Source organism: Melozone crissalis, unplaced genomic scaffold (assembly GCF_028551555.1).
Source record: "Melozone crissalis strain CALT ecotype California unplaced genomic scaffold, PUWL_Pcris_2 ptg000023l_1, whole genome shotgun sequence".
Lineage (NCBI taxonomy): Eukaryota > Metazoa > Chordata > Aves > Passeriformes > Passerellidae > Melozone > Melozone crissalis.
This window is the reverse complement of record NW_026535801.1, coordinates 5188576-5249523: the sequence shown is the minus strand read 5'-3', so window position 1 is coordinate 5249523 and position 60948 is coordinate 5188576. Positions and strand designations below refer to the sequence as shown.

Genomic DNA, 60948 nt, shown 5'->3' with positions numbered 1-60948 from the left:
GGACACGGAATCCTGGCAAACACCGTATCCATGCATCACCATTCCAGAGCCTGATGGCCCTTCAGGAAAAACCAGCCTGTTTTTTCTCAGTTTTTGCCTTTCCCTGGGTTAGTGCTGCCCAAAATTTTTGCTCTTCCCCCAAAACCAGCTCCAGCTGCTGTGCTGAGGCTGGCCAGGGAAGCTGTGGCTGCCCCTGGATCCCTGGAAGGGCTCAAGGCCAGGGCTTGGAGCATCCAAGAGTCTGGCTGCAGCCAGAGCTGTTAAGGAAAGCTGGACACATCCTTTGTGGATTGTTTGGCTGGGTTTTTCAAGCTGTTTGCAAATTCCAGGGATAAATCCTTGGCATGCAACTTGATTGCTTCTTGCCAGGGGGCAAAGCAGAGGCCGCTAATGGTGTCACAAATGCGCCAGCTCAGCAGAGCCGATGTCACTTTGATGGGAAATGCGGAAAACGTTTGGTTGCGACCTTCCCAGGCCCAGGAATTTAATTTAATGTGTTTAAACGAGGGCTCGGGTCACTGCACACGCTGCCAGCCTCCAAGCCTGGGGATGCTGCTCCAGCACCTGGAGCAGGGTGCGGAGGGAATTAGGACAACTGGATGTGCAGGTATTGGGAAGAGACCCGCCCCAGGCTCCCTCCTGTGGGGACCTGCGGGTGGCACAGTGCAGGCATCCTGTCTGTCCCTCTTCCTGGCTGTTCCCTAACCCGGCTGTTCCCTATTCCAACCTGCTCCCTAACCTGGCAGTTCATTGTCCTGCTTGCTCCTGTCCCCATCTGCTCCCTAACCCGGCTCTCCCCTGTCCCACCTGTTCCCTATTCCCACCTTCTCCCTAACCCGGCTGTTCCCTATTCCCACTGTGAAAAAAATGTATATTCTATGATTGGCTTTTCGCGAATATTCAAATGAATATTGTATGCGTTGTGTTAGAAAGTTATGCTGTATTTTCTTAAGTAGTGTGTTAAATATAGTTTTAGGTTATAAAAAAATGTTAAAATAGAAACGATGCTATGTAGGATACCTCTTTTAAAAGAAAGGACTGGCAGCGAGATAGCAGCCACAGGACACCTGAATCTTTCAGAGAAAGAGAATTTATTGCTCCATTATCAGAAGAAATGAACTTCTTCCCACCTTGCTCAGCCCTGAAGATGCTGTCAGGATTCAGAGGAAGAAGTTGACACTGACCAGACAGAATCCTGTGTTTGAATGGAATTTATGCACCATGTATGAGGTGTATGAATATGCAACAGGCTGTTGCTTTTAAGGGTTAATCCTCTGTTAACGTGTGTCCTTTTTCGGGCTTATTTTGCCCAGAAAAAGGTACCCGGACCATCAGTAACTCTTTGTATTTATTGTCTCATATTGTCCTAATTCAAATTGTCCAAATTATTATTACTCTAATTGCATGACTATTTTTATAACCATTTTATTACTATTAAACTTTTAAAATTTTAAAAACAAGTGATTGGCGTTTTTCACACCACCTTCTCCCTAACCCAGCTGTTCCCTATTCCCAGCTGCTCCCTAACCCGCCTGTCCCTTATCCTGCCGCTCCCAATGCAGGCTGTTCCCTGTCCCACTGCTCCCGAACTCGGCTGGGCCCAGTCCCACCTTCTGCCTGTTCCTATTCCGAGTGCTATTCCCAAACCCGCCTGTTCCCTATTCCTAACCTGGCTGTCCCCATTCCCTAACCCGGCTGTTCCCTGTTCCTAACCAGGCTATTCCATATTCCTAACCAGGCTGTTCCCATTCCCTAACCCAGCCGTTCCCATTCCCTAACCAGGCTATTCCCTGTTCCTAACCAGGCTGTTCCCATTCCCTAACCCGGCCATTCCCATTCCCTAACCAGGCTGTTCCCTGTTCCCTATTCCTAACCAGGCTGTTCCCATTCCCTAACCCGGCCATTCCCATTCCCTAACCAGGCTGTTCCCTATTCCTAACCAGGCCGTTCCCAGTCCCTAACCAGGCTGTCCCCTATTCCTAACCCGGCTGTTCCCATTCCTAACCAGGCCGTTCCCATTCCCTAACCTGGCTGTTTTCTGTTCCTAACCCGGCTGTTTCCTGTTCCTAACCAGGCCGTTCCCAGTCCCTAACCAGGCTGTTCCCTGTTCCCTATTCCTAACCAGGCTGTTCCCATTCCCTAACCCGGCCATTCCCATTCCCTAACCCGCCTGTTCCCTATTCCTAACCCGGCCGTTCCCAGTCCCTAACCGGGCTGTTCCCTGTTCTTAACTCGGCTGTCCCCATTCCCTAACCCAGCTGTTCCCTGTTCCTAACCAGGCTATTCCATATTCCTAACCCGGCTGTCCCCTATTCCTAACCAGGCTGTTCCCTGTCCCTAACCTGGCCGTTCCCATTCCCTAACCCGGCTGTTCCCATTCCCTAACCCGGCTGTTCCCTGTCCCACCTGCTCACTGACCCGACTGTCCCTGGTCCCGCCTAGTGCTTAAGCCCTGTTCCTTGGCCAGGCTGTTCTCTGTCCCCGCTAACCCGGGCCATTCCCGGTCCCGCCTGTCTCTATCACTGTCGCTCCCGCCAGAGCCCTCACGGTTTGTGGGCGTGGCCTTTCTCAAGGGGGCGTGGCCACGGGCGTGGCCTAACGGCGCCTTCATCACCGCGGCGCGCCGCCTCTCCCGCTGGCGTCATCGCCGCGCGCCGCCGCCCTCCGCCATGTCCTTGTGGGTGTCCCGGCTGGGCCGGGCCGCGGCCGCCCGGGGCCGCCGGGGCAGCTCCGCGCCGGACAGCGGCTCCGTCCTGCTGAGGGTGAGTGCCGGCGGCTGGGCAGGGCTGAGTCCGGAGCGCTGTCCTGCTGGGGGGGGTGGGCAGCACAGCCCGGGGCCGGAGGTGCCTCTCCCTGGGGCTGGGAGCCGGGAGAGGCGGCGGGATGCGGGGCAGGCTGGAGCAGAGGCCGGGGAGGGGAGTGCGGTGAGCTTCGGTGGCGGCTGTGGGCAGCGGTGCTGCGGGGAAAGGAGTGTTAGGTAGGGATGGACGCCGCTGTGTGAGGGAGGTCACTGCGCCGCTCGGAATGAGGTTTGTACAGTTAGATAGATAAGCAGTGTTTATGGCGCCCTGAGGGAGGCTCTGAGCAGCCCTCAGAAAGGCCCTGCCTTCACCCCATAGCTCAGGTGGGTCCCTCTTCCCACCTCTCGGAAATCGTGGAATAGTTAAGACTGGAAGCGGCGTCCGAGCTTTTGCCCACTAAGCCATATTGAAATGAAGCTGTAACTCTCCTGAGAGCGAATTTTGTGCTATTATGTGCCTCAAACGACACAAAATGCAAGCAAAAGTCTAATGTGGGGTCTCTTTTGGGAACTCTGGGTGTGATGTGTGTCTGGCCTTCAGACTGGAAGTTGTTCCGTGTTTTCTGTCTTCTCAGCCTTTAATTTCATGAACAACTTCCCAGCCTAAGCACTGCTGCAGCTGCTAAGCTGAAATGACAGTGCCGAGGTTACTGAGCAACAATTCCTTGTATTAGATATATAAGAGTGTGTCCTGTGTGTGTTTTTAGCTAAAGAATCCCTCTAAATCTGCTGATTTCCATCGGTTTTTCCTCCAGGCAAGAATCCACACCAGCCCTGAGCAGAGCCGGCAGTATGGGTGGCTGTCCTACATCCTGGGAGAAAGGGCCACCAAGAAGTTCACAGAGCACAGCAAAGTCTTCACAGTGGAGGGGAATCTCTCTTCTGGGAAGGGCAAGCTGGCCAAGCAGTTGGCAGACAAACTGGGTATGTCTCACTGTGGCTGCTTCCCTGAGGGCTGACAGGGTTTGGTCGTGGCTCTTGTGCAGGGGAAGCTCACCAGAGCAGCAGTTCCTGCCTGGGGAATGCTGGAGGGAGTGGGGAGGGTCTGTGGGTGGTGCTGGTGAGGCTTGGGATGGGGATTTGTTGTGAGGGAGGCTTCAGTTCTGATGAGCCTGTGTGCTCCTGGAGAGCGTGGGTGTTCCACGTGGATGTGCTTGGAGCAGCTCATATCTGCCTGGGCTGGGGCAGAGCTCAGAGTTTGGGTTCTGCTGTGGTGGGCACAGGGGCTGGGGCTGTGTGGGAGCTGGGTAAGGAGCAGGAGCAGGGGCTGTGTGGGAGCTGGGCAAGGAGCAGGAGCTGTGTGGGAGCTGGGCAAGGAGCAGGGGCTGTGTGGGAGCTGGGCAAGGAGCAGGAGCTGTGTGGGAGCTGGGTAAGTGTCACTGCCTGGGGAGTCTCTGCACAAATCACCAACAGGACGGGGCTGCTGGGGAACGTGCCTTGAGCTGTTTTATTTTCCAGCATCAGTCTCAATACATGGTTATGGCAATGGGAAGGTGCCAGCAGCTCACAGCCCTGACACCAGACCAAGAACTTCGCTTTACAACTTGCTTTAAAAGTTTTTTGACCAATCGCACAAAGCAAAAGCACATTGACAGTAGTTCTATCCAAGCACTGTAAGCACACGTACCTTCAGGCAAGCAATATTGCTTATTTTGGATACAATACCTGCTTGTAAGCATTAAAACACAGTGCACAGAGCTCCATTATTAAGCTTAGAACTTCCTAGCATCTCAGATATACTTTTCTGTAGCTTAATGAGTTATTCTAGCCAAGCATTAATACACAGACCATTGTTCTGTGTGTCCTTACTTTTCTACTTTTTACATTATTTTTCTGCTGAGCTATCTCATGGCTACTGCTTAGCTCTAATCCCAGTTCTGCTGTCTCTGAGGCCTGCCTTTTGCAGCTTTCCCAAACCCCTCTGATTTTGTGGATTCCCACAGGCAAGGGGCAGCTGTGTGCTCAGCAGCTGGAGAGGCGTTAGCTGCAAACAAACACAGCTCATTCCCATTGTGGGTTTCTTGTCCTTTTCAGGAATGAAGTACTTCCCTGAGGCGGACATCCACTACCAGGACAGGATCTCAGGGGATGGGCAGCTGCTGCCTGAGAGGTTCAGTGGTTTCTGCAGCCTGGAGAAGTTCTACAATGAGCCCAAGGCCCCCGACGGGCACTCGTACCGCCTGCAGTCGTGGCTCTTCGGCAGCCGCGTGCTGCAGTACGCCGACGCCCTGGAGCACCTGCTCAGCACAGGTTGGGCTCAGGGAAGGGTGTGGGGTGGAAGGTGTTTGTGAAGTTTCCAGGACGAGGTGAGAGATGAGAGTCTGACCCCATGATCTCAGAAGGCTGATTTATTATTTTATGGTATTATGTTCTATTAAAATAATGTTATGCTAAAACTATACCAAAGAAAGATAAAGGATAGATCAGAAGGCTCAGCAGGAATGATAATGAAAGCTCGTGATGGACTCAGAGAGTCTGACACAGCTGGACTGTGATTGGTCATTAATTAAAAACAATTCACACGTGTGACAGTGTTCACAGGGGTCCCAGGATGAGGGGAGAGATGAGGATCTGACTCCATGTTACAGAAGGCTTGAGTTATTATTTTATCATATATATTACAATAAAACTATACTAAAAGAATAGAAGAAAGGGTTTGATCAGAAGGCTAGCTAAGAATAGAATAGCAAAGAGTGATAGCAAAGGTGTGTGGCTCGGGCTCTCTGTCTGAGCCAGCTAAGCTGTGATTAGTTATTAATTACAAACATCTAACTTGAGCTAATCAAAGATCCACCTGTTGCATTCCACAGCAACAGATAATCACTGTTTACATTTTGTTCCTGAGGCCTCACAGCTTCTCAGGAGGAAAAATCCTAAGGAAAGGATTTTTCCATAAAAGATGTCTGCGACACACGTGTTTGGGTAAACAATCTCCAGGCCACATTCCAGAGTCACAAAACATGGAGAGGCTGAGGCTTCTCATCTTCCCAGGAGAAGAAATCCTGGTAGGAGGATAGATGGTAGGTCAGAGAAATTCCTAGTGTTTTGCAAATGTGGCATTGCAAGTACACTGTGTGGAAGGCAAGCTGGTTAACAGCAGGGATGATGTCCATGAAATTTCCCAGGAGTTTGGAGTGGCTGTTTGCCCATGCACTTGTCTGAAACAGTGGACATAGATGCAATAGATTTTTAAAGGAATACAACAGTAACCAAGGACCTTGCAACTCCTTCTGTTCCAACCTGGAGCCTGTTCTCCCTTGCAGGCCAGGGCGTGGTGCTGGAGCGCTCTCCCTACAGCGACTTCGTGTTCCTGGAGGCCATGCTGAAGCAGGGATACGTGCACAAGAGATGTGAGTTCCTGCCAGCACAGGGAAGCTGCTTGGCCATAATCTCTCAGAAGTCTGGTAGTTAGCTTTGCTTTAAAAAAGAAACAAAACATTCCTGCTTGGAAGGAGGGATTCCTTCAAGTGTTCAGTGTTTGAATGTTGCTGGGTTGAGCTGGGGTGGTTTTGGTGGCAGTGAGAGGACAGAAGATAAAAGGGCATGAATTGCAATTCAAAGGGGAGTCAAACCCTGGAGCAAATCACCCCTTGGAGATACTTAGAGTGCTGTGGGTGGAGTTCTCAGCAGAGTGGTTGAACTGGGTGATCTGGGGATGTTCCTCCCAACCTGAGTGATTTGGTTTGGGGTTATGGGCACTGAGCTCCTGCCTGTTCTTAGTAAATCTGTTCTTTTGGCTGCTCCTGAGGTGGATGTCACTTTTCTTGACTGCCTCCTGTTTTTGCTGTTGGATTTAAGAGGTGTGTATTTGTTTTTTGCCACCTGCTGTAAGTTACTGGATGCCTTTGAGAGCTGATTATAATGACCTGTGTCTGCATTGCTGAGACAGCAAAGCCCAGCAACCCACAATTTAATACAGAATCCCAGTTTGGACTCTACTGGAATCCTTAGGGAGCAAGCATCTTGATTAGAGCTACTGCTGCTTATTGTCTCTAAATGGTGGAGGAGAAGCAGAGATTCCTGTAAATGTGAGTCAGGAATAAAGTCCCTCTTTGATACAACTGGGTTTAGATTCTTAGATCTCAGTGCATGAAACTTCTCTGGAGATTAGTTTTTCTGTAAACTTCCTAAATTCTGTTTGAGGAAAAGCATTAAGCATGGACCTTAACTTCCTCTGTGAGCCCAGAGGAAGAGACTGCAGATACAAACGTGGGGAATGTGATTTATTTGTGTTTTACACAGGCCTTGATCACTACAAAGAGGTCAAGGAGATCAGCATTTCTGAGTTCCTGCCACCTCACTTGGTCATTTATGTAGATGTGCCTGTCCCAGACGTGCAGAAGAGGATTCAAGAGAAGGGCAAGGTAATTTGATCTCTGATTATTGTCTAATTATCTCTTTATTGTTACTTGTCTCTCACAATTCCTTCCTGCTAATGTCTGAGATCTGGGGGATGGTGGTGACTCTGTGGGTATTCTTGTATGCTTGCTTTTAAAAAAAGGTTAAAAAAAGGCAAAAATAATCTTTTTTGTGTGACTGCACCAATATGTTGTCATTTGTGGAGTGAGAAATTGTTTTCAGAGCAGGTGGATTTTTATACCTGGCTGTGTAGCTGCCACTTGAAGAGCTGTGGGCAGGTGATGTGCTGCTTGCAATGCACTTAGAGGTGATTTATTTGTCATTCCTGAGTGCCAGGAGCCCAGCTGGGCTCCCTGGCTCCTGCTTCCCAGTTGACTGCTTCCTCACACCTCTGCTGGGGTTCATGTGTGAGTCACCTGGGATCAGCAGGTTCACTTATCTCCCTGAAATCCAGCAAATCACTGCTGGGTGACTGCCTTATTGAGCTGGTCTTGGCCCTGGAGAGCTGCAGGGTGCTTTTGGGAAATGACTAATCTAAGTAAGGTTTGTAATTTGGGTTTTTTTTACCCTCTTTCTTTGATACTTAGGTGTGTGCTTGTGTTTGCAGATGTGTTGTGAGGATTCAAATATAACACAGTTTGTCTTGCCTTGTTGAAAGGCTATGGGAAATGCAGTTCAACTCTGGAAAACCTGATAGATTAAAAGAAAGCTTTGATTTATTAGAAAAAAGTTCTCACTTAAGAAGTTCTTAATGTATTGAGTTCTGTGAGTTCTTAGCCCTTCTGAGCATGAAAATCAGTGGCATTTTTGAAACCTGTGGACAGAAATTGCTGATGTACCTTGTGCCTTTTTGGGTCAGTGGCAGTGCTGAGCTCTGTAGGAGTTGTTTGGGGAACACAGGGTAGATCAGAGAAATTCCTGGTGTTTTGCAAATGTGGCATTGCCAGTATGCTGTGTGGAAGGCAAGCTGGTTAACAGCAGGGATGATGTCCATGAAATTCCCCAGGAGTTTGGAGTGGCTGTTTGCCCATGCACTTGTCTGAAGCTGTGGAGATAGAGAGGTGCAATTTTGGCCTCCTTGTGGAAAAGGTGGACTCAGACAATCTTCTCCTGTTTTCTGAGCTGTTTTATTACAGCTCTCTGGAATGTGGAATTAGCAGGGATGAATCAGTCCTTGGATAGCTGGGGGCTGCTCTAGGTACTTCATGGCATGTAAGGAATTCCAAACACTCCAAATCACACTCTGGATTCTTTGAAACTTTCACTGATGTGCATGTGTTTCACTTGGATGTTTGGCTGCTTATCCCAGAGTGAGCCCTTGGCAGGTGGTGGAGCAGACCTTGGGGTCTGTGCTGGTGGGAAAAGATAGAAATATAATTCCACAGCTTTTTCTGTTTGTTTCTTTGTAGCCATATGAGAAGAAGGTGTCTCCTTCTTATCTCCAGAGCATTGAGGATGCTTACAAGAAGACCTTCCTACCAGCAATCAGGTTAGCAAAGAAAAATGCTTTGCCTCTTAGGTCTTTGAGCAAAAATGTGTGCAAACCTTAAAATCTCTGCCAATATCAACAAATCATGTGGAAAAATCCTTGTTGTGCTGCAGGGTACAGTACTGTGCCCCAGTGAGGGGGTGCTGCAGTCACAGCATGAGAACTGAGTGGAGTTAACTTCTGCCAGCCCAGGAGCCTGATGCCAGTGCTGGAAGATGAAAATGGTTCAGGAGTGGTGTGCAGAATGGCACAGCTATGGCTCTGTGTGTCTGCACAGCCTGAGGAGAGAGTGAGGCAATTCAAGCTTTTCTCAGGCCTTTTTGGAAGCCTTTAGGGTTTTTCTCTCCTCAGAAAGTCCTTTGGATTGTCACAGAATCCCAGAATGGTTTGGGTTGGAGGGACCTTAAAGCTCATCCAGTGCCACCCCTGCCATGGGCAGGGACACCTTCCACTGTCTCAGGTTGCTCCAAGCCCTCTTGGACACTACCAGGGATCCAGGGACAGCCACAGCTGCTCTGGGCACCCTGTGCCAGGGCCTCAATGGCCTCCCAGGGAACAATTCCTTCCCAATATCCCCTCTAACCCTGCCCTGTGGCTGTGGGAAACCATTCCATGTGTCCTGTCTCTCATTGGTTTCCCCTGGCTTCCTCTAGCTGGGAAGCAAAACCATGTGCCCTGTAAAGCTGGGATGAAACAGAGCCTCCCAGCTCTCCCAGTTCTTACAAAAGAGCTCTAGGAAAATTAAAACTGTTCCAAACATCTAAAAGCAGAATTGTGGTCCCTCATAATTCTGGGAGGGAAGCTCTCAACGGATATCAGATGAATTAACTGTGGAATTAATTGTGAACGAGTTAACTGTGAAACTGTGTTGTGGTGTGTGCAGGAGGCTGATATAAATCAGAATGGATTCCCAGGTGCTTTGTAGCCTGTGTGTCCCCCTGTGCTTGCTCCATCTCCACAGGTGGATCAGTGGGTGGCTCTGCCAGCTACTGAAGTGAGTAACTCGATATTGCGCTTGTCACTCATGCAGGGCAGGGCTTGGTGCTGTCACAGATGGTCAGTGGCCTCTCTGTGTGTCCCCACAGCCAGCACATGGCTCTTGGAAGGCACTGGGAAGCCTTGGGAATGTCATTCCCTGAGGGCAAGCTGCTGCAGTCACTGGTGGGAGCCAGCTGCTGCTGTTCTCTGGAGCACAGCCAGCCCTATGTGCATCTCGTGGTGCTCAGCCAGGCTGAACCCTGAACCTGCTGTGATTTCACCTCCTTGCCCTCTGTGTGGGCATGGGCAGTGCCCCTGGCAGGCAAACCTCAGCATCCTGGCAGGGTTTGGGCTCCCAGCAGCCTGGCACACCGAGTGAGCTGTGTGGTGTTTTCTGAGACCCCCGTGGAGGGAGGGAATGATGAATCTGACTCCATGCTCTTAGAAGGCTAATTCATTATTTTATGATCTGTATTATATTAAAGAATGCTATACTAAAACTATGCTAAAGAAAAAGGATACAGACAGAAGGCTACAAGATGCTACTGAAAATTCATGACTCCTCAGAGTCCAACACAGCTTGGCTGTTGTTGGCCAATAAGTAAAAAGAATTCACAGGTTGGATAAACAATCTCCAACCACATTCCAAAGCAGCAAAACACAGGAGAAGCAAATGAGATAATATTGTTTTTCCCTTTTCTCTGAGGCTTCTCAGCTTCCCAAGAGAGAAATCCTGGGCAGAGAGATTTTTCAGGAAATATGACAGTGACAGATCTGTGTCTCTGTGCCCTGCCTGTGGGGAGCTGGAGGGTGTGAATCCAGCTCTGTGCAACTCAGGGTGGCTCTGTCTGGGGTAAATGCTGAGGCCACAGCTGCATTAACTGTTTGTTTGCTGGCAGGGTTGCAGGGACTGTGTTCATGCCTAGCTGTTACCTCTTAGCCTGCCTAGTTTGATTCCCTGACTCCTGGTGATGCCCAAAGTCTGGTCCAAACAGGCTAGAAAGAGTTGTTATAGACTGCTGAGCAAACTCCTGCATGCTTTCCTTGTTGAAGTTTGTTTGCTTGCTCCTTGAAAAGCAGTTTGTTACTGGGCAAAACTCCTGTTACCTTGTGCTGTTCAACTGGAGCAGCCTGATGCTGCCTAAAGTGGTTTATAGTGGGTTTTTGCTTTAAAATTGATGCTTTCTTTCCAGGTGACTTGTTATGAATGTCTTTAATGCTTTTATTGGTGGTGAGATTTGTGAGCTGGGTGCTGTGGCAGGTTCTGCCTGGTGATTGGAGCAGTGTTTGGGTTCTCTTTGATTTTTCTCTTTACCCGGAGCAGAGCCTTGAGATTGGTAATGTTCTCTTTCATATCCAACACTGCTTCCACTGAGCAGCTGTTTTCTCTTAGGGAAAGCTCTGATAATCTGCAGAGTCACTGAGCAGCTGTTTTCTCTTAATGAAGCCCTGATAATCTGCAGAGTCAAATCAAGAGATGGGATGAAGTGATTTGATGGGCATCCTTGAGGCAATTGCTGTTGAAGGTTGACCTCTCCCTTGGGCTGATATTGAGGAGAATCTCTTATTCCAGGTGCCTGCCCCATCCCTGGAAGTGTCCAAGGCCAGGTCCTGCAGGACTTGGGGCAACCTGGTGTGGTGGAAGGTGTCCTGGAGCAGGATGAGCTTTAAGGTCCTGTCCCACCCAAACCACTCTGGGATTCTCTTGAGTTTCTCTCCATGCTCCTAAACTTTGCTGTGTGATGTTTGATTTCATGTCCGCATTGGGCATTGTCCAGGCCCTTCCAGTTTTTCCAGCTGGAAACAGCTCTTGCTGAACATGTGAGGTGTGAAAGGTTCATGTAGGAGCTCCTGTTGTGGTTCTGCTCTGCAAGTGCCTTTTCTCTGAAGGCAGCTGGCTGATTAAAAAAACTATCTTCTAACCAGGAAATGTTACCTTTTAAAAAATGTTTTTACACTTGCAGACCATGCTGCCTGCGTTTGTATTCATTCAGCTAGCTCAACCTGAGTAAATAGTGATAAATGAATGCATTCTTCTCTTGAGGTGACTCACAGCTAGTCATGCACTTGTTAAAAAGAAAATCTACCACAGTTTTGGGTTACACTGAAAATTTCACTTATTTTCAGGTAGATTGGGGCAGTTGTAATAGGGGCAAGTATCCACATTAATTAAATGAAAACAAATTCACGTGTGTAGTTTTTTAAATTTTTTTTCAACTGAAGTTATATGTTGATATCCAGACCATTTGCCCTTTAAAAGCAACTTTCCAGCAGCAAAGAAACAGCTCACAGGTGCAACAGGAATTGAATTGAATAGCTAGGAGCCGGCTAAAAAATTGCAATCATTCTGGTTCAGTGTTTATGCCTTTTAACTTCATTTCTGTTCCTTTTCTGAGTGGGAGTGGGGAGGATGGGTAGAGCAGTTTTATCAGGGGAATTAAATTTCTGTGTTCTTTTCAGTGAGAGCTGTGAAGTTCTGCAGTACACAGCAAGTGCAGCTGAGGATGTGGAGAAGGTAAGTCTTGCTTTTCTGGGAGTAAGTTTAAAATATTTCCCTTAGTTCAGTGAACTTTTCCCCTCATGGAGATTACTGGCAGGCTAACAGAAGCCTTTTGCTTGATCATTATTAACTTTCCTCTCTAGCTGTTGTTCCTGAGGGAAAGAGCACCAAGGTTTTTGAGACTCTGGACAGGTTTTGGGCCCATTTCAGTTCTAGGGATAGATGTCTGTTAAGAGCAGTAATATGATGTTAACTGGATAATAACAGTTACAATAACAATAATCCTCCATGGAAGCTTGCCAAGGAAGCATCCCCACCTGGGAGGAGGGAGAGCAGACTTGCACATGGGCTGTCTCCAAGGGCTTTTTGGGACTTCATCCTAATGAGGTGGCATTTTTACCCTACTTGTACACAGTCCAAACTCCCTCTCCTCTGTTATGTGCAGTGTGATCTTGGCAGAGTGTTAAGTAATATATACATATGTGTGGTAGCCTGTACCTCATTAAGCTTATTAGCATATTCAGAGCATGCATTTTAATATTTAACTGCCCCTTATCTGACTAAAACTACATTTTTGCCTGAAGTGTCCTTCAACCTTCTGGTTATATGACTGTGTGAAGCAGAAAATATTGATGAGGACTTCACTGGTCCTAAAATTAACACTCCATTTTCCCCCATAGGTGCACTGCTGCTTGTTCCCTTTTGCTCCCTTTGTAAGAACAGGGTTGTGTGCCACATTCTGGGTCCTCTGCTGTTGTGGATGGATTTTTGGGTGCTCCTGCACTTGATCAAGTGCAGGTTATCATCAATAACCTTTAATAAACCACACTGTGGGACAGTGTGGGTTTATACCCCTAAAAAAGGGCTGGTGGCTTCAATGTGACAGCAGATAATAAATAGAAAAAAATACAGAAAAAATCAGGCTGATATGAACAAAAAAGCTGAGGTTGTGATGTGAATATAGAGAATATAAAGCAATTAATTTGCTTTTTCTGGGTAGCAACATAGAAGCAAGGATAGGAGTTGAGAGCTGTGGTGTTTCAAGATGGGTACTTGGTGAATTAAAGGAAAGTTGGGATGGGGGTAAAATGCCTGGTTTTTCCCTGTCCTTCTCTCTGGACACATCTCCAAGTGGTCAGAATAAAGCTGATTGTTGCTTCCTCAGATTGTTTTTGTAGTAAACCCCATTGCTAGAGATTTGATTTAATCCTTTCAATCAGGGTTTAAAGTCAGTTAAAGCTCTTATTGTTCAAGCAGTGACTCTCCTGAGCTCAGCAATCTTGCCATTGCTCTAAATAGGCTCATCAGATGCACCAGTGGATCCTTAATTTGCTTGGACAAATCTGGACTTGGGGAAGGATTATTATTTGGAAGTTAAAGTATAATGCCACAGAATGATTAAGGTTGGGAAAGACCCTGTAAGATTATCCAGCCCATGATGTCATTGTTAGGTGTCGGTGGTAGATACTGATACTTGGAAGAATTCAGTTGTTTTTTCCCCTTTTTCTGTTCAGATTGTTTCCCTTTGGGGTGACACAGAAGAAATTTGGAAATAAGGGCTTTGGCTTGTAAGGTGTGTGTTCACACAGGTTGACAGAGAGCAGTGTTCATCAGCCCCTCCAATCTGTTTGCTTAGGGATTTGGGAGCTGAATTTTTTTATGGCCTTATAGTTTAATAACTTGTGGTTTGCTCAGAGCACACATACACAGCTTGGAAACGATTTTTTAAGTGTCCTAAAAGGGTCAGTTGGGGTTTCCAGTTGTAATTAACTTTGGTTGTGGTGGCTGAAGGGGTAATGAGTGCTGAAATGAGCTTCATTAGAATGTTTCACACTTGTTTAGCTTGAGGGTAAAACTGGGAATACAAAGTTAGCTGTATGTTTAATTTCTTTTAAAGCCTTGGATATTTGCTGATAATTCCTGGGGATTGGCAGGTATTCCTTATAAATTAAGAATTTATTCCTTTGTCCTGTTTGGGAAACTGATGCCATTGTTAAGGAGCTGCTGGGAGAGAGGTCTTCTGATGTGATGTTAACAGTGAGCAATACTAATTTGAATACAGATTCCTTTCCCCCTGTAGCATATTGTGAGCCCATTGTAGCAACTCTGATTAGTGCTGTGACCAGGTTCAGAGTTTCCAAAGCTTTGCTGTGGAGTGGAGAAGGAATTGCTTTTGTTCAGCTTGTCAATTAAATAATTCAAAGAAATAATGGCTGTTTGAACAAACTTAACTTACACCTCTTGTCCTCTTATCTTGGAGTTGTGTTGCAGCAGTTTGTGCCTCAGAAGTGTTTATTCACTCATGTCCAAATAATTATTTCTTACCATGAAAATTCTGCTGAGAGTGGATCTTTATAGTCAAAGCTACTTTGTAATAGCACTTGGTTATCATTTTTGAAGTGGTAATAGCTGGGATTTAGTGTTTGCAGGGAATAATTGCAGTGCATTTAATGTAAAGAACTCAAGGATTTTTTGTTGATCATTCTGTCACTTCATTGTGACATGTGCTCACCTGTCAATGGGTTGACAATGTGCCATGAGGAATTTGGTCATGACCTCAGCTTTATCCTTTTCCCCATGGAAAAGGTCTCTGGCAAGGGATGTTTGGAGCTGTAACAATCCACTCCTTCGCAGGTTGCTCCAAGGTGCTGTCTCCACCTCATCAGGCACCTGAAGTGCATCTTCCTGACACTGGGGCTGAGCTTTCCCTCAGCTCCAGGCAGCCAGGTGTGATAAGCAATTACCTCCTGGAGCAGCAAAGATCTGTTTCCAAGTGGAGCCAGGCTGCAAGCAAAGCTCAAACCAGGGATTGATAAGTTTGGCGATGCTGAAGGAATGATTTGCTGAGCTGGCATTGTTTATTTGAAGGGTTCTGAGCTGTGAGTGTTACCTTTCCTTTCATGCATGGCTGGGTCCTGGTGGCTGGTGAAATCCTGAGCCCTTGGACTCCTCTCTGCAGCTCCTGAGTTTCCCAGCCTGAAATGTGCCTTTGTTTCTGTGCTGTGACCCACACAGCACTGAGGCAGATGCCACACCTGCTCCCCTGCCTCAGAGAGTGTGTTACTGAGCCTTTCTGGGAAATAAAACTGACCAAACTTTATTTTTGTAACAAAAAGGAGTCAAATTTAGACTTGGCTCCATTTCCTCCTCATTCTCCCTCAGGGGTGAGCTTGTACCTTCTTGGCTTTTCAGCCCCAGTGGCAGGTTAAGGAAGAATGGCTTGGATCTGGTAAGAATTTGGCAGCAAGGCACCTCTCAGCCAGTTGATTCCCTGCCATCCAGAGCTGAAAACAGCACAGGATGTCAGGAGATGCCCACGTGTGTGCCCAGTGCTCCTGGCAGGGCTGCAGCCTCCAGGAGTAGAACTGGGAGATGATCATGTTACCTCTAGATATTGGCCTTGTTACCACAGCTTCAGCAGTGAAGCCTTCCTCATTTGTTTAATAACCTGTTCTGATTATTTCATTGATTTTTTTTTTTTTCACCCCTTAGTGAGCTTTCTTTTCTGATTCCAGGTCATTGAAGACATCGAGTACCTGAAGTTTGACAAGGGGCCATGGGAGGAGCAAGATGATGTTTCTTTCCATCACTTGAGACTTTTGTAAGTGTGACTTGTGTAAGATTGTCATCCATCCACTGAGCAATCAAATCCCAGGGAAAATGGTCAAAACCATGAGTTTTTAAGTGGGGTTACATTTGGTAATATTGGTGCTTGGCACTGGATCATGGTGTAGCATTTTTGCTGTTGATTGTTGAGACAAGAGGCTCCAGACGAGTTTAGGAGTGGTTTTTGTCAAAGATTCTTGTGTGCCCAGTTGGAAGAGATCGGACTCAGACACTGGAAAATAACTTGTTGGAATAGAATTTAATTTGATTTTAATAATTCTTTGCAAATACATCATGTTGAATTTGTTTATATAAAATACAAAGATTTATATAAACAATATAGCTGCACTTGTGAGGCTGTTAATGCCAGAAGTGAGACAGGCTCCCCATTTTGCTGCAACTTCATCTCCATATTGAATGTGCAGGTGGAAATTTCAATATAGTTACATTTTTAAAACAAAATGTAAGAGTTATATTATTTTCATTATTTCCTGGTCATCTCACAGGTTAATAGAAACACAGATTTTTAAATTGAATATGTGCCCTTAAGTTTGTGTCTTTGTGACAGGCATCAGAGAAACAAGTTAAACTTTTTTTTTTTTTCAGAATTGTGATATTTCTTGCATTTTACTCTTCTGTGCTGTAACTTTAAATAACTCCTAAAAGTACAGATAATGCTCCTATTGTATGGTTTTTCTATCAAGGAGTGAAGCTAGATTGCAGAAGAGCAGTGCTGGGTGGTGTCTGAGAGGAACAAGTCATAATTTGGGTGCATTTTATGGGTCAAAGATGAGGTTTTTTTGTAGTAGGATGACATCTGGTTACTTAGGCCCTAAAAACTGATCACAATCAGACTTCCTTTGAAATAAGAAATAAGTTGCTTGTTTTCCTGTAGCTCCACACTACTACTGCAGTATTAGGAAAGAATTATTAATTGTGATGAGTAGGAGGGAGTTGAAGGAAACCTTACAATTAGAGCAGTGTGTTAGGATACTGTATGAAAATTCTGTTTCACAGTTGTAGAAGGGAATAAATTGCTTTAAGGACTCAATTTTTCATTAAACCTTGGAGGAGGGTGAGTCTCCTGCACAAGGCTCTTGTCACTGTAGGTAATAAGAAATTATTTATTCTTTTGGCAAAAACATGGCTGTCGCAGACATCTTTTATGAAAAATCCTTTCCTTAGGATTTTTCCTCCTGAGAAGCCTCAGGAACAAAATGTAAACATTGATTATCTGCTGCTGTGGAATGCAACAGGTGCACCTGTGATTGGTCTCATGTTGGTTGTTTGTAATTAATGGCCAATCACAGCACAGCTGGCTCGGACAGACAGAGCCACAAGCCTTTGTTGTCATTCTTTGCCATTCTATTCTTAGCTGGCCTTCTGATGAAATCCTTTCTTCTGTTCTTTTAGTATAGTTTTAATGTAATATATATCATAAAATAATAAATCAAGCCTTCTGAAACATGAAGTCAGATCTTCATCTCTTCCCTCATCCATGAACCACTGTGAATGCCATCACACATGGGGTTGTTTGAAGATCCCAGAATGCAATAATCTGCTTATTTAAACCACAAAATCATAAAATATCCTGTGTGGAAGGGACCTACACTGAGCATTGATCCCAGCTCCTGCAGTTTGCTTTTGAATCTTTTGTTGTGCTGGGCTGGATAAAGGAGTGGCAACACATCCTGTGCCAGTCTTGAGCTTGTTCTTTGCTCAGCAGAGTGAGGGAATGCTGGGCAGTGTCTCGGGCAGCCTGGAAGAGCCTCTTTGTACAGGTGTGTGTTTGGACATGATGTTCCACCATGGTAACCCCAGAGGGGCAGGGGGCCTGCTGCAGGCCAGCTGTGCTGGATTCAATGCCCAGCCCAGGTGTGGGTCCATGAGCCCTAAAGGTGATGCTGTTCTCCCTTTTTCCAATGCTCAGGGAGCCCGTGATCCCCTCAGATGGGCAGATATCCCCAGCCCATGAGCATTGTTCCTTTGGAAAGGGCCTTTCCTGCAGGCTCCCGGTGCCCGGGCACATGCTGCCCTCTCCTGGGTGTTCCTGGCTGGCTCCAGCAGCCACTTAGGATCCTTTAGGTTGGAAAAGCCCTCTGAGATCATGGAGTTCACCATTCTCCCAGTAATGCCGAGCCCATGTCCCCAAGTGCCACACCCACACGGCTCTGGAGCACTTCCAAGGACACCGATTCCACCACTGCCTGTTCCAATGCCTGACCACCCTTCCAGTGAGGAAATTTCCCCTGTGGTGGTGTTCACAGGTGTCTCAGGGGGAGGGGAGAGATGAGAATGTTGACTCCATGTTTCAGAAGGCTTGATTTATTATTTTACGTATATTGTATTAAAACTATACTAAAAGAATAGAAGAAAGGATTTCATCAGAAGGCTAGCTAAGAATAGGAAAAGAAAGAATGATAACAAAGGTTTGTGGCTGGGACAGAGTCCAAGCCAGCTGGGCTGTGATTGGCCATTAATTAGAAACAACCACATGAGACCAATCACAGATCCACCTGTTGCATTCCACAGCAGCAGATAATCAATGTTTACATTTTGTTCCTGAGACCTCAGCTTCTCAGGAGGAAAAATCCTAAGGAAAGGATTTTCCATAAAATGTGACATTCCCCTAATACCTAATCCAAGTTCTGCCCTGCTTGGTTTGCCATCTGCAGTTGCTTCCTTTGCTGACCTGTCAGCCCTGCAGTTCTCTTCCAGCCTCAACTTGTACCAGTGTGTCTGGGGGACGGGGATGGGTGAGTGGGGCTGAGGAGAACTTTTAATTGCACACGTATAGGGTGTAATGCATGGAAACCCCAGCAGGGCCTCTGAGTGATTAATGCCACTAAGCAAACTGGTGAGCCCAGCCCATGGGCAATCAGTGGCAAAATGATCTCTTTTCTCTCCCTGCCTGTCCTCACTGCTCTCCCTTGCCCTGACAGCGTGGCTGTGGGATCTTGGGAAAAGGTTAAATAGGGCTGCATTTGTGGCTTTGGAGCTGGAGGTGTGTTCCAGAAGATGTTCTTCACATCTTCCCTTCCTCTCCAGCTGTCTAGTCCAACAGAAACCATTCTGGCTTTTTAAATGTCTCAGGGAGCTCCTGTGCTGCCACTGCGCTGTCTCAGGCATGTTTTTTTCTCTGGGCCCTTCCCAGTGACATTTGTCTGTCTGCACATATGGCAGAATAAATGCATTTGGGAGGAGGAGTGCAGGCTGGGTGGCCTTGCCTGTGTTTCTGATCAGCTCCTGGGGGGAACTTGCTGTGCTTGTTGCCTCAGACAACTAAAGCTGATCTGCCCCTGCAGCTCCTTCAGAACCTGGCAGCTCTGCTCCCCAGTGTGGCTGTGCCTGGCAAAGGGAAGAAGTGTCCCTGTTTAAATGGCTGATTGCAAACAGCAGGGCTAGAGGGGCTGCCAAGAGATGTGTTGGACCTGGCTTGGAAACTTCTGTTGTGGAGATTCCAAAAGTCCCATGAACTATTAATTGTGATGGTGTTCACAGGGGTCTTAGGATGAGGGAAGAGATGAGAATCTGACTCCATGTTTCAGAAGGTTTGATTTATTATTTTATGATATATATTATATTAAAACTATACTAAAAGAATAGAAGAAAGGATTTCATCAGAAGGCTAAGCTAAGAATAGAATAGGAAAGAATGATAACAAAGGCTCTCTCTTGGACTCTCTGTCCAAGCCAGCTGACTGTGACTGGCCATTAATTAGAAACAACCAACATGGGCCAATCACAGATCCACCTGTTACATTCCACAGCAGCAGATAATCAATGTTTACATTTTGTTCCTGAGGCCTCTCAGGAGGAAAAATCCTAAGGAAAGGATTTTTCATAAAAGATGTCTCTGACAATGAATTGTGGAACTTCTGGTGCTAGAAGCTGTTTTCTTTAGCACCCTGGTTCTCTCTTCACCATAAAATCACAGAATGGTTTGGGTTGAAAGGGGACCTTAAAGCCCATCTCATCCCTCCCCCTGCCATGGGCAGGGACACCTTCCACTATCCCAGCTGCTCCAAGCCCTGTCCACCCCATCTTTTTGCTGCAGTTAAAACACTTATTTTGTGATTTCTGCTTTGCAGTGGCTTTTCTAGGTCTGAAGAGCTGTTGTTGCACCTTCTCCCCTGTTCTTGCAGACCTGCTTTTTTTTGGAAGCACTTTTTTTATTGTTGATGTTGAGTGTTTGCTCACCAGGGGAGTGGCTGTGCCTCACCTTGGCCGTGCCATATCTGTTCTGCCCGGCTAAATGAGGGAATTGGAGTCCCTTTGGCAGAAGGAGGAATGTTAATTTCCTCTATCAACTTGGAACTTATCTGGAATGGTATTGTGATGTTGGCTTTTAGGCCAGTGAATGCTTTTAGGTCTCTCTTGTCACTTGAGTTTTTGTGACTGTGCCAACATCAGGCGTTGAGAAATCACAGCCCAGGCTATGCAAACTCAGGTGGATTTTGTTGGGTTGCCTGGCTTATTTATTTTTTTCTAACCAGTTTCCTTCCCTTACCCCACCTTGCACTTTTGGCAAGGTGCTGCATGCTGAGAGCTCCTTCAGGAAAGTCTGGTAAAGGGTCAGAAAAGAACAAATAGGGATAAATTTCTACTGAGGGACAGAAAAAAAAGAAACAAACATGAAAAGTGTCTGTAAGTGCTTCCTGCTGAGCAGGGAATTAGTCCTGGCAAGCGGCTGTGGTTTTGTGGTTAGACATTGTTGTGGCAGGTGTCTTTGGGTGTGCTTTTGCTTAGTATTCCAAATTATTTCTGAAGGTGCAAAGAACACAGAGAAGCCATCAGTAGCTTTCATTATTTTCTCGTGCAAAGAAATTTTGGGAGCAGCAAGTTTGTCATTTGGCCGTTAACTAAAATGAATTGTACCTGGGAATTGTCCTTTCTAAATGGCCACTTGGCTGAGATCTGGGAAGGAGTGGATTCAGTGCAGAGTGGATGACCACCAAACCTTATTTCTTTTGTGCCTCTCAGCATGTGAAATACACATTTAATGTTGTAGAAGTTAAATGTTGTTGTAGTTAATAGGAAGCATCTTTGGTGTTGATCCTGATCTTGGAAAAGGGCATTTATCCTCACCTTCTCCCATCTGAACTCCCACTGGGTTATTTTATTTCCTTACAAGTCTGTCTGTCCTGGGATAGTTTGCAGAGGGAATATCAGGGTATGTTAGCAAACCATTTCACTTGCTGGAGCTCTTCACTGCTGGATGGAAAGGTTCCAAAATTTATCATTTGGGGGGTAAAAATAATTGCTCAAAGATGATGAACTTTGCTTTGCTCAGGACATGTGCTTGATGTGCATGTCAGCATGTGCTGAGCAGTGTAATTCAGTGAAAAGAACCCAATTTGCAGGGTTTCTGGTGTTGGATGTAGGGTTTGGCCAGTGCTGACTGGATTGGGATGTGTTTTTGCCTGCCACGTGCAGGTGGCACTGTCGGCCTGTGGATAACCACAGGCAGCAGGAGGCTTTCTAGCAGTTTCTCAGGCATTTTAAATTTGGGATATCTGAAGTGCTGGTGCTGTGCAAAGTGGTGGATTCTGAGATCCATCACTGGAGCTGCTGCAGCTTCCTCCAGGTGTTCCAAGGCAGGATGCTGGAGGCACTGCCTCCTTCCAGACCCTCTCACTGTCTCAGTACTGCTCCATTTAGCATGGGAATTTAGCAGGGTAGTGTGTGGCATTCCGTAAAAGCACTGGATTTTACAGTGCTTTGATAGAAGGAAAAAAAAGCCAGAGGGGATTCATGGAGAAGGGTTCCAGGAATGATGGAGGATGAACCTGGGAGGGGAAATGGAGAAGCAGGAGCAAACTGGAGGCAAGGATGAGGTGCAATACATCATAGATTTGTAAGGATAAATGTTTGGAAAACAGCCCAAATCTTTGGAAGCTTTATTTATCACAAAAGTAGCTCTTTAACCATAGATGATGATAATGAATCCTAGAATGGTTTGGGTTGCCAGGGTCCCTAAAGCCCTGGCCGCCCACCCCGTGCCGTGGGCAGGGACACCTTCCACTGGACCAGGTTGCTCCTCCAGCCTGGCCTGGAATATTTCCAGTGATGGGGTGGGTGCAGCACTTGGCTGTTGGTGGGGCAGGGTGTGACCTGAGTGCTCCTGTTCCCCTCAGCGTGCAGGACAAGGCTGCAGTGATGGATGCCGTGTCCATCCCGCGCTTCATCCCCGAGATCACCATCGGCGGCACCGAGTTCGACAGGATCTACTACGAGTACCGGGCGGTGAGTGCTGCTGGGGACACCTGGGGACATGGCCAGGGGGCTCCTCACTGCTGGGGACATGGCCAGGGGGCTCCTCACTGCTGGGGACAGCTGGGGACATGGCCAGGGGGCTCCTCACTGCTGGGGACAGCCAGGGGACATGGCTGGGGGGTCCTCGCTGCTGGGGACAGCAGTGTCATGCTTTTTATAAGCTACAAGAACATAACATTTGGTGGATGATTGGCTGATGATTTATGATCATGGTTTGTGTTTTTGTTTGTTTTTTTTTTTGGGGGGGGATCAGTTCTGGGGTTAATTCTCTGTTTGTTTAGGGGTGGTTATGGAGTGATGATGGCGGTTGGTTATTGCTTTTGACACTAGGAAATATAGAGGGAGGTTAATTGAAAGTGTGTTGATGATAAATGATTTGGATAATGTAGGGATGTATGGTTTAATTGTTTAATAAAAAAATAAAAATGTCAAGATAAAAAAAAAATGAACGCGTAAAATGGGATTTAAATATTTGTTCCTAATAAATGATATTGCAATGGTTGCTGCACATAATTATTTTATCTGTTGTCTTGAGGTTGGTAGCAGCCAGGGAGCTCCTCACTGCTGGGGACACCCTGCCTGCCCCCCTCCTGCCCATTGCTCCTGGGAACTTGTGCATTTTGCCCAAATCCCCACCTTTTTTGAAGTCTGGCTTCCCCCCCCAGGGGAATAATGAAGCAAATGGTTTGTTTCTTAAGCTGATTTTTTGTTTTTTGGGTTTTTTCATCTTTAGACGTGGACTAAAGGATAAATGGTTTTCATTTGTTTCTGTTTCTTGTGCCCTGATGAGTCTGTGACCTCTGAAATCCAAAAGAGTCCCTTAAGTCAAACAAGAAAATTGGGAACCCATGGCGAGTCCTTATCGAATGCTGAGGGAGGGGGTGTTTTTTCAGAGGAGGAATGAATGCTGCCTCGCTTCCCCAAAGTGCTGTTGCTTTAAATAGAGTGTTGCTGCACGTGGGCACGCATCCAAAGCCTGTTGTGCCCAGTGCTCTCATACACCTCATGCAGGCTCCCACACAGGGTTTTAATTAGCTCCTGCCTTGCTGCTTCTGGAGACAGCAGCTTCCAATCCCCCCGGAGCTCTGCCCTCGTGCTGCTCAGTGCTCCCCTGCTATGGGCTCCTCTCCCTTGCCTAAGGCCCAGGTATTGGAGAAACTCCTTGGAGAAGTTGTGGAGCTGATGGTAATTAATGCTGAGTGGCCAGAGTTACAGGTGAGCCTCTGTTCTTATTATTTTCCAAGCAGTCCTGAAGACAAAGGGAGGAGTATACAATATCAACTGTTAGAAGCCATGATTTGCATCATCCAAACCCTATCATTTTTCTTTTCCTGGTAGCATACAGTCTCTTACTGAGATGAAAATGTAAGCTACAGATTTATGGACTTGTTTGGAAACTGATGCACCAATGTTTTCTTCTGGAATGGACAGAATATTCCAGTAATTTGTTCCTCCTTGGCTGGCTGTGTAGTGGAGAGGCTCCTGGGCTCACACTGTTCTGCCTCATTTGAGATGTGACCTTTCCAGCTTGTAAAAGGGGCTAAAGCTAAAGGTTAAAGTAGCAGAAAACATCTGAGGTTATCTAATGGATTTGAAAACTCCCTGGTCCAGCTGAGAAATTGCTCTCAGAATTTCCTCCTTCCTCCAAAACCTCAAGCTCGGGATTGTTGGAGCCCTTCCCTCCAGGAGCTGCCTGTGCTGTGCACACAGATTTGAGCAGGATCTGCTGCATGACTCGTCTCTAGCTCACAGCATCCATCTGCACTGCCTGTGCCTTTCTTCCCTGAGATGAGAGGGCTTTTTTTGGGGCTGACATGTCCCTTTGCAGTGGAGCTGGGAATTACTGAGGCTGCCTGACACACAGCTAGATGTGACCTCGGTGCTGTGTGCTGAGAGCCTGGGGTGAGACTTCTGAGAGGCTTTTTTCCTCTGCCTCTACAGCAGCACATGCTCTTTGTGCTGGCAGGAAACTGAGAATGTCCTGGCTCATCCACTAACTGGCTGCCAGGAGAAATTTTTTTGACTTGCCTTGCAGATGTAGCAAAGGGATGCTTGGGAGTTGGGAATCTGGGTACCTGGGAAGGAAAGCTGTGCTCTTGGATGGCTCTGCTCCATGCCAGTTAGTTGACAGCTGAAGCTGAGCAAAAAAAATAAAAACCATTGCCAAAATATAATCTCCCTTCTGCAGCCTTGTTTGTAGGCCCTGATTCAGGAAAGTGCTGTGGAAAGTGATAATGTCCTTTGGAATCAGGAGGAGTTGCTTCTTTCAGGAAGCATTCTGTTAAATTTAGGCTACTTCAATACTCATTTTCTCTCTCCTAAATGCTTGGATACTCCTTCAGTGCTGTGGGGGGTGTACAGGGATGGTGCACAATGCAAAAGATGCTGAGTTTTCCTGTTTTCCATCAGCTACTGGAAGGGGAAGCACAAAGCCAGCCCCACCTGCTGTTTTATGTTCTGAGGATTGCATTCTTTGTGCTGAAACTTTGAAGATCTGGGAGTTTGTTTTTTTTTTTTTTTTGTTTTGTTTTGTTTTTTTGTTTTTACCTTCCAACTTTGTTTAGCAAATGAAGGGCTGAATTTTTTTTCTCAGGCAGAGGTGATGGAGCAAGAGGCCAACCAGCACAGGCACAGAGAGCAGATGAGCTTCCAGACTCACAGATTTGGGCTGGGAGATTGTTTGGTCTGTAAAGGGGGAATCACTGGCCCCTGCCTTGCCCATGGCTGTGCAGGAATGGTCACAGCTGTGCTGCTTTGGCACTTGAAAATAAAGGGTTTAGGCTCACTTGTGAGTAAAAGTTTAGGCTAACTTGTAAGCAAAGGCTTAATTATGGGATAATTACAGAAGTTTAACTTTTCCTTGTGGGAAATGCCTGCTTTTAAAGTTGGTGTAATGATGTTTACCACATAAATACAATGATTTGCATAGGGGATTTTTCCTCCTGTAACTACTCCTAAATCCTTCATCTCTCCAATAGGCAGCAAACTGCTGTGCTTTTCAGAGCTCCATGCACACAATTCATGCTGCCTAATAATGGTGGTTTTCAGGGAGTTACAAATTCCAGGTAGAAGCTGGGTTTTGTTCAAAATATTCATTAGAAGCAACGAAGAAGGAGGAGGAGGAAGGAACACTCTTCAGAGTTTAAGATTTTAGTATGTGTGCTTTTCCACAGAATAATGAGATGGCCACATACAGCTCCAAATACTCAAAACTCACTTTTTTTTTTTAATGTATATCCTCTAAATTTCTTCTGTAAGGGCTCTTTTCATGTGTGAGGAGGTGGCTTTCTGCAGCCTTCTTATACCATGAAGTCCTCTGGCAGGGTCCAGCAGCTCTGCTCAGGCATTCAGAAACTTCTAAGGATGCTCTTCTGGCAAGGGAAAAGCAACCTATCAGTCAGGTTCTGTAGACCAGAGATAAGCACATTCATTCTTCAGGGAAGCAGCATTATTTTAGGAACTGTCAGACTAGTAAAGGCTTGACTACCCTTTTTTTTTTCCCCTTAACAACTGCTGTATCTCTGTGCCTTTCTTCCAAGTGCACACAATCCCCAGGGATAATGCTCCAAACTCCGTGTGTGCGCCCTGTGGAGCTGGAGAGCTGGAGCACTTAGGCAGATGTGTTTGCAGTGGAGATGAAAACAAATGGCTCTGTTTAATGGAATCAGTGTACTTAAATAATGTGCTGATGTACTTCACACTCCTGCTGCATCTCCTGGAGTGGGGGGAACGGCGGCTCTGACGTGCGTGTGCTTTTCTGTGTACATAAAAGTGCAGCTGTTTGCTGGAATTTGCAGAATCAAAGAATCACAGAATGCTTTGGAGTTGAAAGGGACCTTAAAACTCATCTCATTCCCACCCCCTGCCATGGGCAGGGACACCTTCCACTCTCCCAGGCTGCTCCTGCTTCCACTGTCCCAAGCCCAATGTCCAACCTGGCCTTGGACAGGGATCCAGGAGTGTCACAGACATCTTTTCATGAAAATCCTTTCCTTAGGATTTTTTCCTCCTGAGAAGCTGTGAGGCCTCAGGAACAAAATGTAAACATTGGTTATCTGCTGCTGTGGAATGCAACAGGCGGCTCTGTGATTGGCCCATCTTGGATGTTTCTAATTAATGGCCAATCACAGTCAGCTGGCTCAGACAGAGAGCTGAGACAGCTGCCTTTGTTATCATTCTTTCTGATTCTGTTCTTGGCTTAGCTTGCCTTCTGAGATGAAACCTTTTCTTCTATTCCTTTAGCATAGTTTTAATGTAATATATATCATAAAATAATAAATCAAGCCTTCTGAAACATGGAGTCAGATCTACATCTCTTCCCTCAACATAAGATCCCTGTGAACACCGTCACACAGGGGCAGTCACAGCTGCTCTGGGCACCCTGTGCCAGGGCCTGCCCACCCTCACAGGGAACAATTCCTTCCCAATATCCCATCTAACCCTGCCCTGTGGCAGTGTGAGGTGATTCCTCCTTGTGCTGTGCCATGGAAAGGTAAGACAAGGCTCTCATTTTAATTCCCTCCCCGTTTTCCTTGGTGGAAGGCTGCTTTTGGGATATAGGGATGCTGAGCATGAGGCAAGGAGAGCTTGAGCAGATCAAAGTTCTGGCTGCTGCTGGGAGGTGCAGTCCAGCTCCTTCCACAGCAGCTGCACAGCTCTGCTGCCTTGCTTTGCTTCCTCTTTGTGCCCTGCTCCTCATCCTCCTCCCTCTTGCCCGTGTGGCTGGCAGGGCCCTGCAGTCCTGGGTAGCAGCAAGCAGGGAAGAGGGGAATCCCACACGCTTTTCATCATTCTTTTCCATAAGGATGCAGCCTTAGGGAGGGAAAATCCTCCCATGGCTGCCATGCCTCCAGGCTGGAGGGGCTGCAGGGCAGTAGCTTTGAGTGGTGGAAGGTGAGGCTGCAGCATGAGTCAGCTCTGTGCCACAAGCCAGCACTGGGAGTGCTGGAAGAGCTTGTGTTTGCAGGGGAAATCCCAGCCAGCCCCAAAGGGAGGGTGTTGAGGGAAGCCTCTCCAGGTTTGAGGGGCCCCAGAGCTGCTCTGGCCCTTCCTGGCAGCTGTGGGGCTGAGGGTGGCCCCTGGCGAGCACAGGGCCCTTGGCTCCCCATCTCTGCTGAGGGACCTCTGCACATAAAAATCTCCTGAAGCAGCTGCAAAAGGAATGCTTGAGCTTTCAGAAAGCCAGAGTCTGGATCAGCAACAGGATCAACTCCTGCCTTTGCAGGAGCAGGGAGCTTAGGATATCTCTCATTCTCCATGTTTGCCATCGTTGCCATAGCTGCTGCCTTTGATAGAACCTTCTGTTTTCTCTCTCCTGCCATTTTTTTCTTGGCTTGATGAAGCCTTCATTCTTTTTAGGATCAAGATCTCCTTTCCTAATTCTGTTTTAAAGGAGGTGTTTGGCAGCTGTAATGCCCAGCCCTATCTGCTCTTGAATCCAGGAAGGAATGAAAACAGACACACAATAAATTAGAAGAGGATTCATTTAAGGCTTGTTTTTTTTTTTCCTGTTTTATCTCTGCAGAAATATTTTTAGCCCTTTCTAAAGTACCAAAATGTTGCCTAGCTAGGTATCAGTAAGACCGAAGGAATAATAAAAACCTGGGAATGACAGAGCTGTTGCTCAAGGATACCTGGATCTGCTCCTCTTCCCACCTTCCCACTTGTCCTCTGCTCTCACCAATGCTGTCCATATGGGGAGAGTGTGAGAGCATCCCCTCTTTAGGAATAGGCAGCTTTTCCACCCTGCCTGCCCTGAGAAGTATCATGGACAGTTGGCAGGGATATCTATCCCAGAAACAGTAGGGAAGGAGCCTGACAGACCTTGTAACAAATCTTGGGTTTGGTGGTTGTGTCTGTTTTATTTTAGGGGTGTCTCTGTGAATCAGAAAGACAGTCAAATCTCACTGGCATTAAAATAATCCATTTTCAGCTTGATAGTCTGTCCCTGTGAAAGGAAACGCTTTTTTATGTGGGAGCACATCCCCCTTTCCCAAACCCCTCTTAATGCCATACCTGTGGAGGGATGTGATCCCCAGGGCAGATCTCTATTAAATTAAAATTAATTGGAATATAATTTAATAGAGGGGTAGCATCTCCATGGATCTCACACTGTGAAGTAGAGTCAGTTTGAGGTGTTTAACTGTGCTGTGTGGCTTGGATTAGTTCCTTGGCTTTTCCCTGCACTCTCTAGTGGATAACTGATCCTCTTATGGGCACTTCTCTTTCCAAAGGATTTTTATTGTCTGTTTTTTTAGTGAATGAATGAAGGGCAGGACAGCAGTCATTGAACAGTTCCAGCAAACTGGAATTGTTTTAGCCTCAATTCAGCAAAACTTTTGGGTGCTCTTGATTTTTGGGGCTGTGATGGATGTTAACAGCATTGAGGGCTTTATTTGAGTAAGGGATGGCAGGAGTGAGGCTGTAACAAACACCTGAGCCAGGCCTTTGGGAGCCAAGCCATGCACACCTCAGGTGTGTGTTTGGAGGGGAAATTGTTCCCTTCCTTGCTTTAACTGCTGCTCTGGAACACGGGATCAGTGGTGTTGGAGAAGATCATTGAGTCCAACTTAAACCCAGCAGTGCCAAGGCCACCAGCAGCCCATGTCCCCAGGTGCCACATCCACATGGCTTTTGAATCCCTCCAGGCATGGGGACTCCTGGGCAGCCTGTGCCAAGGCTCACAGCCCTTTCCACGAAGAATTCTTTCCCTAATACCTGATTTCAATATCCCCTGATGCATTTTGAGGCTGTTTCCTCTTGTCATTTGGGAGGAGAGGCTTGACCCCCCCCTGGCTGCAGAGAGGAACCAAAGGAGGAATAATAAGGAGCAGTCAGGAACCAAACCCTCCCAGAATCCAGCCAATACCTGCAGCTCCATGCTCTTCAGATTCTCTCAGGTTTTAGCTGTGTGCCCACAGCACTGTCAACCTTTGGAAGGGAGGATTCCTCCTGTAGGAAGCAGGAATGTGCTCCCAGCAGGGATGGCAGGGGCTGTTGTTGTGGCTGTTCTAAGCAGCCTGGGGATATTGATGAATGAGCCCAGCTCCCAGAGCAATGACTCTGCTTTTAAGAGCTCTTTGATCAGTGCTGCTCCAAGCAGGCTATTTATAGAGCTCCTGGAGCTGTGGAGCCCAGCCACCAGCACAGAGCAGTGCAGGAATAGCAGGCAATAATGGCAATTCTGCTGGTTCCCCAGAGGCTACGAAACAAGGCAGGCTCCTCCTCAACAGCCTTTCCAGGTGGGTAGAGCCCTCCAGAGCTCTACCTGCACATGCCTGCTGTGGAATGGTCTGGAGCAAGCAGCTCCAGCTGCTCTTCCCCAGCCTCTGCTGCTTTATAGGGCTTTTCATCATGTTTATGGTTTTGACAGGCACTTCTGTGGCAGGTTCTTAATTTAACTGATGAGAGGGTCTTGTTTTCATCTCTTTTCCTCATGCTCTTCTAAAGCTGAGCAGTTTGATGCCTTTGAGCTGGCTCTGCCTTTGGGTTCAGCTCATTTCAGGAGTTTTGTGTGCTGTTGTGTGGTGGATTTTATCCCATCCCTCTGGAAATAATCCTCACTGCCAACTTTTGGGCTCTGTGGAGTGTAATGCAGCAGGCCAAGGCTTCATTCTCACTCAGTTTCCATGGAGTGGAAAAATCTGTTCCTTGGTGACCTGGCAGGAGCTCAGCCTTGCCTGCTGCTGCAGGGATGTGGGGGAGCTCTTGGGGCTGCCTGGTAGGATCTCTCTGATCAGAAAATTGTGGAATGTGTTGGGTTGGAAGGGACCTTAAAGGATCTCAGCCCTTCTGCTGACACCTTCCACCTCCAGCCTGGCCTGGGACACTTGCAGGGAGCTTGTATTGCAAGAGAAGGGGAATATTCAGTCCCTCTCTGTTGTCTCAGCTGCTGGCAAGTCCCACAGAGCTTTTTCCTATCTCCTTTCCATCATCTCTTGCAGCCAGGCTGCCCGGCCTGGACAAACCCAAACTGCCTGATTTCCATCCCTGCCCCTGTGCTGGCCAGGAGCAGCCTGGCAATTTCAGCTGGGGGCACTTTGGAGCACCAGCCTACCCAGAGCCAGCACATCTTCCTCCTTGTCCTGCATCCCCACACCTTCCCTGCTGCTCCTATAACTCCTCTCTGCAGAATCCTTCCCTGTTCCAACCTTTACTGCAGTCACAGCTGGAAAATGTGGGCTTTGAAGAGCAGTGGCCTGTGTCATCAATGCCCATCCTTCTGCTTCCTAGGTAATATGGGAGTTGTTTACTTCCCTCTTCCCTTTTTTTTTTTTCTCTTTTTTTTTTTTCTTTCTTCTTTTTGGCTATTTTGAAAGCTTAGCTGTAACAAATCCCCAAACTCTCCTGCCTTTGCCAAGGCCCACTGTGAATGATGGAGTTATGGATGAATACTTAGAACACTTGCTTTGATGTCTTGCGTGTCTTTAACCAAAGGCACACAGGGAATTTGTTTTGGACAATGAATTTGAGTTCTGTTGGGGTTGAATATTGTAGCTTTTTAAAGAGGGCAGATGTACCCAGAAACAAAACTGTAAACTGCTGTATTTTCCCAGAGATCTCCTGTTGCTTTAATAATCTCCTTATCTGGGAATCTCTTCAAGTATCAAAGGGCCAATTATGTGCTGCCTGGAGAGGACCAGGGAGAGCTGTTTTTGTGTCACAGGAGGTCTCATGTCCTCCCTGGCTCACTGCTGGAAATCCATGGGGCAGAGGTAGTAATAATTTATTTTCATCTCCCATCTCCTCTTTGCTCAGTGGGGGGAACTCTCAACAGGCCTGTGTGCTTTCTGCAGATGTTTAGACAAGGCATTAATTGAAAAAGCTCAGAAAAACTGCTCACAACTGGTTTGTGACAAGGCAGGGTGGGGAGTGTCTTGTGGAGGAGGTCAGGTCTTCTGTCAGCTTGGTTTTTAGGGAAAGAAGTGTCTTGTTTTTTGACATTCAAGTGAGTATAAACACAGTTCCCCTTCCTCAAAACAACAGGCTTCATCTTTTATTAAATAGTTCATTTTTGTGGCCTGAGTACAGATTTTATCAAGAGTGCATCTTGCTTCTCTCTGCAGGGGCAGCTCTCCCCGATAGGATCCTCTTACATGGTTTTTTTGGAAAGGAGAAATCCTCAGGACAAGTCTGGGGTCTTGTGTGAAACCAGTGTTTGTTTGGAGACAGAGCAGATGATCTGTGCTTAATTACTTGGAGAGGCTGCCAGCAGATAGCTTATTTTTAAAGGAAGGGTTTGATTACAGCATCTTTGCTGCCTTCAGCCTTTCCCACCAAACTCGTTGGGTTTTTCTGGTGCTTTGCTTCCTGGGTCCAGTATTGGAGCTCTGAGGTGTTCTGTTCCATTTCTTTCTGGCTCCTGGAGGTAGGAATGGATGTTCTGGAGGTGGATTCTGCTTTTGGAACCAGGATCTCACCATCTCTGGCATTCCAGGTCACGGTCAGTACCTTCCAAAGGGTGCTGCTTCAGCACTGAGACTCACAGGCTGCTGCTTAGGTCCCAGGGTCCTTGAAATTTGGGTAAAGGCTTCAAAAATCTTTGGGTTTTTCCATCAAAAAGCGGTTCCTGACTTTGCTGATGAAGGCAGGCAGATACTGGTTTTGCTTTAATGAAGATAAGTTTAGCTCTTGAAGGCTAAACCTGCAGTTTCATTTGAACAGTTTAATTTAATGTGGTAATTAACTCAGTATCTCATGCATGAAGTATTTCATATATTTAATAATGTGTGTGCCTATTTTGGAATGACATTCAGTTCCTCTCCTCCATGATACAGTTTGGGGAGCCATCTCACTCAGGCTGGGAGGTGCTGGATGAATCCAGGTGGAATGTGGTGCTAAACTCATTGGCCTCACTGTCATACACCTATTATGGCTTTTGTATAGTGGTTTTTGCAGTCCCTCCTTCAGCTGCACGGCTCAGCCTTTTCTGAGAGCCTGATTTTTCTGTGAGTTTGATCATTACAGTGTCAAAAGAGTATTTCATGTTGTGTAGATCCCACTTTAGAATTTTAGAGGGGAGTGGGCAGAGTTGTGACTGAGCTTTCTGCTTTCTTCAGCTCCCTGGGCGCAAGTACGCGCCAGGCTACAACGCGGACGTTGGGGACAAGTGGATCTGGCTGAAATGAAATCCTGTCCTGCTGGAGCCCTGGCCAGGATGGACCACAGGACCTGAGGGAAGAGGAGCCACGTTCAGAGCACCAAGGAAACACTGCTTAAATCATTTCCCATCCCCAGCAGAAGGGAGCAGACTCCCAGAAGGAAAACCACTTTATTCTGGTTTGTTTTTCCCCTGAGTTCCTCGTGTTGGATAGTCAGTGTGGGGGGATAGCCAAGTGAGCTGAGGCAGACTCAACATCAGAGCTGAGTTTTCTCTTCCTCAAGACTGTGGCACATTATTATCCAGGATTGGTGTTGTTCTGCTGATTCAAGAGAAATTAAACCTGTACCCTCCTGGCTCTCACAAACTTCATTTCTTATTCTGACAAACTTCATTTCTTATTCTGTCACGTGTGGTGTTCTGTGAGGTTCATTAGAAGCAACAATGTGTTCTGAAAGGCACTGACTGGACCTCAGCAAAGCATAAAAAGTTCATTGAGACATAGAAATAAGTTATCTCAGTTAATACAGCAAAAATCTCTGCTTAAAATTCTAAAAAACAGTCAAAATAATTTCCAGCAGTTGTATTTGCAGCTTCTTGCTTTGATTCCACTATAGAGTGAAATGTTTGTTGGGTATAAAAGACGAGTGTAATTATTATTTTTGCAAGTCCCTCAAAGTCCAAGTTGGAAGGGTTTTTCTAGAAGAAATTATTCACTTAGTACTAGTCACAGAAATGAGGTGCCTTGGCATTGGTTCAAGCACCACTGTCCGGATTTAGGCTGCAGCTAATTTTGTATTTCCAGCACGGGGCTCACTGCTTCAGTCACTGAGGAAAAGGGCTGCCAGGCATTCCATAATTTAGGGCAGAGCCTTGGAGTGAAGCAGCCAAGTCCTGCTTGTGCCCCTTCCTGTATCAAAAGCAGTCTGGAGAGTCCCTTAATGAGAGCCTGGGGGCTGCTGCAGGAGCAGTGGGACACAACTGGGGCTCTTTCTGCTGATCCTGTAGTGCTTTGCTTCCGTGTTTCATGTCTCATCCCTCTGTCCTCTGGGAAGGGATGCCTGAATCCTTCAGGGCTCCCAGGCAGTGCAGAGAGATCCTGAGCAGTGTGAGCCTCCTCCACCTGCCCAGAGCACCGAATCCCAGCTCTGAGGGGATGAAAGGAGCACCTGCTGTGCTTTGGGGATTCCTCTGGAGAGTGCAGCTCTCTTGGTACACGTGTCCTCCATCCTGGTGTTGCTGACTTCTCCGGGTGCTGGAATTCACTTGGTGGCAGTGTGTGCAGCCCAGTGCCAGATCTGGAGAGGTGTTTTGTGTCCCCAGTGCCAGATCTGGAGAGGTGTTTTGTGCTGTGGCTAAAGCTGGGGGGGCTCACTGAGGTGCAGAGCAGCTTTAGGAGCCTTCCCCCACCCACTCCAGCAGCACGGAGGGCTGAGCTTTGGACATAAGAGACTTTAATTCCAGTCAGGAAAAGCAATGCTGGCAAGCCCTGCGGAATGACAACATGCATCTCAAACACACTTTTTAAAATGTTATTCAGACTTTAACTCTGCTTTAAAACTGTTTATAAGCTAAATCTGTGAAGGAAATAACTTTCTCTCCCCTTGCTGTAGGAAGGAGTGCTAGCTTTTCTCTTCCCTCCTCTGTGTTTTTCTCTTCCCTCCTTCCCACTCCAACACCTCAAGAAAAATCTCTTAGCAAACCAGCTGTAAAGATTTGGGTTTTGGATGCTATGCTGTGCCAGTTGGATGAATCCATCTCCAGTTCTTACTTAGATTGGAGAAGATAATACAGCTCAAGTCCTCTCCCTGCTTCTGTGTAGGGGCATGTGTGAAACCATCTGCAGTCTGTCCTCTTATCCCAAATTCCCATTCCCTGGGCTTTGCCTCTTGTCTGTCCTGTCCTGTGCTTGGCTCTGCCTGCTTTCCCAGGGCAAATTTCTCTGGGGAAGGTCACATTTATGGGCAAAGCCACCACCAGCTTTCCCTGTGGTCACTCCAGTTCAGCAACCAGCTCCCCCTTGGCTTCACTGTGCACAGGAGGGGAGGAAGGAGAGGGGATGAGTGACTGGGGCTGGTCTGTGCTGTCCCAGTGTGTCTGTCAGCAGCTTCCCCCTCAGCTGGGGCAGGCTAGGACCATCCAGGCTGTGGGGATACCTGTGCATGGCCGAGCTGCTCCATCAGGAATTGGCTCCTCAGCAGTGACAGCGAGCCTGGGGCTGCAGTTATGAGATCCTGCAAGTTTCTTCTTCCTCCTTCAGTGAAATTTTGATGTTTTAAAATGACAGAAGGAGATTGGGCTGGAAGGGACATTAAAGCCCATCCTGTCCTACCCTCTGTCATGGGCAGGGACACCTTCCACTATCCCAGGTAGCTCCAAGCTCTGTCTGGCCTGGCCTGGAGCACTTCCAGGGCTGTGGCAGCCAGAGCTGCTCTGGGCAATGCAGTAGCAGGGAGGTTTCAGTATTAGGTTAGCCCTGCTGCCTCAGTTCTGTTGTGCCCCCACCACAGACAAAGGCTGGAGTGAATCCCTTCTGTGGAAGAGCCTGCTGAGCAAGTGGAATTTAGGTGCACAACAAATGCCAGCTGGCTTCCAGCACTGCTCACAAAAGCAAAATGAATCAGTTTTGTGCGGAAGTGAGTGGAAGCAACCAAAGCAGAGGGGAGATGGGATGGCACAATATCACCTGATGGACTGCTTCCCAAAACTGTGTCTGTGCAAGTTTAGTGTGAGCTGAGTGTTTATGGAGAACCCCAGAAGCCATCTGTGTTCAGGGAGGGCTTGGGGGAAAAGGAGGTCTGGAGATCAAGGAAAAACATGGACTCTCCTCCTTGGGGTGGCCTTCTGTTGATTTGCAGTTGATGTGAGGGTGACAGGAGAGGACATCATGAGGGAGGGCAGAGCTTGCTGGAGCAGCAGTGGCTGCCCTTGGAAGTACCCAAGGGCAGGTTGGATGGGGCTTGGAGGAACCTGGGGTGGTGGAAAGTGTCCCTGCCCATGGTAGGGGCATTGGAGTAGAGCTTTAAGGTGCCTCCCAGCTCCAGCCATTCCATGGTTGTGTGATACTGGCTAGAGCTCCTTGGGAGTGCCTGGGAGCTCCCATCCGTGTCGGCCAACGCTGATCCCATCTGATGACGGCTCTCCCTGTGATCCTGCTGAGCTCTTACACCTGGCACCATGGGTGGCAGGATGCCATGGAGCTTGCTCTGGTTCCCAGCCCAAAGGCTCATTCCCAGCGAGCCCAGCCCGGCGCGCTGCCTCCCGCCGTCTGTGATTCCTGTGCAGGTGCTGGAGCCCAGCCTGGCTGCTGCTATCTGATGGGACCACTCCTGCTGTGCTCCCTCCCTCCTGAGCCAAAACTGCAGCTACAAATGAGGCTTCAGTTCCCCGTGCCTGAGAAAGCTTTGTCTCAATTAGCTCAGAGCTGAGCACCTTCAAAGGCAGCCGAGGCGGGAATTGGCGGCGGGCGCTGCGGTTCCCTCTGGGAGAGGCAGGCACCGCTCCTCATCCCTCCACCTGCTCCTGGAGCGGGGAGCACGCCTGGGAACAGCTCCTGGGGCAGTGGTGCAGTGCCAGGGTGGCCCAGCAGTGCCCCTGTGCAGAGCAGGGCATGGGGTTTAACCAGTGTGCTCTTTTCTGCTTCCTCTCCTGCCTACAGGAATGTGGCTGCTCCAAACATTGATATAGATTTTTCTTTCTCAGGAACCAAGTGCTTCGATACAAAGCTCGCAGGAGAGTTTCTGGTGTATGAAAGGAGTTGATTCATGCAAAAAAAAAAAAAAAAAGGCACAAAATGGTGCTAAGATACAGCAGGCATGACCTGTGCAGCCCTGGCAGGGTCCACAGCAGCTCCCTTCACCTCTGGGTGTTTTGGGAGATAAGGTTGGTTCATTTCATGTCACAAAAGGTGAGGGTGTCAGAAACTGGGCTGTGATTTGCCATTAGGACAGACTCCATTTAATGCTTTTTGGGTTTTGGTTTCTCTTGCTTACAGGAGACACTCCAGGCTGAAGGAGGGAGGTACTTGATGACATCAATTTCCACTTTTATCTTTGGGTATGGGTAAAAATCGAGCTCCCATTGCCCTCAGTGGCAGCTGAAGCAGTCCTGGAAGTCAGGTTGGTATGGGCAGGGACTGTACCTTCAGTGAGGAAGGGAAACCAAAGCCACCACAGACTCTGAGGGGTCTCTAGTCCCCTCTGACTTCTCTCTGAGGTGTTGTCAGCCAAGAGAACTGCTCCCTGGCCACAGGCTGGTTGTGAGCTGGTGCTGCAGGCAGGAGCAGGGCTGTGAGCAGACCCTCCTGGCAGTGCACTTGTTCTGTAATTCGGGAGATGGGGCCCTTGCTGCTCTCACAGTTCCCGTGGTGTCACACAGGTGTTGCTCTCCAGGTGGTGATGGAGAGGAGCAGGGTGGAAGGCTGTGGTCAGTGCTGGGGGTTTGGCACAGTGCCTCAGTCCCTGGGCTTTGCTGGCACAACCACCCCTGTTTCTCCTAGCCATGCTCGTTTCCATCCCACATCCATCTCTGGAGTCCCTGTGGAGTTGGTTTTCCCTTCAGTGTCTGCCTGCATGCAGCATTTTGGCAAGGAGGCAGCTTTAACTGGACAACTGCTTCCTCGAGGAGCTTAATATTCAACGGGCTCTGCTGGCAGGAGCTTTTATGAGCTGTGGGAGGCAACGAGGGGAAATCGACTTTGAGACCCAGTAAAGCTTCTCCTGGTGTGCCCAGTCAGATGTGGGTGGTGATACCACTGGGTCAGGAGCAGCTGCCTTGTTCCTTGGCACAGATCCAGGCACACAAACTGCTCTCTCAGTCCTGCCTGGCCCCTCTGATTTGTGTCACAGAGCCGGGGGTGGCCCGGGCACCTGCAGCGCCCCCAGGGCCCCGGTGTCGGTGCTTTCCACCGGGATGCTCGGCGCTTTCCCAGCGCATCCCATTAGATGGCAATGCAGCCTGCACTGAGAAAGGGGCTGCAGCCTCCGTGGGGTGGGCTGGGGTGGCCAGGGCTTTTCAGTGTGTGCAAAGGGCTCTCAGATCTGTGCTTACAGCCTGCTGACCCGAAGAAGGACGCTGGCATTCCTGCCCTTCTGACTTTGAGGCGCTCTGTATTGTGTAGTGGTGGCTGTGGCCATGCTTGGGCCAACTCTCTCCCTTGCCTGGGCTTTGTCCACCCTGGTGTTCCCTGTTGCTTTATTCCCTGTCATTTCCAAGGAGGGGAAAGCACCCAAGTGCCATCAGGGCAAGAGGGACACTTGGCACCTTCTCTGGGCTGACCAGCCAGCAGGACACCTCCTGCTCATGTGGCTGCCTGCCAGAGCCAGCCTGAGCTCCAGGCAGGACCAGGCTGCTGCTCCCTGTGCTCCCAGCAGCATTTCCCAGGCCTGCAGAAGATGCAGACACCTGCACTGCCCTTGGCCACGGCGCTCCAGGAGCTCAGGAGCCGAGTGAGACAGGAGCTCACCTGGGCAGCGCTGGCCTGCAGCCAGGGGCTTCCCAGGCTGAGCGTGGGGCAGGCAGCAGCAGGGCCCAGGGGCATGGGGGGGTGCCCTGGGAATGGCTGGGGGAACAGCCCTGCCTCCCAAACGGGGCTGGAGGCTCCATGAGTGTGGGTTAGGCATGCACTGAACAGCCCTGTGCCTGCTGGGAGCCCCCAGGTGCAGCCCCTGCTCCATCCTCCTCCTCCTGAGCTGTGGAGGGCCGTGCATCCCTCAGCCTGCCTCTCCTGGGTTTAACAAGAACAGGGCTGTGCATCCCTCAGCCTGCCTCTCCTGGGTTTAACAAGGACAGGGCTGTGCATCCCTCAGCCTGCCTCTCCTGGGTTTAACAGGGACAGGGCTGTGCATCCCTCAGCCTGCCTCTCCTGGGTTTAACAAGAACAGGGCCGTGCATCCCTCAGCCTGCCTCTCCTGGGTTTAACAAGGACAGGGCTGTGCATCCCTCAGCCTGCCTCTCCTGGGTTTAACAGGGACAGGGCTGTGCATCCCTCAGCCTGCCTCTCCTGGGTTTAACAGGGACAGGGCTGTGCATCCCTCAGCCTGCCTCTCCTGGGTTTAACAGGGACAGGGCTGTGCATCCCTCAGCCTGCCTCTCCTGGGTTTAACAGGGACAGGACTGTGCATCCCTCAGCCTGCCTCTCCTGGGTTTAACAGGGACAGGGCTGTGCATCCCTCAGCCTGCCTCTCCTGGGTTTAACAGGGACAGGGCTGTGCATCCCTCAGCCTGCCTCTCCTGGGTTTAACAGGGACAGGGCTGTGCATCCCTCAGCCTGCCTCTCCTGGGTTTAACAAGGACAGGGCTGTGCATCCCTCAGCCTGCCTCTCCTGGGTTTAACAGGGACAGGGCTGTGCATCCCTCAGCCTGCCTCTCCTGGGTTTAACAGGGACAGGGCTGTGCATCCCTCAGCCTGCCTCTCCTGGGTTTAACAGGGACAGGGCTGTGCATCCCTCAGCCTGCCTCTCCTGGGTTTAACAGGGACAGGGCTGTGCATCCCTCAGCCTGCCTCTCCTGGGTTTAACAGGGACAGGACTGTGCATCCCTCAGCCTGCCTCTCCTGGGTTTAACAGGGACAGGGCTGTGCATCCCTCAGCCTGCCTCTCCTGGGTTTAACAGGGACAGGGCTGTGCATCCCTCAGCCTGCCTCTCCTGGGTTTAACAAGGACAGGGCTGTGCATCCCTCAGCCTGCCTCTCCTGGGTTTAACAGGGACAGGGCTGTGCATCCCTCAGCCTGCCTCTCCTGGGTTTAACAGGGACAGGGCTGTGCATCCCTCAGCCTGCCTCTCCTGGGTTTAACAGGGACAGAGTGGTACATCCCACAGCCTGCCTCTCCCTGGCTCACCTGGGATGTCACCTGGAGCTGAGGGAGCGCTCGGGTCGGGATCTGTTGACGGAGCAGCGTTCCACGGCAGCCCAGGCACGGGGAATGAAGCAATATTAAAGTGCAATATTTCATTGCTCTGTAATTAACTTCAGCTGCTTTCAAGCTGCAACAAATTACCCTCAAAGCCCGTTTTTGTACCGAGGAGAACTTTGAACTGCGTTCGCAGCCCTGTGTGCCTGGCAGGGAGGAGAGGCCGCTCCTGCTGTCTGTGGCTGCAGCTCCGTGTGTGGTTTGGGACCAGCCCTGGGCTGGCTGTGCTGGGCTGCCGTGTCAGCACAGGCACGAGTGCTGGGGCTGGCATCATCCCCACCAGGGACTGGCATCAGCCCCGGGCATGGGAAACTGCTGCGGCATCCCGGAGAGCCTCTGGCTCCACCTGGAGAGCCTTCTCTGCTGGGATGGATCCTGCTGCACCCAGATGCATGCTGCCATCCCAAGGTCTTCCCAAAATACTGTGGGCAAATTAATGCAGGGTGTGAAACTTCAGCTTAGCTGCCTTCTGGCCTCCTTCAGCAAGGACCTCATCATCTGATGGCTTTTGGGGAGCCACCGATGCCCCTGAGTGGCTCAAAACACAGCCCTGCATTTCCCAGCAGGACCCTTCCCGCTCCAGCCCCCTAAATTCCTTGGAGAATAGGCTTGTTTGTGTTTGCTTTCCATCTCCCATCTCCAGCAGGATCCATGGAGATGGCCTGTGCAGCCCAGGCCTGGAGAGGTGGCACAGGCTCCCAGCACACATGGCCTGGCCGTGGCCTGGCAGATTTCCAGGCAGAGGCTCTGCCTGGCCTGATGGTGCCTTCCCATCCTGCTCTGGAAAAGCAGAAAGGACTCCCAACAGCTTCTCTGGGATGCCTGAGCCAGGGGCAGCTTAATTCCCTCTGATGAATTGATGAGCTCATGAAGCCAGAGGAAGATGGGAGGCATTCCATGGGAGCCGAGGGCTGGGGAGCTGTGGCACTGCTGCCACATCTGCCATGATCAGAGGTCTCAGAGTGCTCCCATGCCCTGGGAAAGGGCTGGCTGTCCTCTTGGATGCCCTGAGGAGAGGAGCAGGGAACTCTTGCTGCTCTGGACCTCTCTGCCCACCCATGTGCCCACAGAGGAGGTGGTCACAGGAGTTTGAAGAGCTGCTCAGTTTCTGTAGATGATGATGGTGGATGATAGTGGATGTGAGTCATTACTCTGGATGTGTTAAAGCATGAGGAGCAGACAAACCTTCAGCCCAGGGAGGAAGCCACTGGCCCAGACCCCGTTGTGGCACCCAGGGATGGCTCAGTCCCCAGTACCACCTGCAGTGGGGTTCCACCCCGTGGCTATGGCATGGGAGGAGTCACAAGGAGCTTGACCCATGGACGAGCCTTAAATAAAGAGGGGGAAGCTTTCACCTCTGTTCCCAGTGATGCCCAAGGAGCAGTGCTGGAGCTCAGCAGGAGGAGATGTGAAGCAGTGACACATGGCCAGACTTTAATTACCCTTAATTAAAACCTATCCCTCCTAGGTCCAAATCTGGGGATTGGACCCAGATTTGCATCCCACTGGGACATGGGAGCAGGGAGACCTGGCATGGCCGTGATGGAGCTGCCTTTCCTGGGAATGCCATTTGGTCTGGATTCCTCTGGGATGGCTGCAGCCTTATCGCCTTCAGCTGGGCCAGTGGAGTAGGCTAATGATTAGATTTATCATAAAGTGATCTAATGAGCAGCAATAGAGCCAAGTGCTTTCCATTCAGTGACACACATCCAAATCTTAATAAGAGCTGACAGCCTGACCCCGGGACCATGCTCTGGCCAAAGGAAATCAGCCTGATGGTTCCCCAGAGAGAGCAGCCGTGGCTTTAAAGTGTCTTCTGAAAACATTTATCTGACCAGCTTAAAAAAACCAGAAGACCAAAAAACCTGAGCTGCAGGGTTGGCTTATCTCACTCTCTTCCCCATCTCTGCAGCTCGAAAAGCCTCAGCCTGGGAATGTGCTGGGGTGGCTCAATCCAGCAAGGAAAGCTCCAGCAGCATCCCAAATCCTTCCCAGGCTGTGCTCTCACATCTGCATCACCGGTGCCCAGGGGGAGAATTAACATGCTGTGAGTGCTAATAGGGAAACTTCAATAATTGAAGGTATTTGGAGGCTTTTGTTGGCAAATATTTGCTGGCGTATTTTGGAGGCAACGTTCTACTGTAGCAGCTCTTCCTCTTCTCTAAACCTTTCCCTCCCTCTGCAGTTTAGAAGGGAAGCAACCGGCTTTATTCCAAGTTCCCAGGGCAAGTCTCTGTGCACAGAGAGGCTGTGGAATCTCCATCCCTGGAAGTGTCCAGGGCAGGTTGGACAGGGCTTGGAGCATGCCAGGACAGTGGAGGGTGTTCCTGCCTATTCCAGGGGGTGGGATGAGGTGAGTTTTAAGGTCCATTCCAACCCAACCCATATTCCATGTTTCATGGTCTGAGCAGTGGATGCAGCTCCTTGCATGACATGTGCAGAGATGAAGAGGAGGGTCAAGCCAGATGTAAGGAAAATCTCCCAGGAGTGGCTGGAAGGAGAGAATCCTTGTGGTGAGAGGGCTGTTTGCCACTGTGGCTAGCCAAGGGGTTTTACTGGCTCGGCAGCTGCTGCCAGGAACCTCAGGGAAAGCTGCAGGGTGTCCTGAAACCTTCATCCAGGCTTCTCCCAAGGACCTGTTCCCAGAAAAGGTCCTCAGGAAGTCTTCTTCAGCATAGTCCTTCAACAGCCTGAGTGGCTTCTGCTGCTTACACTCAGGGAGTTTTCCCCATCTTTAACATAATTTATTTTTCAGTGTGAACAATAGCAATACGCAGGGCTGGCTCAGCAGTTGTTTGATCCCACAAGTCTCTGCCCTTGGCCACGTCATATGACACGGAGTTCCTCGAGGCAAATTGTGTGAAAAGATGCTCTTTTTTTTGTCCATCACTTCTGGGTTTGCTGTCCCTTCACTGCCTCTGAATGGCCCGTTGTGTGCAGAGCCTGAATACGAGCTCTGTCTCAGAACAAGCATGGCCCCATCCACTGGGCACCAGAGGACCCCAAGGAGGCTTTTCCCTCAATGTGCTGGTTTTCAGAGGAGCCCTCCAAGGCAGGGCCATTGCTCTTGCTTCGTGTGACACCCTTCCTCCAGGAGATGGCCCAAGAGGAAGGTGGTGATGGTGGCACTCAGCAGACCCTGGGAGCAGGGAGGGAAGGCAGCCAGCTCCAGTGGGAAGAGCTCTGAACCCCTCTTTGTGCTGCTGGAGCAGTGACCCCATCCATCCTCTGCCCTTGCCTCAGTGCAAGTGCCTGGGAAGCCCTGGCAGAGCAGGGCCTGGGGGTGGTGGGGCTGGAATTGTGCTCATTCCGTCCTCATTCCCTCCTCAGCCCTTCCTGGGGCTGCTCTCTGCCCTTTGTTTTTCTTCATGCTGGATGTGATCCCCATCCCTGGAGTTGTCTGAAGGAGCAGAGGGTGCTTCCAGGTTTGGAGGTGTTTTCTCACCTCGGTGAAAACAAACAGGGCTGATTTGTTCCCTAACTGCTCGTCCACGGGAGTGGAGTGGGAGCTGGGAATTGCGCTTTGTTTGGCGTTTGATCGAGTGCTCTCCTGCTTCAGCTTCAAAGCTCTCTTTGCTTTTCCACTCTCTTTTAAGTCCCATCTCTTGAAATTCCAGTCCTGCACCAAGGCACAAACCCAGGACAGCTGAAGGCTTCCAAATGCAATTATTTTCCAAAGCATTTCAATAAATTAGCAGCTCGTTCCTCTGCCAGACAGCACTTCCCTTCCCATTGACCTGTCTGTGCAGCCTGCCATGTGCCTTGGACCTTTCTCCTCTGGGATGTCAGCTCAGGAGGACTCAGCCAGGTCCTCTCAGTGATTCAGACCTGGGCTGGGACTCTGGGGAGGCTGGCACGAGCATCTGCAGATATATATTTTTTTTTTAATAGCCTTTTATTTATGAAGCTACTTTGGAGTCTGATTCCCTTGCTTTGTTCGATATTTATTGGTGCTTCACCCGTCTTGAACTGGGAGCCGTAAGCACTTTGATAAATGGATTTGCATTTCCTGGAACCGTGTCCCAAGCTCAGCTCATCAGCATCCTCAGCCAAAGTGCCACTCCTGTAAATCAAGGATGGTGAGGAGAAAATCCCTGAGCAGGGCAGGATGGCAATCCAAGCCCCAGCTCCGCTGCTCCAAGGGGTTCAGTGTGTGGGTAAGGGATCACTCCAGGTGACTGAGCTCTCTGTTTAGTTCAGGGAGTAACTCTTTCCCAATATCCCATCTATCCCTGCCCTCTGGCGGTGGGAAGCCATTCCCTCTTGTGCTGTCACTCCAGGCCCTTGTCCAAAGTCTTTCTCCAGCTCTCCTGAAGCTCCTGTAGGTCTCTCTTCCCTGTCCTGTCACACCACAAGCTAAAAGGAGTTGGGTGCACATAGGACAATGTCAGGGTAGGAAAGAGCCTGGAAATACCAGCTAAAGGTGAGTGGCTGTCATTGCTGCATCCTGCAGCCAGGATTTTTCCTGGAAATGCTTCTCTGGGGTAGGGAGAGGTGGCGTTTAGCAAAGGCAGTTTTGGGATCTATAGTGAATGTCTTGATGTTGCTATGGAGAAGCTGGATGGGGGCCACCAGGAGAAAAGGAGGCTCAGGGGGGACCTTCTGGATCTCCACAACTCCTGACAGGAGGGAGCAGCTGGAGTGGGGTCAGACTGCTCCAGGGAACAGGAACAGGAGGAGAGGGAACAGCCTCAAGCTGTGCCAGGGGAGGTTCAGATTGGAGATGATGGGAAAATTCCTTCACCAAAAGGGTGGTCAGGCCCTGGATCAGGCTGGCCAGAGCTGTGGTGGAGTCCCCATCCCTGGAAATGTCTGAAAGATGTGTAGATGTGGCACTTGGTGACACGATTTGGTGGTGGCCTTGGTGGTGCTCAAGGATCTTGGAGGTCTCCTGCAGCCCTGATGATTCTGTGATTCCATGGAACAGCACATGGCTGGAGAGGGGCTGCGGCCCCAGGGAGATGTTCCAAGGGAAGTTCCTGCTTGCCCAGGTGGCTGCTGCTGCACACTGGGACGGGCTGGATGCCCAGGGCAAGGCCATGTGGGTGGGGGGACCAGCATTGTGACAAGGATCTGCATCCACAGCTGTCCCCTCTGCACGGGGAGCTTTTCTTTGAAAATAATGACCAGGAAAAAAAATCCCTGTCACTTAACACAAACGTTTCAGACCTTCTGGGTTTTTCCCTGTGACTAAGTCTAATGAGAAGAGACAGCAGAGGATTTATCAGTATCTGCTCCCTGATTTCCCTCTGTGCTGGCAGGAGATCCAAGGCTGTTACTCCTGAGCAAGGACTTCATGCAATGTGACCACAGCCCTGATGGCAGAGCTGCACCCTGACCCTTCCTGAGGTGTGGAGAGCGGGGAGGAAAGAAAGCAGCAGGATAAATTGGGATTCAGGAAAAGATGTGAACCTTGGCAGCATTGCCATGGTAACAGGGGACCTGCCAGTGCCTGCTGCAGCCTGGCACAGGCAGCATGGCACTGTGGGCACCGTGGCACGCTGTGATCCAGGATGGAGAGGGCTGTTGCCATGGACAGGGCTGTGCTTTCCCTTTTGGAAGCCAGCAGAGGCCTTGGGAAGATGCTCTGGAAGCTGGTGGCAGGGTGAGAGAGAGGCAGCAGTGGGACACGAGAGATTCCTGAGCAGGATCCAGCCTCCTGTGCCTCCCTTTTGCCCTCCATGCCCGCAGTGCTGGGCGAGCACACAGCCCCTGAGGCAGGTTAGTCCTGCTGCTGGCAGCAGGGATTCCCTCTGGGAAAAAACACCGAGGAGGCTCAGGCTGTGTGTGAATTCCCCTGAAGAGTGAAAGCCTTTGTATGTGTCTGATCCCAACCAAACCCATTCAGCGTCCTGCAGCTTCCTCTGGGCCAGCACCCAGAGGCTCCTCCCTGGCCACAGCAGCTCCTGAGCATCCCAGCCCCCTTTTCCCAGCTGCCAGGCTTTCCTTTGAAGGCAGGGCCAGGCACACAAAGCTCTGTCCCAGAGGGGCCGGGCAGTGCCCCAGTTCCTGCCCTGCTGGTGGCTGTGCCAGCTTTGCTCCCAGGCAGCTCCCAGGATTTCCTGCTTGCTCCAGCCCCCATTGCCTTCCCGTGAGCCCGGCAGAGAGAGGGACAGCAGGGACTGGGTCCCTTGGGGCAGCACCAGCGGGAAGGGGACGTGTTTGGTGCGGATATCCCTGGCACTGGGGGCAGCAGTGTTGGATGGCAGCGAGCTCGCTGCACTCCGAGCGAGGCTGGGAGCGGTGACTGATTAACGAGGCTGTGCTGTAATTACTGCCGGCGTGTTTGCCCCCAGCCCTGCTGTGCTCTAGAGGGAGAACGTGTCCTTGCAGCCGCTGCCACCCCTCCCCGTGCAGCCATGTGAGAGGCAACGCAGGCAAGAGGAGCTAAAAATAAACCTGGGTAAAAATAGTCCCACGTGTGCTCGCTTTTGAGGGGAAATGAGGGGAATTTTCATCTGAAGGAGAAGCAAAAAAAAAAAAAAAAAAAAAAAAGAATTTATTTTCCCGGCTCACCCTCTGGAGGAGGAGGAGCTGTGTCCAGGTGGGGGAGAAGTGGATCAGTGATGCCGGGGTCGGGAGTCCATCTCAGCCTGTGCTCATCCACCAAATGTGTCAGTGCCCCTCTCCCCTCTGCCTTGCTGCCTGCCTCTCCTGCAATTTCTCTTAGCAGAGGGAATTTCTCTCCTTTCTGCCCAGCTCAGCTCGCGGTGCTTCAGCAATGCCTCGGGGCTGACTTAACCACCAGGGAACAGAAGGATCCATCCTTATTGCACCAGTGGGGGAAAAGTGTTAATGGTATTACATGGAAACCCAGCTCCGCTGGAATTTGTCTGTGCCCTGGGATGTGTGGGGCTTCTCCCGGCTGCTGGGGCTGTGAGTGGGCATCCTCTGAGAGCTTTGTCCAGGGAGAGCTGCTCCCACCCATGGCAGGAGGCAGGGACTGGCAGATCCAGACCCTGCCTGAAAAGGGAGGGCTCCTGGAGCTCCTTTTGTCATGCAAACATGAAACCACAGAATGGTTTGGATTGGGAAGGACCTTAAAACTCATCTCATTCCACCAAGGAACACCTTCCACTATCCCAGGGTGCTCCAAGCCCTTATATCCAACCTGGCCTTGGGCACTTCCAGGGATCCAGGGGCAGCACAGCTGCTCTGGGCACCCTGTGCCAGACCCTCACAGGGAGGAATTCCTTCCCAAAATCTCATCGTGGCTCCTAATTGCTGGGAAAGCGTCTGAGCTCAGTAAAAGCAATTGTTTAAGCTGAAACAGAAGAAAATAAATGACCATTACAACACATCCCAGGCTGGCACGTGCTAGGGATGTTCTTAATTAGTGGCGCGGTGGCAAGGAAAAGGAAAGGGGAATGTTAAAGCGAGACCGTGGAGAGATGCAGAGGAGGAGCCCCGTCAGGGAAGAGGCCCACAGTGTCTCTCCAGGCACACATCCTCCGAGCTGCTCCCGGGAGAGGACGGGGCAGCCAGAGCTGCTCCGAGCTGCGGCAGGACGGGATGCATGCCTTGGTGCCAGCCTGGGAACGCGGGGCGAGGACAGGACAGCCGGATGGAAATGGAGCACTGATGGATGTGCCGAAGGAGAGGTGTGTTTGAGCTCCTGGCCAAACCCCGCTCTGCCGGGGCAAACCCGAGCTTGCGGGCTGGGAAGGTGCTCCCCAGCTGTGCTTTATCCCCCGTGCCAAAATGAAGGAGGAGAAACGGGGAAGAGACCCTTTGACAGCTCATTCCTCACCTTTTGTGAGGATAATTTTCCTTTTCAATGCCAAACGCGGGCTCTTTGCAGCGTCTCTTTGCTTTGTTTGCTTGGAGAGAGCGCTGGCACACACTCCAGGAAATCAGCTCTTAACTAAAAGCATTTATGTAATTGGGGAGGGAGGGAGGGAGGGGGAGGTGAGTGCGCGCTGACTTTGGGGAAGTTCAGTCTACAAAAACAAACCTCGCCAACTACGCTTGGTTCTGATTAAGGAAGATAAATCTGTCAGTGAGGGGCTAAATTTACCGAGAGCGTAACCCCCTGCCCCTCGCCCCACCAGCGATGGTCAGGCTGCGTTTATTTCTGTTGGGCGCGCTCCAGAAAGCGCTGGGAGGTGAAAAACAATCCCCAGAAATGTGAAAAATGTGGAATGAAGTGGGGGCGGCGGGAGGAAAAGTGGGGGGAGCGCGCAGAGAGCGACCAATGGCAGCACGGTGGGTGCGATCTCGGCTCCGCTGCTGAAATAAGAAATCCCGAGATGCTCAAAGCTGATGGGGAGCGGCTGGGAAGGGGCTCAGCCTGGAGAAAAGGAGGCTCAGGGGGGACCCTGTGGCTCTCACAACTCCCTGACAGGAGGGGACAGCCGGGGGGCTCAGCTCTGCCCACAGGGAACAGGTACAGGAGGAGAGGAAATCACCTCAGGTGGCATCAGGGGTGGTTCGGGTCCCTTCCAGTGCAAAGCATCCTGTGATCCACGATCCTGCTGAGGATGACACCTTTGGGATGCCATCGCTGACGGCCCATGGGCTGTAGCCATCCCTCTCGGGCCTGCAGGGTGCAAATGTGCTTCAGGTGCGGTTATCTACCCAAATCCCTCATTGTACTGATGAATCAAGGAGTCACTGTCACCCACTGCCCATGAACCAGGAGACAGACCCCCTTAGTTCTGGTTTTAGCCCTCTAAACCCGTGTTTTTGTGGAAGAAGTGCTGGGAGAGGGGGAAAAACTCGCTTGCATGGTTGTTGACACACAGAGACCTCTCACTTCCCAGTTTTTGCTCTTGGAACTGTTTGAACTGCCTGACTTCTCCTGAGTTTTGGGGTAATCCCAGCTGAGGAAGCCATCCTGAAAGTACAAGGAAGGTTTGGCTTCAGGAGAACCCATCACACCTTGCTGAACTGCTGCAGGACATGGTTTGATGGCAGCCACGTGGCACTGTGGCATCTGAACCCCACCATTCTGGAGATTCATCAAGAGAAGCCCTAAGGAGGTGTCAAACAAACAAACAAATAAACAAACAAACAACTGGGTCCAGCTGCTCTGTTGGTGTGAATGGACTGGCTGGAGCCAGGTGGATTGCTGCCAGGTGGGGCTCAGGTTCTGCTGCTGCAGCATCCCTGTGCTGCTCTGCTCAGCAGCCTTGGCTCTCTCTGCCGCTCTGTGCAGCAAGGACATGTTTTTATATCAGGCTTTGCAGCTGCCAAAACAAACCCAGTCTCAGATGCAGCCCCAAAAGGCATTAACAATATTGGCATGTGCTCTGGCGGCTGCATTTCCTCCCAAAGCCCGAGCTGGACCTTGATAAGCCTGATTGCTTTGTCACTTAACTCTGCCTCCTCCTCCTCCTTAATGAGCTTTCCACTGAAACCAGGCTGCCTTCCTGGCTGAGGGAGAGCAGGGCAGCTGTGCTAGTGGGCATCCTTGGAGAACTTTGTCCAGGGAGAGCTGCTCCCACCCATGGCAGGAGGCAGGGACTGGCAGATCCAGACCCTCCCTGAAAAGGGAGGGCTCCTGGAGCTCCTTTTGTCATATAAACATGAAACCACAGAATGGTTTGGATTGGGAAGGACCTTAAAACTCATCTCATTCCACCAAGGAACACCTTCCACTATCCCAGGGTGCTCCAAGCCCTTATATCCAACCTGGCCTTGGACACTTCCAGGGATGCAGGGGCAGCCACAGCTGCTCTGGGCAGTGCCAGTAACTTACCACCCTCACAGGGGACAATTTCTTCCCAAAATCCAATTTAAGTTACTCCCTTTCAATCTGAAGCCATTATGCAGCGTCTAAAAGCATGATATATGCACTGCCTTATTTCCCTTCTTCCCTGGCAAAACCAATTGGATTAACATGTGAAGATGATTTACAATCCAGCCTTTGCACTGGTGTCTTCTCCAGGCAAGGCCAAGAGGTGTGAAGGTGCTGCTGCTGCCATTCCCTGAGTGGATGGCTCTTCATTTCCCAGATTGGCAGGATGGCGTGTGTGGTAAAACAGGATCTCCTCACTAACCAGAGCAATGCCTGCCCTCCTGTGGGCTGCAAGGGCTCCTCGGGGTCACTCCCTGGTGTCCAGCTCTCCCGGAGCAGTTCAGAGCTGTGCAGTGCTGAGGGCTGGACAAGGCCACTGTGACCCCAGCTGGCTGGGAGGGAACCCCACAGGGAGCAGCCTCTCTTCGGAGACAGCCATTGGGATGCCCTAAATGGCAGGGAGCTGTGCTGCCATCCCTTGTGCCAGGGCAGCGAGGAGACTCTGCTGATTGACCCTGTCACCTTCTGCAGCTGTGGGGTGGTTTGTGATGGCACTGTGCTCCACCCAGAGCATCCCTTCTGTCCCTTTCTGTCCCTTTCTGTCCCCCTCTGTCAGGTGCACTCTGCCCCGTGGATGTCCTGTGCGGCCTGCATGGCCTCCATGGGGCCTGTGGGGCCATGGCGCCAGGTGAGGCTGCCGGGAGCACAGCTGGGCTCCAGCTCTGCCACCTCCCGGCTGCTGCTGGCCCCTCTCCTGACAAATGAGCTGCTGCCACCCTGGGGAGCAGCCTGGGGGAGAGGGGAACACTGGGCCAGCCTGGCAGCCTGGGTTGGGCCCCTCTGTGTGGGGAGAAGGGAGAGCCTGGCCAGCTCCATCAGCCTGGGCTGGGTCCCTCTGTGTGGGGAGAAAGGAGAGCCTGGCCAGCCCCAGCAGCCTGGGCTGGGTCTCTCTGTGTGGGGAGAAGGGAGAGTCCGGCCTGCTCCATCAGCCTGGGCTGGGTCCCTCTGTGTGGGGAGAAAGGAGAGCCTGGCCAGCCCCAGCAGCCTGGGCTGGGTCTCTCTGTGTGGGGAGAAGGGAGAGTCCGGCCTGCTCCATCAGCCTGGGCTGGGTCCCTCTGTGTGGGGAGAAAGGAGAGCCTGGCCAGCCCCAGCAGCCTGGGCTGGGTCTCTCTGTGTGGGGAGAAGGGAGAGTCCGGCCTGCTCCATCAGCCTGGGCTGGGTCCCTCTGTGTGGGGAGAAGGGAGCTCCGGGCCAGTCCCAGCAGCCTGGGCTGGGACCCTCTGTGTGGGGAGAAGGGAGCTCTGGGCCAGCCCTGGCAGTCTGGGCTGGGTCTCTCTGTGTGGGGAGAAGGGAGCTTTGGGTCCCTCTGTGTGGGGAGAAGGGAGCTCCGGGCCAGCCCCAGCAGCCTGGGCTGGGTCCCTCTGTGTGGGGAGAAGGGAGCTCCGGGCCAGCCCCAGCAGCCTGGGCTGGGACCCTCTGTGTGGGGAGAAGGGAGCTCTGACCCAGCCTGGGCTGGGTCCCTCTGTGTGGGGAGAAGGGAGCTCTGACCCAGCCTGGGCTGGGTCCCTCTTCTCCCTCTGGGAGAAGGGAGAGCCTGCCCAGCTCCATCAGCCTGGGCTGAGCCCCTCAGCCTGGGGAGAAGGTCCTGCTGGCAGGGCAGGGCCCAGCTCCTGCCTGGGCTGCTCTCCTGCAGAGCCTGGCTCCAGCAGCACCTCCTGGGATCCTGCTCCAGCAGCACCTCCTGGGATCCTGCTTCAGCTCCCTGCCTGCCTTGGCCTGGGCTGCTCTGCCATGCCAGGAGCTTCTCCCCTGGCAAAGGGTGTGAAGGACAGCACTGTGTCCCCAAACTCAGGGATTGTCCCAGGTACCTGCTGAGAGAGACGGGCAGGTGGTTTTCCATGTCCGCCCTGACGGCGTGTGGATAAAATGAGGGAAGAGGAGAGACTGGAAGGGAAACTGCATTTTGTCAGGGATAAATGAGTGTGCTGAAAGGGAAGGGGAGGGAGGAGCAGCTCAGCCCTTCTTGCAGCTCCCTCGCAGATGGAATAAGATGTCCAGTGCCCCCCAGTACCAAATGGTCTCAATTTGCTCCTGCGTCAGAGGGAGCTGGTTCTGCCTTGGCTGGGGCCTCGGCGGGGCCGTGAGGATGTGTTTCATAACTGCAGCTCTTGTCAGGAACAACAACAACAACAACAGCTTCAAAAACCTGTTGAAACTGTGCTATGCCCTGAACAGAAAACACATGGCAAGAGGGAAAACTCCCTTCACCGAAAAGCAGACGTAATTAGCCCTGACAGGATCTGCAGGCCAGCGGCAGCAGCCGAGAGGCGGGAGGGGAGGGACAAACAACCCAACACGGTTTTATAGGCAAATGTAAATGGGTCATTAGCTGTCTTCGAACAAAATGTTCCTTCCTGTGGAAGGCAGGGGACAGGCCTGGCTGGAGGAAATGTTGCAGAAGGCCTGGCGAGGGTTCCTGTGAAAGCAGCTTTGCTGGGATGCCGGGTGAAAAGATTCTTGCTCTCGCTGGAAGCACAGCTCCTGGGATTTTTGCCTTCCAGCAGTGTTAGGGTGGCAGGACACAGGTACTTGTGGTACCTAAAGGCAGCTCTGAGCCTCTCAAGGTCACCTTCTCCATCAGCAGAAGCATCTCCCTGCTCCAGGGTCTCCGGAACAGTTCCAAGAGGAAGGTTTTCCAGCTTAGGGAAAGTGCTGTGCTAGGTGCTGCACACTCATTGGGGAAGGCACAGAGTCCTCTCCAGGTGTCAGAGCTCAGCTGCAGGAGTGGGGGCAGTGGGAAGAAGAGGAGCATTGCCTGCAGACCTTGTCCAGAATCAAACCCCACCCAGATGAGAGAATCACAGAATGGTTTGGGTTGGAAGGGACCTCAAAGCTCATCCTGTGCCACTCTCTGCCAGGGGCAGGGACACCTTCCACTGTCCCAGGCTCCTCCAAGCCCAGCGTCCAACCTGGCCTTGGGCACTGCCAGGGATCCAGAGGTAGCCACAGCTTCTCTGGGCAACCTCTGCAGGGAAGAATTTCTGCCTGAGAGAACTGAACTCCTTGCAGTGCCAAGGATTTCTCCTGAAGCTCCCTGCAGATGTTGCATTTGCCACTTTAAATGTTTTCGATCCAACCCAAGCAGCAAAAGTCAAAAGATTTTCCTGTTTGGGCTCCATCAGAGGTCTCAGATGATTTACAGCTTGGTCCTGGCAGCTGATTTCTGTTATTCACACCTTGGCTTCAGCCAGTTCAGGTCTTGGGTGACCCCTTTAGAATGACCACAGACTGCAATGAGCTTTTGGATGTGCTTAGCAGGAAAGGATGGGATGCACTTGAGGGGCTGAAGCACAGCTGGCAGGGAGAGGGGTTTTGTGAGACAACAAATCCTCCTGTTTGATTGGAATGTTTGTTCCTGGTCTCCCTGTGGAAGATCTGAAAGCTCCAGTTGACTTCTTCCCCCAGAAGGGTGCCACAGCTGGATCCAGGTCAGGTGCAACAGCTGGATCCAGGCCAGCACCTCCTGTGGACCCTCTCTTAATAAATTCTGAATTGACTCTTCACACCCTGTGTGTTACTCAGCAGTGTTGTCACCAGGCTGTTTGCAAACCACTGCCTCTGAGAGCCTGGGGAGAGGGAGGGGGCAGAGCTGCCCTTTGTCATTGTGCAGGAATGCTGAGGGATCATTTTATCCCTACTCTAAATTTCAAACAGCAGAGTGGCAGATGCCAAGCCTGGCTCTCTCTGTTTGACAGGCCACACTGGACCAGCAGAAGACCCAAATCCAGAACAGCCAGGATGAAAAGTTTCCTGGGCAGCTGTGTTAGCATCCCGGCACTCAGGGGAGTACCCAGGTGCTTCCTCACACCTGAAACTTTCTGGGAAGTCTCCTGTGCTCCCCTGGAAGTGTCCAAGGCCAGGTTGGATGGGGTTTGGAGCAACCTGGCATAGTGGGAGGTGTCCCAGCCCATGGCTGGAATGTTAAGGTCCCTTCCTCAGCCTTTCTGGGAACATCAGGCTGGGGGAGAGGTGGCTCAGAGCAATGTGCCTTCGGGGAAATCTTGGAGTGGGGATATTGCTGTGCTGGATGGAGAGATCCTGCTGCTGAGCTTATAGTCCCTAATGCAGGGCTGGGAGTTTATCAGGACTCTCTGGGAACCAGGGACTGGGACCCAGTGGCAGTGGAGAGGTATTTGATGCATAACTCAGCTAAGGTCTGAAACCCCCTCTTTGTGTGTCCTCTGCAGAAAAGAGATTAATGTGGGGACAGAAGCCTGCTGGGGGTTACAAGTGTACAAGTCTCAGGCAGCCTTTGAAACCTTCCTTCACCTGCTTTTCTGAGTCCTTGATGCCTGAAGATCTGATTTTGAACAGACTGGTTTAGTCCTCCCTCAGCTCTTTCCTCATCTCTGTTTCTTGCCTGGGGCGAGGCTCTCTTGGACTGGGCTGCTCCTTCTTCCTGACAGCGTCCCTTGGTGAAGGCTTCATTTGAAGGCAGTGCTTCAGAGGCATCTCTGAGCTTTTAAACTCAGAGAAAACTTTCATGGCATTATTTCCCATGGGCCAGCTCCGTGTCCTGGGAATCAGAGGGAACAGCAGCACAAACTTGCAGCTGTGGGTGTCCAGAGAAGCTTCATTTTCCAAAGCCCAGAAAAAGGGATCCTCAGAGCCACCCCCAATACATGATGCACCCTCCAAGTCTTCCCCTCATTTTCAGCAGGGGCAGGAGCTGTGAGCTGCTGGCAAAGAGCAGCACTCAGCTTCTTTACCGTGTTCACAGGGATTCTTGGATGAGGGAGGAGATGAGGATCTGACTCCATGTTTCAGAAGGCTTGATTTATTATTTTATTATATATATTACATTAAAACTATACTAAAAGAATAGAAGAAAAGGTTTTATCAGAAGGCTAGCTAAGAGTAGAATAGGAAGGAATGATAACAAAGGTTTGTGGCTTGGACAGAGAGCCCAAGCCAGCTGGGCTGTGATTGGCCATTAATTACAAACATCTAAGATGGGCCAATCAAAAATCCACTCGTTGCATTCTACAGCAGCAGATAATCAATGTTTACATTTTGTTCTTGAGGCCTCTCAGCTTCTCAAGAGGAAAAATCCTAAAAAAAAGATTTTTCGTAAAAGTTGTCTGTGACACTCCCCTGCTTGACACATCCAGGGACTGAGCTGCTACTTCCAGAGACACTGGTGTGACAAACCTACTCTTTGTATTGACTGCACTTCATTGTGAGTAAAATTCCATTTAAAAACATAAAGGTGATGTTGGGCTCCAAGTGGGATCCTGCCCCTCCTGATCTGAGGATTAGCCTGCTGATATTTTGCTCTTGGAGGATGCCGTCCCTCTGAGCCTGCTCACATCAATCTGCGGTGTTTTGTTCTTTGGGCTGCAAACTTCCAGGAATTTGTAGGTGGGAATCTGACTTTTGCTGGTGTTCTCAGAGCCTGGTGCTGGTGCTGCTCCAGCTGTGCTCCTCTAGCACGGGAACCTCGAGTTTAATAACAGCTCTGGAGTCAACTGGGAGCAGCTATTGTTCTCAGGGCTTCTCACATATGTATCACTTCAAGGTTTCCCCCTCCTTCCATTCAAAGTGTTTAGGGATAGAGGAATGAGGGAAGCAAGCTGCCAGTGCCTAATGCATGTCTCTTGGAGCAAAATGTATTGGTTTATTTTGTTTTAAACAGCTTATTGCAAATGGGGAGCAGCTGTGGATTTTGTGATGACTTTTTTTTTTAAGTTAGTGTTTGGAAACGTGGGGTCATCTCCCTAGTATTCCACAACATGCTTGCTATAGAGAAAAAAAATAATCTAATTTTGAAGAATTTCAAAGCAGTTATTTAGACTTAACCAAATTCTTCATTCCCTGATCTATTAAAGCCTATTCATTAATCAGCCTGATGAGGAGGAATGTGGAATTCCCTCAGGGCTCCCTCTTGCCTTGCCCTTCTGAGGCTGACATGAAGGCAGCCCACAGTGCCGGGCAGCAGATCCTTGGTGGGGTTTGGGTGTCCCAGTCCCAAACACGGCATTCTCAGGCACAGGGCGGGATTCTGGGCACTGCCCTGTGCAGGGCCAGGGGTGGCACTCCATGATCCTGGTGGGTTCCTTCCACTCAGGATGATGTGATTCTGTGAGATGGGCGGGAGACTCCACCCCCAGAGGCATTCCATTGTCCCAGTGTCCTGTTTGGGCCTTCAGCCACACCTGAGTGTCCCCAGAGTGCCCGATCCGAGCATCCTTGTGCATCTTCTCCAAGGAACCCGGCCAGGGAGCATGTGGGGAGATATTTAATAGTGCTGTGATTTGGGTTTAAGCACTTTTCTCCCTGAGAGCAGATGGAAGGATTGTTCCTGTTTGGATCTCCTGAGTGTGCTGTACAGCCTTGGTATAAGGTTGAGGATGAAGCACAATTCTAGGGGAAACATGAGGTCAGTGAAGCTTTAGCTCCAATTTCACAGAATCCCAGGGTGGTTTGGTTTGGAAGGGACCTTAAAGCTCATCTCATCCCACCCCCTGCCATGGGCAGGGACACCTTTCACTAGCCCAGGATGTTTCAACCTGGCCTTGGACACTTCCAGGGATCCAGGGGCAGCCACAGCTTCTCTGGGCACCCTGTGCCAGGGCCTGCCCACCCTCCCAGGGGACAACTCCTTCCCAAAATCCATCCTTATTGCTGTCAGAGTGGCTGAGTTCCCCGTGTCTCTGTGTACAGGTGCCCCCGAGGCACATGGATTTCAGCACAGCTCCATGGATACAGACATCCCAGAACAAAGGAGCAGGCCCGGAGTATTTTGGGGAAGGGAGATAATAATAAGCCAGTTTGGCACAGCTCTTTCCTAAGCCTGGCAAGTCGACCCTGACAATGTAAACAGCTCTTTGGGGGTGAAATGTTGCTTTTCAGTTTCACAAATCTGCTGGCCGAGCTCTCTGCCAAGGCGTGGTGTGAATGAGGTGCCCTATATTTTCTTGCTCGCCTGTCCTGCCCTTTTCCTGCAGAAAGGAGATAACTGCTGGCTCTGCAGGGCTGGCAGCAGCAGCAGTGGTGCTGTGCTCCGCTCTCAGAGCCGCCCTGAGCGCCGAGGTGCGGGAGCATCTCCAGATCCCTCCTGCCGGGATCCTCCGGGATTTGCGCAAGTTCTGCTGGGGAGGAGGGGGAGCGGGGCATTTTCCTTCCCGGGGTTAATGTCAGCCCTCAGGAATCCTCTGCCCCCTTCAGCTCCGCCCTGCACACCCCAGCTCCCGGCTCTGAAGTTTGGGAATGCCGACTTCTAACTCCTGACCTCCCGCACGACTCCAGTTCCAAGAAACGATGCCCTAAATCTGCTGGCTGTGACAGCTCGCTGATTCCTCCGGCATGGCTTGTTAAAAGATCTGAATCTACTAATAGGAATTGGCCTGATAAAAGGGATTTTTTTTAAATTTTTTTTTTTTTTTTTTTTACCTCCTCACTTAGCGGCTACACGCAGCCCGGGGAATCTAGAAATTAAATTGGCTTTTTGTCAAGCCTCTTCTATGCAACAGCAGTGGGACCCCTGCAGTGCTGTGCAGTGTTTCCAATTACATTTTGGGGTATGTTGCTAATTTTTGGCACACGGAGAGAAGCAGGCCAGGCAAATGGCAGGTGGCAGGCTGTTTTCATATTTCACCAGGAGCATGGGGGAAGGGAGAGGGGAGAAGGAGCCGAGCTCTCTGCCAATAAATGTGACCTCGCAGAGTGTGAGCAGAAGAGTTTTGGCACGCGGCGGAGGATGGAGGGCTGGGCAGGCACGGCTGAGCCAGTTTACATCCCCTCCTGCTGGGAGCGCGCACTGAGGGAAGCAGGGCTGAAATAAACACTGCTGCAGCGGCCACAGCCTGCAGTCTGGATCTGGGCACCTCTGGGTCGTGTGTGGCTGCACCCAGGCTGGCCTGTCACGCTGGGGACAGCGGTGTCACCGCGCTCTGCCTCTCTGCCGCTCCGCGCCGCGCTCCTCTGCCCCCAGCACAAAACCCGAGCTGGCTTTGGTTCATTCATTTGTTCCTAGCACAGCTAATGCATTCAGCATGGTACCAGCTCTGCAGGGCCTGCTGGGTGGCTCCTCAGAGCTGTTGCACAATCTGCAGCTCACAATCTGCAGCAACGACCAGAAGCTGCTTCCCGGGATCTGCAGCTGTCCCAGGGTGGCTTTGCCCACCAGGACAGATGTCTGGAGGTGTGAATTTTAGGGGTCAGATCACAGAATGGCTTGGTTGGAAGGAACCTTTAAAGCTCATCTCATCCCACCCCCTGCCATGGGCAGGGACACCTTCCACTATCCCAGGCTGCTCCAAGCTCCATCCAACCTGGCCTTGGACATTTCCAGGGATCCAGGGGCAGCCACAGCTTCTCTGGGCACCCTGTGCCAGGGCCTCTCCACCCTCCCAGGGAACAATTCCTAATTCCCAATATCCCATCTAATACTTGCCCTCCTTCAGCTCAAACCCATTTGCCCCCGTGCCCAGAAATGCTGCTGTGTTTGACAAGAGCACTCAGAGCTGGTCTGTGCTCACATGGACCAGGAGCAGAGCAGCCACCTCGACCCAAGGATACGTCAGCCAGGAGAGCTTTGGGGAAAAAAGCCCCAGGATTCAGCAGAGGCCTCTAAATGCTTAATTTGGACATCAAATCCAAAAATAAAATGGTGAATGCTGTGAAAGAGGGTTGTTATTCTGGAATAAGAGATCTTATTCCAGGTCCATCTGGAGCTGGGTTTGTACTGAAGCTCGCAGGTATGGTTCTTGTTACAGTTGCTGAATGTTGTTCTGATTGCTAAATGTTGTTCTGATTACTGAATTCTGTTCCACAGCAATGATTTCACTGGTAAATCCCAAAGCCCCTCGTTTTGAAAAGACCGTAAGGCGAGACTGGAGACTGCAAACAAAATTTCCAGTAGAGGAAAACCACTGGTGAGCTGGGCATGATGTCAGCAAGACTTTTGTAGTACCTTTTGTAGGGGACTGGGCGTGCTGAGAGTTTATTTCGAGTTGGCTTTGCTGCTGTGTGCTGACATCTATTGCCAGAGGTAAATGTGGAATCATTAAGGTGGGAAAAGACCTCCAAGATCCTGGAGTCCAGCTATGAACCATGGGGTCATCGTGGTGACAGAGTTAGTTCTGGCTGACAGCAGACTTTAAAACTCTTTTGTTTACTCTTCCCAGTGCTGAGGGCACCCCAAAAAACACCCCTCAAACATCTCTGCTCCCCCATCCCTCTGCCTGTTCAGACATTGCCATTACATCCCATCCTCCTCTTCTCCCTGCTGCTGTTTTGCCGCAGGGATGAGCCCAGATATTTCTGGCACCAGTGCTAATGTTCTTGAAATGCCTTTGAGCTGATAGCGAGCCAGCCAGCCAGGGACTTGAGAGATCCTCAGCGACCTTGTTTCAGAGGAAAATTGTCAGGCTTTCAACCTGTTAATTTGCTTTCTTGCAACCTGCCTGAAGGGCTTGGGAAGCAGGGCCCTGGCCAGATGAAATGCTGGCAGTGCTTGCAGGAGGAGGTGCTGCCCGAGGACACGGGATGGATGTTGGTGCTGCCGCTGATGGCTTTTCCCACTAAAGGTTTTTCCTGAGTGTGTAGCCTGGGTTCTCCTTGCTGTGGAGACACAGCATTTTGTGTGGAGACACAGAATGTTCAGTGATTAGGTCTGAATTAGCCCCAGGACAAGGTGCCTCTCACCTGGAAACAGCTGTGCATGATAGAAGGGGAAATGGCTTTGGATTGAAAAGGACCTCAAAGCTCATCCTGTGCCACCCCCTGCCATGGGCAGGGACACCTTCCACTCTCCCAGGCTGCTCCAAGCTCCATCCAGCCTGGCCTTTGACACTGCCAGGGATCCAGGGGCAGCCACAGCTTCCCTGGGCAGAGATTTCCTCTCTCTGACAGTGATCAGGATTAGGTTCTTTAAGACTATCCACCCCAAGAAAGCCAGATCCTTATTCCTACTGAAGGTTGTTCTAAACCCTGGAGCAAAGATGAGAAAAGAAGTTCAGCGAGCACTCAGGGAAACGTGAAGAGCAGTGTTAGCCCCAGCACAGCTTCAGGTGTGCCTTGGGCTGGAACACATCCTTGGCTCTCCTGCCTCCCTCCGACCTGCAGAGAGAGAGCTGACACCTTGTTATCTTCTCCAAGCTGTCCCAGCATGGTCTGAGCTCTCGGGGCCGCTGGAATTCACCCAGGGCCCTCGGAATGGGAAGATGCTTTACATGGGAAACATTGAAATGTGGCTTTCCAGCATCTTTATGCCCAGGCCCTTGTGTATTCCTGGAACAAATCCAAACAGAGCCTGTGGCATGGCCTGGAGCCTTGTGGCACAGTGGAGACTGGGTTACACATTTCCCTAGAGCTCATAATGTCCATTTAAAATAAATGGGCACTTGGGAATTGTTTTGGGAGAACCAGTTTATGCCCCCCATTCCTCCTCCTGATGAAGATCCTCACGGAGCTGTTAGGATAGGATGGAAAACATTTCTCGCCCTTCACCCGTGGCTTGCGAACCTTTAACAATTTCGCAAAGCAAAGTGAAAATTGGGTAACTCCCCTACACAGAGCCTCTTTTTCTTGGTTTTGTTTTTTTGTTTGTTTTTCAAACTGCGATTGAAACTACGAAAAACTCCGGCTCGGCTGTCTGTAAATGGTGTTCCGATGTTTATGTTGGCATTTGAACCAGAATCGTCTTCCTTGGGAACCCCAGCGAGCTGCGGAGGGGAATTCACCCCTGGAATGATAAAAGCTAAAGCACTTGCCCACTAATACATTTAGGTGTTAATGCCTTGTTTTTGTGCTGTTTGGTTGCCATAGAGACGGGGCCGCCTGAACTAATGAGTTTGTTGTGTGAAGTTCAATACACATTTGCCAAATGCTCCGTTTCTCTTGTTACCTCTGCGCTTTCTTCTTCTTCTTCTTCTTCTTCTTCTTCTTTTTTTTTTTCGTCCAATGAAGCAAATGAGTTTGGAAGCAAAGCCATTCCAGGATCCCAGGAAAGGAAGCTCGCAGCAGGTTTTGCAGGGCTGCTGAGAGAGATGCAGGATGTTGTTTTAAAGACGTTCTTACCCTGTTCCGTACACCAAGGGGTAACAGGGGCATTGGCTCCAGGCTGTGAGCTCAGGGCGCCTGTTTGCCCAGGGCTTTGTGGCACAGGCACCCATTTCATCCCTGCACAGAGAGTTTCCATTGCTGGGCCCAGCTGATGGACAGGATGTCTCACTGGGAGCCCCTGTTCGTGCACGGAACACTCACCAGGAGCATCTCCCCTTGGATGGACTGAAAATAAAACACCGCAAATAGGTGGTGGTTGTTTGGAACAATGAATTCCCTTACACCCTCTGCATCCCTGGGAGTGTCCCAGGCCAGGCTGGACAGGGTTTGGAGCAACCTGGTCCAGTGGAAGGTGTCCCTGCCCATGGCAGGGAGGAGAATAGGAAGAGTTTTAAGGTCCTTTCCAAACCATTCCATGATTCCAACACCCTTCAATGCTACCTGGGAGCTGTCATTCAGGGGAAATCACTCCATGAATCCATGTGTGGTCCTCCTGGGAATTTGGACTTGGATTCAGACCTTTTTATGCAGAGATCACTGGAAATCCTTGAGGGCTGAGGGTTTGGGGTTTTTTTGTGTATGTGTGTGTGAGAACCTCCCCACTCACAGCACCAACCTGCACTTTCCTTTAGAAAGGCCAAAAGAATATCAAAACCCCAAAGCTCTGGACAAATTTTTATTTTTCAAAGCTTAAATGCTTGGTGCCTGCCAAGCACTAAACTGAAAGGTTTGTTGCCAAAATATCCTTTTCAGAAAACCTTCTTTTTAAAGTTCCTGCTTGCAAAAGAAAGAAAGAAAGAAAGAAAGAAAGAAAGAAAGAAAGAAAGAAAAAGAAAGAAAGAAAGAAAGGGAGGAAAGGGAAGGGAAGGGAAGGGAAGGGAAGGGAAGGGAAGGGAAGGGAAGGGAAGGGAAGGGAAGGGAAGGGAAGGGAAGGGAAGGGAAGGGAAGGGAGAAAGGAAGAAAAGAGGGAGTCTTGCCCAAGCAATTTTAGAGGAACAGCTCTAAAATAAGTGGCTTTCCCAGGATCAAAGGCAGAGCCATTTTGCTGAAGGTGAGAATGGAGTGAGCCATGCAAGAGGACAATTCTGGGCACCAACAATCTGATTGCTGATCCTTCAAGTGTGC

General features: G+C 50.2%; 1 protein-coding gene across 1 annotated transcript; it reads left to right on the top strand.

The window, feature by feature from the left end:
• Positions 1-2661: 2661 nt before the first annotated feature.
• NDUFA10 (NADH:ubiquinone oxidoreductase subunit A10) lies at positions 2662-32303 on the top strand. The gene is made up of 10 exons (XM_054277915.1): positions 2662-2762; positions 3556-3724; positions 4835-5050; positions 6064-6150; positions 7043-7164; positions 8569-8648; positions 12087-12141; positions 15642-15727; positions 21869-21977; positions 32066-32303. The coding sequence occupies exons 1-10, from the start codon at positions 2670-2672 to the stop codon at positions 32132-32134; spliced, it is 1086 nt and encodes a 361-aa protein (XP_054133890.1). The 5' UTR covers positions 2662-2669; the 3' UTR covers positions 32135-32303.
• Positions 32304-60948: the final 28645 nt, after the last annotated feature.

Bases quoted from the DNA above. Each gene is read 5' to 3' on its own strand.
- NDUFA10 (XM_054277915.1), top strand. From the start codon at position 2,670: ATGTCCTTGTGGGTGTCCCGGCTGGGCCGGGCCGCGGCCGCCCGGGGC. The intron at 5,051-6,063 runs GTTGGGCTCAGG...TCTCCCTTGCAG, and splicing joins GGAGCACCTGCTCAGCACAG to GCCAGGGCGTGGTGCTGGAG. The intron at 8,649-12,086 runs GTTAGCAAAGAA...TGTTCTTTTCAG, and splicing joins ACCTTCCTACCAGCAATCAG to TGAGAGCTGTGAAGTTCTGC.